The 72,089-nt window shown below is 42.0% G+C and overlaps 1 protein-coding gene across 1 annotated transcript; it reads left to right on the top strand.

Annotated features, from left to right (window-relative positions):
• Positions 1–24,966: 24,966 nt before the first annotated feature.
• On the top strand, positions 24,967–54,993 carry PPP1R3A (protein phosphatase 1 regulatory subunit 3A). Its single transcript, XM_083463350.1, has 4 exons — positions 24,967–25,837; positions 47,837–47,895; positions 48,007–48,143; positions 50,506–54,993. The coding sequence occupies exons 1-4, from the start codon at positions 25,017–25,019 to the stop codon at positions 53,344–53,346; spliced, it is 3,858 nt and encodes a 1,285-aa protein (XP_083319476.1). The 5' UTR covers positions 24,967–25,016; the 3' UTR covers positions 53,347–54,993.
• Positions 54,994–72,089: the final 17,096 nt, after the last annotated feature.

The raw sequence follows: 72,089 nt of genomic DNA, 5'->3' as shown, positions 1-72,089 counted from the left end.
AGATTTATAAAGCACTTGGCCAAAAAATGTCTCCAAGTGGTATACAAAGATGCAGAGAATGGTAGTTTCTAGTGGCCACCAGAGCTTCAAAAGTGAGTATGAGCAAGTGACTTGCGCTTCCTTTTCTGGTAGTTCTAGGCCAGGGGTCAGCAAATTTTTTCAGCAGGGGGCCGGTCCACTGTCCCTCAGACTTGTGAAGAAGAAGAAGAAGAAGAAGAAGAAGAAGAAGAAGAAGAAGAAGAGTAGTAGTAGTAGTAGTAGTAGTAGTAGTAGTAGTAGTAGTAGTTTGGATTTGATATCCCGCTTTATCACTACCAGAAGGAGACTCAAAGCGGCTAACATTCTCCTTTCCCTTCCTTCCCCACAACAAACACTCTGTGAGGTGAGTGGGGCTGAGAGACTTCAGAGAAGTGTGACTGGCCCAAGGTCACCCAGCAGCTGCATGTGGAGGAGCAGGGAAGCGAACCCGGTTCCCCAGATTACAAGACTATCGCTCTTAACCACTACACCACACTGTGGGGGCCCAGACTATAATTTTTTTTTGGGGGGGGGGAATATGAACGAATTCCTATGCCCCACAAATAACCCAGAGATGCGTTTTAAATAAAAGGACACATTCTACTCATGTAAAAACACACTGATTCCCAGACCGTCCGCGGGCTGGATTGAGAAGGCATTGGGCTGGATCCGGCCCCCGGGCCTTAGTTTGCCTACCCCTGTTCTAGACCTCTGCTGAAGGGTAGAAGCACACATCTCCTTTGGTGGGAGAATCCCAGTATTTCTCTCTGGATGTGAGAACTGTGCTGCGGGAAGCCACTTGCTGTAAGCCAGAAGTTGTAGAACAAAGCCAGAAGTAAGGACTGGAGGATAACCAAACAGAAAAGAACTCTGGAAGACCTTGTTGGTCAAGAAAAGCTTAATTGGAACAGAAATCCCTAATATAGCTGTTTCTTACTAAGAGGCTCCAATGGCCAGCAGGGCCGTTCGTGGGCTAGAAGATACTAAACAGCCCTAGAAAGATGTTGCAACATATACTTCAGTGCCTTATCACACAGGATAATTGCATGCAGAGCTGAAGGTTGCCAGTTCAAATGCTAGCAGCTCCTAAAGGAAAACTGAGCATCTTCCTGTTTTGGATAACACTCAAATGGAGAGAGAGAGAGAGAAAAAAAATGAATGTGAGTCACTGGTGCTCCCCCACCTCTGTGCTTCTTCTGAACATTCAGAGTAGCTCATAATTAGCACCACCACTTCTTCTGCATAACCAAAAGTAATTAGCACCCAAGGAATTGGAGAGGTTCAAGACAGACACAGAAACACCAGAGAGCAAGTGAGGTGAAAATGAAGGAAGGCTACATGAGAAATGTCCATAAACAGCTGGAGATATTTCTCGAATGCAGCATGGCAATAATACCACAATCAGCTTTTTACGTTTCTTTGTGTTTTTAAATCCTACTCATTCCCAAAGGCTCTGATTTATAGTTGCAGTAAATGTAAAGTAATATAACAGAAAGTAAAAAAAGGTTCGTGCGAAAGTTTACCTCTCCCCCACTCCTATATATATATATATATATATATATATATATTTGTTTTCGTAGATTTTCACGGGTACAGGAATGCAGGTTTTGGTGTCCTCGGGTGTCTTCCCGTGTAAAAGTTGGGGTGTCTAGGCGACGTTTCGACGAGGTCTCACTCGTCATCTTCAGGCTGGTGCTTTCGGCTTCTTGTTACTGGAACAGAGCGGGATCTCAGTGTTTGAGTTCCTATAAATACTGTAGAGGGGTGTGGTGTATTGCCTCAAAAGTTCTGGGCAGAGGGGAAGTTCCCAGGCTAGTGTTCTTTTCTTCTTTTGTTCCTTAATTACTTGAGGGATATCTTGAGTGATTTCTTGAGTGATATTCTGAGTACCACTTAGGTGGGTCATTAGGTGTGGATTAGTTGCTAAAGCCTTCGTGTCTTGACCTCTTGAATTTGTGAAGAGTTTTTCTGGGAAGATGGCTGTACTGCACTTAGTTGTGCTTTGGCTTGGCTTCGTGTATAGGGGCGAGCTGTGGTTTTGTGCCCTGTGCCAGCCAGATCTGTGTAGGGATTGCAGGGGGGTGCAGCATCCGGAGGTGCCACTATGGTTTGGTTACTGGATGGTGTCTGTAATTTATCTGTGGAGAGGGTCTGGGTTTGGGTCTGGTGTGGTTGATTGGTGGTGGCGTTCTGTGTGCCTCTGGATCTGGTGTCGGTTTTTGTGGGGAGGGCTAATTTCCAGATGTCTGGCAGGCGGGACGTGTCGTCACGCTTGTTCATGTTGTGAGGGTGTTTCTCTATCTCGATGGCTTCCATGATTATTCTCTTGTGGTGATGTTCCATGTTAAAGAGCAATTTGGAATCTGCAAAATTAATTTCGTGTCCTGTTTCTTTCATGTGTTGGAAAAGAGAAGAAGATTTTTCTTCTTTTTTGACGGCATTCTTGTGTTCTGCGATACGTGCATTTATTCGTCTGTTTGTTTGTCCAATGTACGTGGCTGGGCAGACTTTGCAGGGTATTTCATAGACCCCTTGGTTTTCCAACTGGATTTTATCTTTGGGGTTTCTGAGGATATTGGCTATTTTTTGGTTGGTGCAAAAGGCTGTTTTGATATTGTGTTTATGGAGGATTTTGCTAATTTTATCTGTAGTGCCCTTGATATAAGGAAGGAGGGCCATGCCATTGTTTTCTTCCGTGTCTTGGTTTTTGGGGGGTGTTTCTTTTTGGATTAGCTTCTTAACCCTGTTTTGCTGGTATCCATTGGCGATTAACACATTTGAGAGATTCTGTAACTCAGTTGTCAAGTGGTCTTTGTCAGCCAGGCGTTTGGTTCTGGAGATGAGGGTCTTGGCTACGGAGTTTATTTGTGCAGGGTGGTGGTGTGATTGAGCATGTAAGTAGCGGTTGGTGTGTGTTTTTTTCCGGTAGATAGTGTGTCCTAGGGAGCCATCAGGTTTTTTGTAGATTAGGACGTCAAGGAAGGGAAGCTGGTTGTTGGCTTCTATTTCCATAGTGAATTGTATTTTGGGGTGTAGGCTGTTGAGATGTGTGAGGAAGCTATCTAGTTTTTCTTTCCCGTGTGGCCAAATTACAAAGGTGTCATCAACATATCTGAGCCAAAGTTTGGGTTTGTGTTCTGACTTGTCTAAAGCATTGGTTTCAAAGTGTTCCATGTACAGATTTGCGATGACCGGTGAGAGGGGTGATCCCATAGGTGCTCCTTCTATCTGTTTGTATCTTTGTCCATTGTGGATGAAGTACGTGTTGGTTAGGCAGTGGTTGGTCAGGTCCAGGATGTATTCGGGGGGATTGTATTTGTTTTGAATGGCTGTCAAGGCTTCATTAATGGGCACTTGTGTGAAGAGAGATACAACATCGAAGCTCACAAGTAGGTCATCGGGATGTAGGTTTTGCTTCTTTATTGTTTCTATGAACTGGAAGGAGTTTGTAACGTGTGAAGAGATGGATTCTGCATAGGGCTGAAGTTGCTTAGCGAGAAATTTAGCGAGATTTTGCGAGATTTCATCCCCAGAGAAAAATCATCCAGATGCCCCAAACTCTACGGCCTCCCCAAGATACACAAAGAAGGAACACCACTCAGACCAATAGTCAGCTCCATAGGCTCACCTCTACAAAATCTCGCTAAATTTCTCGCTAAGCAACTTCAGCCCTATGCAGAATCCATCTCTTCACACGTTACAAACTCCTTCCAGTTCATAGAAACAATAAAGAAGCAAAACCTACATCCCGATGACCTACTTGTGAGCTTCGATGTTGTATCTCTCTTCACACAAGTGCCCATTAATGAAGCCTTGACAGCCATTCAAAACAAATACAATCCCCCCGAATACATCCTGGACCTGACCAACCACTGCCTAACCAACACGTACTTCATCCACAATGGACAAAGATACAAACAGATAGAAGGAGCACCTATGGGATCACCCCTCTCACCGGTCATCGCAAATCTGTACATGGAACACTTTGAAACCAATGCTTTAGACAAGTCAGAACACAAACCCAAACTTTGGCTCAGATATGTTGATGACACCTTTGTAATTTGGCCACACGGGAAAGAAAAACTAGATAGCTTCCTCACACATCTCAACAGCCTACACCCCAAAATACAATTCACTATGGAAATAGAAGCCAACAACCAGCTTCCCTTCCTTGACGTCCTAATCTACAAAAAATCCTGATGGCTCCCTAGGACACACTATCTACCGGAAAAAAACACACACCAACCGCTACTTACATGCTCAATCACACCACCACCCTGCACAAATAAACTCCGTAGCCAAGACCCTCATCTCCAGAACCAAACGCCTGGCTGACAAAGACCACTTGACAACTGAGTTACAGAATCTCTCAAATGTGTTAATCGCCAATGGATACCAGCAAAACAGGGTTAAGAAGCTAATCCAAAAAGAAACACCCCCCAAAAACCAAGACACGGAAGAAAACAATGGCATGGCCCTCCTTCCTTATATCAAGGGCACTACAGATAAAATTAGCAAAATCCTCCATAAACACAATATCAAAACAGCCTTTTGCACCAACCAAAAAATAGCCAATATCCTCAGAAACCCCAAAGATAAAATCCAGTTGGAAAACCAAGGGGTCTATGAAATACCCTGCAAAGTCTGCCCAGCCACGTACATTGGACAAACAAACAGACGAATAAATGCACGTATCGCAGAACACAAGAATGCCGTCAAAAAAGAAGAAAAATCTTCTTCTCTTTTCCAACACATGAAAGAAACAGGACACGAAATTAATTTTGCAGATTCCAAATTGCTCTTTAACATGGAACATCACCACAAGAGAATAATCATGGAAGCCATCGAGATAGAGAAACACCCTCACAACATGAACAAGCGTGACGACACGTCCCGCCTGCCAGACATCTGGAAATTAGCCCTCCCCACAAAAACCGACACCAGATCCAGAGGCACACAGAACGCCACCACCAATCAACCACACCAGACCCAAACCCAGACCCTCTCCACAGATAAATTACAGACACCATCCAGTAACCAAACCATAGTGGCACCTCCGGATGCTGCACCCCCCTGCAATCCCTACACAGATCTGGCTGGCACAGGGCACAAAACCACAGCTCGCCCCTATACACGAAGCCAAGCCAAAGCACAACTAAGTGCAGTACAGCCATCTTCCCAGAAAAACTCTTCACAAATTCAAGAGGTCAAGACACGAAGGCTTTAGCAACTAATCCACACCTAATGACCCACCTAAGTGGTACTCAGAATATCACTCAAGAAATCACTCAAGATATCCCTCAAGTAATTAAGGAACAAAAGAAGAAAAGAACACTAGCCTGGGAACTTCCCCTCTGCCCAGAACTTTTGAGGCAATACACCACACCCCTCTACAGTATTTATAGGAACTCAAACACTGAGATCCCGCTCTGTTCCAGTAACAAGAAGCCGAAAGCACCAGCCTGAAGATGACGAGTGAGACCTCGTCGAAACGTCGCCTAGACACCCCAACTTTTACACGGGAAGACACCCGAGGACACCAAAACCTGCATATATATATATATATATATATATATATAAACATTATTTATAGGCTTCCCTAGAACAATGATATATCTGGGCCCATCTCAGAAAAGAAATAGCAGTTTAAAACACAATGCAAAATAAGTGAAACATGGCACTAGAATGATATTCCTTGTGTCTTTGATCAGACTGATTGCAAGATTTTCTCTGCTTGCATTCTAAGTTTACTTTCCTCAGCACAGAAGAATGGACTCTGCTCAGTGGGTGAGAGCAGTTGGATGCAACCTTGTCAACCGCCAGAGTCATTTCTGCATTGTATGGTCATATCACCTGGAAAATCCCTCAGAGCCCTCAGAAATCCACTAGTTTCCAGGGGTGGACCATTCTAATAGGTCCTCCATCCTTAGAGAGAACAGTAACTGTGAACCTAGACACCAGTAGGAAACACTCTGAGTAATCATGACAAGAAAAGAGATGTGAAATCCTCTATTTTCAGGCCAACTTATTTTTTCCCTAGTAAACCAAATCAAGAGCAACTCTGTGGTTGCCATGGCAAGCTGTGAAGTCCTGAGCCATCCCAGCTGCGCCAGTCAAATTGAATTCCTAAAGACTTCATCCACCTACACCTTCTGAGTCTAAACTGGTGCTGAAGAGGCCATCCAGATTGGCACAGCTGGAAGAGACCAACTCAGCTAGGTCAGTGTCAGGCAAGCCTCCTCATTCACCATTAAGTCATGGATAAGAGAGAATTTATTATGAACTGACTTGTCATTCGGTAACAGCACTTTTTAGTTCCACTCTTCTAAGTTTCCCAACTTTCCAAAGTTTACAATATACAATGTATATGTCACAGCCACATTAAAACCTTCCCACCATGTTGTTTCTCATGTTTCACTCGGAGAGCTTTGTCCTTCCTTTCTGATGCTTCCCAATGTATTATTTACTTATTTCATAAAATCTATATGACGATTAAAAACAACCCCCGCCGTTTCAATGAGAAGGATAATCCACTCCCTCCCCCAAAAGATCACTTGATATTTGCAAACTGTGTTGTAAACTGCTGAATATAATGGCATGCCATAACTTTGCTGAAACCTGCAATAATTACAAAGTTCATTACGGCAGAAAACACTTACAACAGATCAATCAGACTTAGGCTACAATTTTATGTACATGTATTCAGAGGCTAGGCTGTGTACACACAATACCTCTGAAGTACACTCAAAGTATATTCCCCACCAACACAACACTTCTCAAAATTTCTGGGCACTGAGAAAGGTTTCCCCACTAGTGCTGTAGAAAACCACACTGTTAGGCTTCAGTCCTAAAGACAGTTACTAGTGTGTAAGCCCAATTGGACACAGTGGGACTTACTTTTGAGTAGATATAGCTGGCATTGGACTTTGGACTTTTTTTTGTAGCTTCTGTTTTGTTTATTTAACGTAACTCCTTAATTTCAGTCACCAAAATACTACAATTGCATAATAATAATAATAATAATAATAATAATAATAGAGAGCAGTATTTGCCTGTGGAATGTGTTTTTTTAAAAAATATATGACTTCATCTTTAAAAATATGATGCACAACTATTCTCATATGATTTTCAACAATAGAATGCACATAATCTTCTGTTTCTTTGCAATGTATACTAATGCACGCTAATATTATTGTCATTATTATGTCTAAACCAGTTCATATTTTTAAGAAAAGAATCTCAAAGCAGATATCTACACTAATATGGGCTCATGTGGTTGTCAGTTGTTTCCAACTTGAAGCATTTTAAAATAAAAAGTAGGCTTTGATTGTAAGTGAAATATGAATATAAATGAATCTTCAGGGATGACACCATGTATGTATGTACAATGTATACCTTAAACCTTTGAAGGACATTCTATCAATAATAGCTATTTGGTGCCACCTAGTGGTTAGTAGGTTATTGAACTGGTTTAACGGCATCTGTTTTAGGTCATTCTCAATATTTAAATTAAACACTTTGAAACTAATAATGACAACACACTGTTTTCCCATATGTGCACAGTTCAGATATACGCCCCCCGAATACCACATAATTAGGGTTGCTTTGCAGACTTTACATGCTTACCATCATGAGTCCATGCCATGGTGGCAAGGAAACTGTGTCCAATGCCAGCTTGTCGACGTTTAATTTGTGTGCTTGCAAAGCTGTGCCTGCTGCATGAATGACCCTGGTTTTCTGTGCATGCGTGAAACCTGCGATACATGAAGCGCCCCAGAGGGTTCCATTAGGCCAGAGAGTTTGTGCTTTCAGTGCATTGAATTCCCTGTTCGTTGGACTTCTGCAATCTTTCCTTGCTGTGCTTTGCACTGACGATGGGGAACCTTCATATCTTTTGTACCATTTAAGGTGTCTTCACACATGTGCATTCATCACTGGGTGACAAAAAGGGAGGAACAGAGTGTGCAAAACAGCCACAAGGGGAGATACAGGACTCTACTGATTGCTCCCTCTGATTGCTGAGGTTTGGAGAGGAGCTGAATGTGACAAATACCAGCATGGGGAGGAGGACAGCAGAGCAGAAATGGTTCATTCTCCATCCCTCAATGCTGCAGCCTCAATCCAAATCATTCAACTCATGACTGCTTTGATTTTTATTTTTTTTTAAGAAAAGGCAACAACCATGAGCAATCCTATCCATGCGTGTCTAATTTGGCTTGTTCCTTTTTATACAGAGCCCATCTCTCTCAACCCGAATCTCCTGTTTTAATTGCTGTATTGATTTAATGGGATTGCTTTATCCTGCCTTTTAATTGTGGATGCTTCTATTTTAATGTTTTAATGGGGTTGTTTAATTATGGATGCTTACATTTTAAGGTCTGTGTAACAGGTGTGTTTTTTTATTTTATACCTTGTAACCACTTAGAAGCCAGCTTTGGCATTAAGCAGTATATTAATGGTTTTATTCATTAATATAGGCAAAGGGATGATTGCACAGAACTTCCCCCTCCATTGAAGTTACAAAGCAAAACACCTTTGCAGGCGGAAGGAAGCCTCTGGGGGCCAAATTAGGCACAATCACTTCAAGTGCTATGTCTCCATCTATAACCATAAATAGCCACTGAAACCTCACTATCAGTATTGCAGGAACCAAGGGATGCATCTTACTGCAGTCCTGGTGAAAACCCCCCTCCCCAGCTGCTATTCACTGTAAGGTGGACATTGCCTTTGGCACCAGTGAATGTTTCCCTCCATCAGTAGCTTTCCTTACCTCCAACATTTCTCCTATTCCAGACCCTCCAACATTTCCCTGATGAAAACAGGGGTATCCTAAGGCATGGGTAGGCAAACTAAGGCCCAGGGGCCAGATCCAGCCCAATCGCCTTCTAAATCCGGCCTGCGGATGGTCTGGAAATCAGTGTTTTTACATGAGTAGAATGTATGCTTTTATTTAAAATGCATTTCTGGGTTATTTGTGGGGCCTGCCTGGTCTTTTTACATGAGTAGAATGTGTGCTTTTATTTAAAATGCATCTCTGGGTTATTTATGGGGCATAGGAATTGGTTTATTCCTTCCCCCCCAAAAAATATAGTCCAGCCCCCCACAAGGTCTGAGGGACTGTGGACCGGCCCCCTGCTGAAAAAGTTTGCTGACCCCTGTCCTAAGGAAAAGTGGGACATTCCAGAATCAAATTAGAAACCGGGTTGGCTTCCGTTAATCAGGGATGTCCTTGGAAAATAGGAACATTTGGAGGGTCTGGCTTTGGGTGGGTATGAGATTCATTGGGACAAAGGGGAGGGAGGAAAGAATTAAATCTCTCTCTCTCTCTCTCTCTCTCTCTCTCTCTCTCTCTCTCTCTCTCTCTCTCTTTCTCTGTGTGTGTGTGTGTCACACACACACACACACACACACACACACACACACACACACAGTGCAGTGGCTTTTTAGGGTTATAAAAGGAGACATGGCATGTGAACCAACACTTTTAGTGTGTGTTTTAGCTATCTACATGCATGAGTGTAGAAAAATAATTGAAGTGGAGTTATTTTGTGAAAGCAGTTCAACTGAAATAAGCCGGGTTCACTTTCAGGTGGGCTGTGCTGCAAGAGCCAAACCACCAGCTCTGTTCAACCCCTCCACTTTAGAAAAGCCTGGAGCCTGCAGGAGCAGCTCCAAAGTCCAAACGGATACCCCGGGGTTCTTGCTAAACCACAATATCAATAAAATCAGTGGGAGTTGCAGACATCACATCACAGGGACATGGTGCATTCTTTGGCTTTTCAAAAACCGTCTGCGTACGCTACTATCATGTGATAAATTGCACAGTTAGAAGAGGAACTAGTTTTACCAAAACATTTTATGATGGTGTTAGCAACCAGAAATCTCTAAACCTGTGTGTGTGTGTGTGTGTGTGTGTGTGTGTGTGTGTGTTATAATACAACAACAGCAGCAGCACCTCAAAACATGCAATGAGTTGGTGGTGATGGTATGATTTGAACCCAGGTTCCTTAGATCCAGGACTATTGATTTTGTCCACATCATCACACTGGCTTATACTTCAACAATTTTAGAATTTTGAAATCTGTGTCTATCCAAGTGAAGAAGAGGAGTACTATGACTTCAATCCAATCCTGATTTACCTACCAGAAAGCCCTACTGAACTCAATGAGCCTTACTTCTGAGTAGACCTGTTATACTGCTTAGAACTTGCACTTGATAAGCTATTCCGTTCTACTCTGTGAGAGTCCTCTCACAGAGATGGTATATCTTTTTAAAAAATCAATGGAGAAATCAATACATCTTACCAAGGTTATCAAAAGTGCTCTTAGATGCTTAAGTTGCTAAATAGCAGTTGGATCAACTTAGATGTATCTCACATCCTTCATTTTCAAAGTGAAAGGCAGTTCAGATTTTTTTAAAAAAAGAAGAAGATTGATTAGCAGTTTGCACAGAGACACCAATTTATTTCATATTTCGTATCGCCCCTCATTTTAATTGATTGGCATTTATTAAAAGCAAAACCGAATCAATTACCCCAGCCACACAATCATGGGAAATCAAGTCATATAGAACTGCCCTTGCATTTTATTTCTGAAACAAAGTGGCATTATTAATGAGGGTCTATGAGAAAGAGACCTTCAGGAAAAACCAACAATGGGCAATGGAGTGTATAAAGAGGGAACAAAGACTGGAATTCACAGCAAGCTATTTCCACTGGATTTCATATCTCATCAATACATTATATTTCATGTGCATACAAATTCTTTTTCATGGCAATTCTAAGAGGTAAATGGGTTGGCTTCATAATAAGTTAGGTGAGTTTAGGTCTATTGAAATCAACAGGGCAATTTAGCTCACTGATTTTAGTGGGAACGAAATTCAATTAACTTAGTCTGGATTCAACTCAGTATATTGGGCTCGGATATAAAGATTCAAATGAAGGCTGCTACCTCCTTCTTCTTTTTGGCAGCTTTTGAGTTTCCAGCAGTTCTGACGTGCCTACATGCACATCAGCAGGGATGCAATTCTGCAACCGAGCCACTGAATTTGTCAGAGGTGTGGTTGTGTAGTCCTTCGAGGCATGGCTGTGTAATCCAAAAGGGGTGCTTATCCCGACCAGACCAGCTGTAATGTGCTTCCCCACTTGTGGTGTAGTGGTTAAGAGTGGTGGACTCGTAATCTGGCAAACCGGGATCGATTCCCCGCTCCTCCACATGCAGCTGCTGGGTGACCTTGGGCCAGTCACACTTCTCTGAAGTCTCTCAGCCCCACTCACCTCACAGAGTGTTTGTTGTGGGGGAGGAAGGGAAAGGAGATTTTAGCCGCTTTGAGACTCTTTCGGGTAGTGATAAAGCAGGATATCAAATCCAATCTCTTCTTACTGTACGTAGCCTAGAAAAAGGTGGTTATCCCAAAGATGTCATAGACAGGACTCAGCAGGTATTGGAAGAAGGGATGCCAGGGTTGGTTAAACATCTGGAACAGAAGCAGAGGTTGTTCCATTGGAGCGTATTAAGATGGTGGCCAACATTTCCAATCAAAGTTAATCCAGTGTAGAAAGATTTGCTTGTTTTCCTGATGTAAAATGCAATCCCTGCAAGGATGTCCTGGAGGTCTGAGGTTATAGAGGAAAGTGAGTGAAAAAGGTCTCTTTCAAAAGCCTCTCGATTGCGAGTATATAAATGCACACCATCATTGCTGCTGTTCTCTGGTAAGTGGTACAAAGGGAGCATGCGGGGGGGGGGGCGCAGATCAGGGGAGGTCTTGGATTCACAATATCAAAAGCCCTCCTATTCCCCTGAGCAAAGATCGCCAGTGTCGAAGCAATGATTCCACAACATCAGCTTCATTGGACTGGTCATGTTGTGCAGATGCCTGATGATCGTCTTTCAAAGCAACTACTCTATTCCGAACTTAAAAATGGAAAGCGTAATGCCGGTGGTCAACAAAAGAGGTTTAAAGACTGTCTCAAGGCAAATCTTTAAAAATGTAGTAGAAACACCAACAATTGGGAAACACTTGCCTGTGAGCGCTCCAATTGGAGAACAGCCTTTACAAAAGGTGTCATGTGCTTTGAAGGTGCTTGAACTCAGGACGAAAGGGAGAAACATGCTAAGAGGAAGGCATGCTTGGCAAACCCTCACTGTGATCAACTCCCACCCGGAAATCTATGTCCCCACTGTGGAAGGACGTGTGGATCCAGAATTGGCCTCCACAGTCACACTCACTGTTAAGACCATGTTTATGGAAGACGATCTTGGTTATGAGTGATCGCCAAAGAAGAAGATTCCCCTGAGACTGGAATGTTTATTTTCTCTCCCATTGGCATCAATAGATCTTCTATTGGGAGCTGCCCAGAGTAGCTGGGGTAACCCAGCCAGATGGGCAGGGTATAAATATGATGATGATGAAAAGAAAAGAAAAGAAAAGAAAAAGGCTGAAAAGAATGGACAAAAATCACACACACATACACACCACACACTTTCCATCCTGTTGGTGTGGGTCCAGCAGGACTTGGCAGTTCCTTCACTTCCAACTCTCCCACCTCCAAAGGATTGCTCTGTCCACTAACAGCAAAAGCCTGCCGACCGCATGTTCTAGTGATATTTTGGAGAGAATTGTCACTTTCAGACAAGTAAAATCCATCACCCTTCTATCTATATTTGGCTTGTAGGCTTAGGGAAGTGTGATGGCAGTTATTAGCTGCTCAACGCAAATCCAGTAGTAAGATGGATTTATTTCTTGATTAATGGCGGAGATTATTCACATATTAATTTCAGTTTTGTATAATTTCACAAACTTGGCGCCAGCATTCTTGTTCCAGCCACCCTTAAAATTACTATGATTATTCTAATTGTTAAAAAGCTATTATTTGATTCTAATTTATGGAGTAATTATCAGCCGGTAGAACATCTGCCATTTCTTTACTACACTTCGGAGGGAATGTGCAGCAGTTGCCTCTCAATTAAAAAGAAAGAAAGAAAGATCTTCAGCTGAAGAACCACAGCTGAACAAGTCTCCTAGAAAAGCTTTTCAAGCATAACAACACTTTGGTCTTGATTGATTGTGATTTGTGATGCATGCCATTGAATTTATTGTGTTGCATTTCAGAATTGCTCTCTGAATCAGTGCCTGGGTTTCTGATGGTCGTCTACAGTGCTTCCTGCAGCCTGCAAAACATGGAGAGGTGCCTGCATCCTCATTTATCTTTGCTTGTGTATCATTCCCTATATTATATTTGGGCTCTTTCTAAAGATTCGGTGTTATTGTTCACTCTTATAATTTCTTTGTATTTAAAGTTATAGGGATTCATGGACTCTCCATCTCGGCATCAAAAGATGCTAAACTACTAGGCACATATAGGATAATTATATCACACTTCCGTGATCAAGAGGTGAAGGAATAAAACACCTCAACCATTAATGTCAGGAGCACTGACTTCCACTTTGAAACTGCTGCACTTCTGATGTGTAGATATTGCAGAAGAGACAGAATTATTAACTGCACAGTGATAGGTTTTTGAGTGCACCTTGTCCTTCAAGGTCTGTCAATGAACACAAAGCCAATAACCTGTTTGCACAAGGTAACTGAATACATTTCACCTCGATAACTGGTGATGAACCATAACTTCTCCATGTGCTTCTTTGCAAATGGCGGAACACGGTAGACAAAGGAATGGACATTCAGGGCTGTGGCCTCAATTGAACTGAAGGAGGAAAATGCTTGTGCAGGACATTATCTTGGCGCCGTTGTCTTGGAATACATTCACGCATGAAGGTGGCAGGAACAAAATGAACAGATCCCTTTTTATTCTTCCCAAAAAGATGACCAGGGGTCTGGAAACCAAGCCTTATAAGGAAAGGTTGAAGGAGCTGGGAATGTTTAACCTGGAAAAGAGGAGATTGAGAGGAGATATGATAGCCATCTTCAAATATCTCAAGGGCTGTCTCATGGAAGAGGGAACAAGCTTGTTTTCTCCTGCTCTGGAGGGTAGGACTCAAACCAATGGCTTCAAATTACAAGAGATTCCGAACATCAGGAATAACTTTCTAACACTAAGAGCTGTTGGACAGTGGAACAGTCTCCCTCTTGAGGTTGTAGACTCTCCTTCCTTGGAGGTTTTTAAGCAGAAGTTGGATGGTCATCTGTCATGGATGCTTTAGCTGAGATCCCTGCATAGCAGGGGGGTTGGACTCTTCCATTTCTACAATTCTATGATTCTATGAAAAGAAAAAGACAGAAAGGGGGACATGGTTGTTCCCTTCCCTCTACCCGATTGGCCTTCTCTCTTCTCACTTTACCAGGTGTTGGCGGTGACAGCAGCAGTCACTGCAACAGCCTTCATCTCCCGCTTTCTTCTCACAGCAGAGGGTGCTGCTCTTGTGCAGCGAAGTAGCTCTAAATCAGGGCAGTTAACCCATTATGACCCAAGGGACACATTCACCCTGGACCAAGCCTCGGGGGGGGGCAACAATGGATGTGGCTATCCCACACTCTCTCACATACACACACATCCCCACAGGCAGGATGGGGGAGAAATGCAGTTTCTTTTTGCGCTTAAAGGCGAATCTATTGAATTTGAACTCCCTAAAACAATTTGAGAGCTAACACGCACCCGTCATTCACAATTTGCACTTATCTGAACTTTGCATTGCAGTTAGTTAGCAAAAAAAGCGTGTATATTAAAGTGCACATAAAAATGCATATATTGGTGGAAAGAACACACAAAAATCATTAAGTTAGGATAAATTGCTTGCAAAAATGTGTGCATTACTTCAAGCTGCATACAAAGTTTTGTGTTCACTAGGAGAAATTTGCACTAAAATGCTGATGAATTTGCATGAGGATTTTTAATTATTATTTAAAAGAAATCACAAATGGATGCAGAAATGCAGAAAACTGAATTTGATGGGGAAAGTTAGAAACAGGTACAACTGAAATGGGCAGGTCCACCCCCACCCCCCATCACAGGATGCACAGAAGCAGACAAATTCCAACTCGGTTGATTTGTGCTGTTTTCTGCTCTCCATCCATCAACTGATTGTTTTTCTTTTCACATGAGCCCAGAGGCACAGCACTCCTGGAAATGAACCTGGTAGGCCCAACTGCTTGAAGCGTCTTTGCTCCACAGCAGTAGCAGCCTGTGAAAAGTAAATAAATGGGTAGGGAAGACATTGTAGTGACTGCTAGAGGTGCAACACTGTTCTTTTGTAGAAGGGGCTGGTTTGTGGTGCCTGGTGGTACCATTGGCACACAGCCTAAGGCAAGAACAGCTAGTTCATATAGATAGAAAATGCACAATAATCAGCACGCACTAAATAAAACAAATAGCATTTTTTTGCGGGGGGGGGGGGGGAGATAAACCTTCAATTTAAGATTAGGCCAGGACTGTCACAGAATTAATTATTTGCTAAATGCAGGATAAAATAACATTTCAACCAAGTTATTTTACTTCTGCTTTCGCTTGTTTTCAGTCCTGAAATATGAAATATAAAACCAATGGGGTTGAGATCTGATCAACACATTCAGGAAGATCATTTTATAAAGCCCTCTTGGAATGGTATGACTTAGAAATGCAGTGACCGGTTGCATATTCAAATAATCTCCTCTGTGGCAAATGCCCTGAACACAGAATACTCTGGTAGGGCTACAGCAGAAACCATTCATCCTAAGAGGCCCATTTTGTCACAGGTGGGTTTTTTGAACTGACGCAGCTGAACATTCAGTCAAATGATTCTCCCACAGTCACAAGAAGCTGGGAATAATGTGCTTTCCCCTGAATATACAAATCAGCCTTTACTTCAAGCAGTGTGTTGGGGACTGTCTGCCGGTATAAGAAAAACTGAGCCAGTGGGGCTTATTTATAGGAGTCCACATGACTTCAGCCTAAGCTATTTATGTCAGTCACTTGGCATTTAATATGTACACTCCAAAAGTAGCTGCGCAGAGAAAAGGATAGCCTCCTGCCTTGTTTATTCGAGACACATACTTGAATTAAAACATATTTGTGCCTTTTTAAAACAAAAACTTTTTATTGACCATGAAGAATAAGGTCTTTGGTTCAATGGGTCCATTTGGCATACTGTTTGTTTGTCATGTGATAACTCAAGTAAACACCAAGACATTGGAACTAAACTTTGCACATATGTTCAAGACAGAATTCCATACCTGAAGTTTCAGGTATCCACGAAACCCCCACCTCATTTTAATGTGAGGGAAAATGCAAAAGACAATGCAATACAACATTTGCATTCAACGCTGAGATGTTGGAATGAAAGTTTGTGTACACATTTTGAATGCTGTTCTAAGTTTTCAGGAGGGAAATAGATGGCAATGTGATATCTGAAAAGAGGTCTCTCAGACATTGTGCTTTACTAGTATAATTTGTATTTTCAATTATGGCAATTGTCTCTAAATGGTTTCATCTCAGGTACCAGTAGTTATCTGTATAAGCATGTTCTCTTCCATCGCTAATCTCCCACTAACATTTCTAATCTTTCATCAAGTTAAATCTAAATTTATTAGCTGAGTTCTCTCTGCACACGTTCCAGCTTCTCAACATCCTTCCTAAATTGTGGCACCTATAACTGGATGCAGTATTCCAATAATACTAGCAAGAATGACTTCTAGAAAAGGCATAAAGACCCCACATTATGAATAAACATTTATGTCATTGGCTTCCCAGTCCATAGTTCCACATGAGTATGCCTAAAGAATACATTAACTGTATGGTATAATAGCCAATGCTTCTGGTTTATTCCTGTTGAAGCAGAAGATATGAGATCAGACTGTCCCCATTACAATGATAAGTTCATTGTTAATAAATGTAAACAATGCAATGAACTTCACACTGAAATAGGACTGTACAATGTGTTGACAGTCATATCATCGTTTCAGATTATATCAGCAGTAACTGCAGTTTTGTAAAAGTCAGCAACTCTTGTTATCTTATTGAATAAAGAAGAATGTACAGCAGTAACAGCTTAAAGCTTTCTGAAGAGTAGCTATTTGCAATCATTATTGTTAAAGAAAATGCTGTGAGGTTTTCTAAACAATTCCTGAACAATCACTTAGATGAAATGGTTTGTGATTTCCATGCAGCAATGTTGACTGTATTCTCTGAAGCATCATTTGCAACTGTGGAATATAATATTGACAGTGTAAAAACCAAAAGCGAGAGACTCCCCCAAGCAACAGCTGTGACAATAAAAGACATCGGTTCACTGATTTGCAGTACAATCTCAGTCAAGTCTGACCCTAAGCATTCTTAATGCGAAACCAATTTCCATTAAAATAAATGAGACTCATTTCCAACAAAGTCCCAGTATTACACCACTGTCTTTTACAGCAAATACTTTTATCATGTTGTATTTATTAAAGTATGAATTGGTCATCAGGGATGAAATGTCCAGCTGAATTGGTCCAGTCCAAGTGCAAGTAGCATCCTCTCAGGTTCTGAAAGATATAGCTGAATGCATCTCTACTCTGTAGATTGAAAGGGCATATGCATAAGGAAGCAGGGAACATCTGTTGAACATTCAGGGAAATGTTCTGCTGTACAGTTGAAGAACGTAACCCATAAAACACATCCACGGAGTTCCATTTTGCTTCACTGAATTGTATCACAGATTAAAACTTTCCATGGGAAAAACCAAAGTTAACCTCCAGCCCTTGGAAAGCATTTTCACAATCAGCGTTTCCCAGAAGGGATCCCAAAAGTAGGGATTCATTTGAGAAGGCAAAACGAGTATCAAACAAGAGCAGTTTCCCCACGGTGCACGGTAAGATGTGCTGTGATGTGGGTCATATTCCCTTTGGCGTCCTTGTTGGTGCAGTCTGCGGTGTTGCCGAAAGTCACCATGCACAAAATCGTTTACATTTGCTGGATGCTCCAGTAATTTCCTTTGCCGTCTTCACACCTTCCCACTTTGATAAAGCAATCATTTAGTGAAAGATTATGCCTGACACTGTTTTTCCAGCTTTGGCCTCTCTTCCTGTAAAAAGGAATATTTTCTTCAATATATTTGTAAATAGCAGCTAAAGTGAGCTTCCTTATAGACGAGGAAAGAATCGCATTAGCAATCAAAGTGATGTAAGATAGTGGCGGCTTCTCCGTAGCATCTTCGGTTATGCGTTTTGATAGACTTCTTCTGGCATATAGCACACCAATTGCTAGTCTGGGAGAAATTCCATTGGATGCGTCTACCTTTTCTTGGTAGTTTTCACAGGTGTTTGGAATGTCTATGATGCTCTCAAAGTTGCCAATCATTGCAGTAGTCCTGAATTCCTGGGTTACTGCTTAGGTTTTACAGTATTTTATGGGAAGATTTTTGGGAAAAGTATTCATTTGATACAGCCGCTTGCAGCCAAAGTAAATGAGGTACATGCAACCTAAATGGGTGTTCAGCTCCAGCTCATATTCTGTTCTCTCTTTTATACTGGGTTAGCTACTCATATTTACAAGAAATCAAGGTGCAGATACTAACTGAATAGGGGAGGGAAAATGAAACAATTCTAGCAAGAAAGGCATGAAGATAAGCAGACTGCCATTTCCTTCTGCATAATCTGGGAAAACACCCTTCAGTGTTCCCCACTGAAAGCCAAGGACTGAAGGAAAAAAAGATCGCAGTTTGATAGCATTGTGAAAGGGTTAGATCATGGGTAGGCAAACTAAGGCCCGGGGGCCAGATCCGGCCCAATCGCCTTCTAAATCCGGCCCACAGACGGTCCAGCAATCAGTGTGTTTTTACATGAGTGGAATGTGTGCTTTTATTTAAAATGCATCTCTGGGTTATTTGTGGGGCATAGGAATTCATTCATCCCCCCCCCAAAAAAATATAGTCCGGCCCCCCACAAGGTCTGAGGGACAGTGGACCAGCCATCTGCTGAAAAAGTTTGCTGACCCTTCGCTGATATGCAGAAAAAACTGATATCACTGCTTGGCTCCTGTGCGTGACACCTAGTCAAACATGTTTGCATTTGACAGAACACATGCTTGCCTGATAGAAAATACAAATTGAAGTGAAATTTGTTGCGGACTTGGCTGTAATTATTTCCAGTCTATTGCACAAAATCAAAACAGAAGCTTTCATCTCTGAAGCCCAGCCTAAACCAGGCATCCCCAAAGTTTGGCCCTCCAGATGTTTTGGACTACAATTCCCATCATCCCTGACCACTGGTCCTGTTAGCTAGAGATCATGGGAGCTGTAGGCCAAAACATCTGAAGGGCCGCAGGTTGGGAATGCCTGGCCTAAACTTTTGTTAGTGCCTGGCCAGGTTTGGTCCAAGAAGACTCCTGAGGAAGAGCAGGACCCACAGCACTTCCAGGGTCTCTGAAGAGCAGTTGGAGCCTGCCATCTCAATGACACCCCATCAGTAGCACAAGAAGGCCCCACACCATCTGCCTGCCTGATCCAGTTCGAGATACCAGCACCCCTGATCATTCTAGGCCCTCCTGGAGCAAAGCCTATGATGAGAAAGTTTAGAAGAATGAACAATGAAGCATCCTGTTAGCTGCACAAGGTCCGCCTACCTATAAAGGTAAAGGGACCCCTGGCCATTAGGTCCAGTTGTGGCCGATTCTGGGGTTGCGGCGCTCATTTCGCTTTATTGGCCGAGGGAGCCGGCATACAGCTTTCGGGTCATGTGGCCAGCATGACTAAGCCGCTTCTGGCGAACCAGAGCAGCACATGGAAACTTTGTTTACCTTCCCGCCTGAGCAGTACCTATTTATCTACTTGCACTCTGATGTGCTTTTGAACTGCTAGGTTGACAGGAGCAGGGACTGAGCAACGGGAGCTCACCCCATCACAGGGATTCGAACTGCCGACCTTCTGTGGTTTAACCCAGAGCACCACCTGTAGTCCTGTTTAAAAGATGAGGGGTACTCATGTAGGCATGTGTTCAGAGTGGGATCCAGCAGAGAGCCAAGAATGGATGGGATAGCCAGCACTATGTTTTGATCTGCTGGTCCAACACGTCCTTGTAGGCGCTCCTGGGGGAGTCAGTGTGCGCTCTCTCTCTCTCTCTCTCTCTCTCTCTCTCTCTCTCTCTCACACACACACACACACACACACACACACACAAACACACCAGGTGGTCAAGGAAAAGCACAGTCTTTGAGTTCAAACCTTTCTTCTTGGTAGCCCTTACTCATGATGCTGGTCACAACTTGATCCCAGAGCAATGATCTGTAAAAAAAATCTGCAAAAACAGAGTTGCCAACAAATTTAAACTAGAGTGAATTGCAGAGGGAATTTGGAAGGTTCCTGCTGAAGCAAAACAATCATGTTTCCCCCCATGCGACTGAAAGGCATGCATGCTGCCGTAGTAGAATGCACAAGTGAATGGAAAGGAGACTGCCAGCTGGCCTCTGAATAATTATGAACAGTGCTCACAATTGGTTCATTGGGAACAAAATATTTTTGGAGACAGGCCTTGGCACAGACCAGAGAGAAGACTTCACTTCTCTGGGTGAGCCAGATCCTTCTCTTTTTACATGTATTTCTGCAAAGAAAACTTCACTTTACTCAATGTCTTAGGAGGTGTCTTTTTTGGTATGATTATAGCATGCATTTAAACAAGCGAACTAACATGTGGTAGGCATCTGCTATCTCTTCAAGAACTTAATAAAATGGGTGGTAATGATAAAGTTTTTAATAAAATGGGTGCAAATAGACTTCTTCAACATTTCCAGATAAAGAGTATCATTAAGAGGAATGAAAAATTACCTCAGTTTGGGAAAAGACAGCATCTGAAACATTAATTGCATCAGTTAACTCAAAAGGTTTAGCTGGGAAATGATATTTTTCATCAGATTCAGATACCAGAATCTAATTACATGCAAAAATGGAAAAAGGGCATTGGGATTAATATTCTATAGAGAGAATGGATCTGAATGTACAATAATACTGTTAAAAACTTCATAAGTTGTTTGTTGAAGGAAACCTTTATTAAAAACACAGCTTCAATAGCACCTCAATACCTTAACCTTAAGATAACAGAAATGTACGAAAAAGCTGCCACTGATAAAGTGTATAGTGCTATTTTTATTTATCATGCAAACACACCAGTCCATGGAATGCAAGCTTAGCAGGTAATAAGCTGACCACTACCAACGTATCAAGTGATTGTGCAGTGTGGTCCTGGAACATGTGGTGCTAGCCAGGACCAGCCCAGTACATTTTGGCACCTGAGGGAAACCACAAAATGGCGCTCGCCCATCCACCAGGGAACAAGAGGGGACTAAAAGTATCTCTACCAGGCACAAGGGTAGTGAAGATCTACATGAGGCACAACAGTGGAGTGCAGTGGCAGCAACAATGAGCAATGCATTTCTTGGAAGCCAGATCTGCCATCTAAGGCGGCCACCTCGCCTTGCCTCATGGGTGGGCCAGCGCTGGTCCTAGTTGCTGGTACGAAATCCTTCTATCTTCCATGTGATGTGCACCAATTGTGAAATCTTCAGAAAACCCACAGCTGGCTTTTGGAGCTGGAGATACTGAAGAAAAGAGGTGGTTAGCTAATAACACACACGTGAACTGTTGAAGCAGGGATGGCTTGAATATCTGGGGGGGGGGACCCCTCCTGAACTTGTTGGACGTCAGCTCCCATCAGTCCCAGCCATCATGGCCAATGGTCAAGATGATGGGCAATGTAGTTCAACAACATCTGGAAATCCTCCCTTTCTCCATACAAGGATGATTTTTGATAGCTTCTTGGTTTTTATTCTTACCAGGCTGCTTCTATTTCTCTTGTGGGAAAGGGCAAGGAATTTGTTTGCTGCAAATGAGGTTGCCTTGGCTCAGTGATATACAGTTTGATACACAGCACATCTGATCTAAACACACCCATGGGATAGATCAGACTGGATTAATATTTTAGCAGTTTTCATTACCTATTTTGGTGTACAGAAAGACTACACACACATCCGCCTTTTACACATGTCTCATGCATAATGAACCACCTTTTATATACATATAAAAAACAGCTGAAGATTACAAAATGAACACCTAGGACAGAGGCCTTTTCATCGAGCTGGAAAAGCTTATCCAAAAGATTGCATCAATCAATTAGTTAATTAAGACCGATTCTACCTTCCCTTATGGTCCAGGGACTTCCCAACTATTTATTTAAAGAATGTAAAACAATCCTAACCACAACAACTTTAAACAATTAAAACAACAACAACTAAACATTACAAAATAAAAAAGCCACACAGACAAAAAAAATCCAGTTTACAAAGGGCCAGGTCCCTTACAAAACCATTTTACGTTCCGCTTGCCAATGTAATGTATCTAAGTACATGAAATGAAGCCTGAAAATATACTATGCAAAACAGAGACATTAAATGTCAATATGCTGTGACTACCAGTATATTGTGACAGTAAACTGGACAGAAAATTCATGGATGTTGATGGAGCCACATGTGAGACCAAGTCAGAGAGTTCTTCCAACAGAAAACACCCCTGTTTTGAATTTTTCTTGCTTGAATTGTTCTTGCTGAGATGGTGAAGAAATTCAGAGAGGGGTAAGACTTTTTTTATGCAGTGTGTGGCGACTGCAAATAAAAAGAAAGGAAAAGGAAATTCCATGCAAGGGAATTTGGAAATGGATTAAAAATAAAACCATCTGTACGATCATTCTCTTAATACAAGTCTGCAGTGTGGATCACAAATGCAATACGGTATACAGTTCTGCTCACCCCATCTGCACAAGGATACGTTGAGCTGGAAGAGGTGCAAAAAGGTGCAATCAAAATTCTAAGAGGTATGAAGTAGTGTCTATTTGCAAAAGAAAGCTAAAGCATTTGGGGCTTTTTTGCTTTTAAAAAATGTGGCTGGGGGTGGATAAATGCTAAGCATTTTAATAAAATTAGGCATGGCGTGAAGAAAGCACATAGAGAAAAGGTATTCTTACTCCTTGTCCCATAATAGAAGAATCTGGGGTCATCCAATAAAGCTGATTTGTTGGAGATTCTGAACAGACAAAATAATTTGTAATTTATGGGATTTTTGTGGCAAAAGACATAGGGATAGCCTCTGGGTTAGATGACTTCAAAAAGGATTAGACAAAGTCACATGGGGTAAGGGTAGCAGTGGCTGCTAATAATGGTGGCTATATGAAACCTGCATGCCTCTGTATGCCATTTGCTGCAGAGGCATATCAGCCGGGGCTTGTTGTATTCATGCCTTGTTTTTGCGCTCCCCAGAAATATCTGCTTGGCTATGGTGGGTAACAGGATGCCAGACTAGACGGGACTTCAGTTTAATTCAGAATTGATTCTGAATACCAATATGGAGCCTGATTGTTCAATAAACACGGAATTGCACCATATGCAGTTCCTTGTTATTCAGATGTAACTGACACCAGTGTATTCACATTCCCTGAACTGCAACATTTCTGTATCAGTTAATGGACTGTTTTTTTAACAGTCCTCATGTAAATTATTGCTATTGTTGTTATTGTTGTTATTATTGTTATTGTTATATTTCAGGGCAGTTCACAACATAAAAAAAATCAGCATTTCTCCTAATACACACATTTTTGCAGGCAATTTCCCCCAATACAATGCATATGCAATTTTCTTTAATATATGTATTTTTTGCAAACTGTCCCCTAAGACACACATCTTTGCACACATCTGAGTGGAGAAATTGCAAAGGACAGATGAGTTTTGGCTCATACATAGTTTCAGCTAAGTGCAATTTAAGTAGGTTCACAATAAAATCCTAACCGAACCAAATTTATTCCCTATCTGTAATCTATTCAGGGTAGGCTTTATCTCTTTTGCACAATGTGCAGGTGCTTTCTAATGCTGACACAAAGTCATTCCATATATATATATAAATGGGCGGAGAAAGACTATTGTAGGGGCTGGTCAAAAGATGACTCATGCAATGCTGAGAGCTACCTGATACAATGTAGTATTCAGTTATAATGGGATTATATCTGACAGGCCCCATAGCAGGGCAGATTTGCCACACTTGCGCCACATAGGACACATCTGTTTTGCAGTTGCTAGCTGGCACTGATCATAACCTTTTATTAAAATCCTACAACATTCCCCGCTGGCCCTCTCTCCCTCCTTCCATCTTCCCCACAATGCTTCATGTGTTTTGACACGAGGCAGTTTCATCCTTTGCTTCAAGTGTAAGGGTTAGAATCAGTGCTGTTTTTCTAGAAAAAAGAAAATGAACACCATGAACACCACTGTTGTTCTCTTAGAACGGCAATGGAACCCACCTGAGTGGTGCCGGAACTGAGTTCCATTGAGTTCCTGCTGGAAAAAATGCATTTGTTAGAATCTTACCTTTTGAAAAGCATTTAAGCTGAAAGTATTGTGGATTTTCAGGAAACTATGCATTAAACCACAGGGCAAAAACTATATAGAAAGGATATTAAATAAAACTTAAGGCAGCTATAGGAATGACAGAGACAAGGAGTGGCATCGATGCCAAATTAAACCAGATTAACTGATTACAACCCTAGGATCTGTCTGCAAAGTGTTGATTAACATGGTTCACGGAGGGCAGATACTGGCTCCCTGCCCTTAAAAAAATACACGTATGTAAGGCAAGTCAAACTGCCTATTTTGTGCATAGCATAGAAATCTCATACAATATAGGAATCCTCAAGATAACAAAATAAACATCCCAGATCAGGAATCTATGGTTGCTTTCTATCACTTGGAATGTCAACTTAGTATATTATGAATACGTATGTTTTTATGTTTGCTTTCATGATGAAAGTGGTTTCAGGTTTAAAGTTGTTGGCTGGTTGACATCTGTTTCAAAATGGATGTTTTCACAGTAATGCTATCAGACTGAAGGCCTTTGGAGAACAGGCAAGCATAGTTAAAAAGCCATTGCTTCTATTAATAGAGCAGAGTCCCTTCTGCAATGTCAACTGTAATATTAATCCTTGTTTCAAATCGCAGGTCTCAAATATCAGCTGCCACTACTCAGACGGGTCTCTTTCGGTTTATATCAGAGAACCCAATGGAGTCTTTTGAAGAACCTGGTCAGATTAGTAGGGAGAACTTATTAGAAGTTCCCACTTTAAGCGATTCTCTCTCAGAAGATGAAGATGTTAAAGCTACACTGCAGCACCGCTTCTCCCCCAGCCCCCGGAGGCGGAATTCAGATTCTTCTGAAGAAATGGAAGCAGAAACCCCATCCACCATTGCAAGAAAAGTTTCATTTGCTGATGCATTTGGTTTTGACCTTGTATCCGTTAAGGAGTTTGATACCTGGGATGTTCCAATTACATTACCAAATGACGACTTAGAAGATGAAGTTGTGCCTGTGGAGGAATTTTATTTATCTCCACTGTTTATACTGCCTGCCACACAAGAAGAGCTTTTGCAAAAAGTGCGTGCACAGAAAGTATGGCTAGAGTCTGTCGAGTTCCTGCCAGGGATAACATGTATGAAGGGCACCATCCGTGTTCTGAATGTATCCTTCGAAAAGCTGGTCTATGTCCGAATGTCTTTGGACAACTGGCAGACTTATTATGACATCTTAGGAGATTATGTGCCTAATTCTTGTGATGGCGAGACTGACCAGTTCTTGTTCAAGATTTCATTGGTTCCTCCTTATCAGAGAGAGGACGCTAAGGTTGAATTTTGCATCCGTTATGAGACATCGGTGGGAATATTTTGGGCAAACAATGACAATCGCAATTATATTTTGATCTGCCACAAAAAGGAAACTGCGCCACCAGCGGAAGAGAATAAAGCCCAGGGAGAAGTTACAGATAAAGTCCAGGAAGGTGTTACAGACAAATCTATCAAAGGCTGCTTAAAGACAATACCAAGCAGGTGAGGTTGCACCTTACACTTCCTTCCTTTTTAAAAAAGTATTGTAAAACCTCTTTCAATGATAGTTTCCCCAAAAGATGTTCCTATCTCTTCAAAGAAGGAGATGCTGTTAATAACATTTCAAAATCTGTCCCTGTGGTTAATTTTGTGCTTCCATACTACTTTAAATAAAATGTATATAATTATATATATTTTTCCAGAGAGGTTAACTTGAGGGAAATGTAATTACCATAGTCTTACATCCTAAGTGTATTACCAAAATAGTATGAAAGTCATAACTACTAAATATAGGTGAAGCAGTTCATTACAGGTGAAACTACTCATTCCTGATGCCTAAAATGTCGAGCATAGTTAGACTTTGATCACTTCCTATTTAATTTCACTGTAGAAATTTAGCAATAAACCTGCATAGTGGTTGTATACTCCTGAGAGTTTAAATGGGTTTTGACAATAGTTGGGAAATGTTTGAAGTGTTTTTAAAGGCCCATAATCCTTTAAAAACAATTATATTGGTCATAAGAGAGCTCTGGTAAAGAATTCGTCTGTCCAGGGGACACTTTGAGGTGGGAGAAGAGGTGGGAAGACCATCTAGTATGCTATGCCACCAAGTTCTGTTGCCACAGAGACCAGCTTATCTTTCACCTTTAGATCGGTAACTTGTGAAGGGGCAGGTAGCAGCATCCTTAGGGGTCCAGGTTTGCTTCAGAGGTCTGCAGCTGTTGACTCATGCATGAGAGGAATATAGAGGAATGTATTTAGGATTTTGTTATATTTCAGTCATAAAGAAAACACACAATGTAAAGATCTATGTTTTGGTTGCTCTGGGAAAAGCAATAATCAATTTTGTTTTGTTTTGTTATTAACCAACATCTAGGCCAGGGATGGGAAACCTGTGGCCCTCTGAAAGTTGTTGGACTCCGACTCCTATCAGCACCAACAAGTAGGCTCAATAGCTAAGCATGCTGGGAGTTGTAGTCCAACAGCACCTGGAAGGCCACAGGTTCTGTACCCCTGATCTAGATTCTGCTGTTTCCTATCTGTTACCAGTGTATGTTTTGACCGAAAGTCTACAAGTGTAGAAATGTATATTGCAGATGAGATGTTGGGTCCCTAACAATCTCCATTATCTCAGAGATCTCAGCTATCTTTTTGCAGGTTTAAAACAAGCAGCCTGTAATGGCGCCTGCTCTGGTTACATAGATGATTTGCTTCGTTGCCATGGCTTAAAATAATGCACGGAGATGCTTTCTTTTGCACAATGATCCATTAGCCCTGTTGTGGTCACAATCAGAGCTGGCTCTATATCTGAGCCACAAACTATTTGCCTAATGGGCTCCTATCATTGGCGGGCTGCCGCAACCTTGGTGGCTCCTCTTTGGGCATGTTAGTGGCAGTGAGCAGCAGTTGCGCCATGATCTGTAACAAGGAACTACCATTTCAAATGTCGTTCAGTGCCCTGTGATCGTTTTGGCTGCTGTTCCATTTCACAAGATAAAATGGGCCCAAGGGAGCACAGGTGGGTAGGCAGGCCCGATTGGCAGAAGGCATCCACAAGCGGGGATGCTCAGCGATTACCTGAGGTGCCAAGGGCTGGTGGCGGGATTGTGCAGACTGGATTTATAAGATTAGATCCAATTAAGAAGAGCCTTGCTAGATCAGACCTGACCTATCTTGTCTAGCATCCCATTCTCACAACCACCAGCCACATGCCTACAGGAAGCCCACGAGTGGGATATCAACAGAGAGGTGCCACTGAGAGTCCTGCTTCAAAGCAGTGCTTTTGGACATCCCCTTAGACTCACAACTTGTATGGTGTGAGGAGGATGTGCATGAAACACGAGTCCAAAGCCCTTTAGGGTGTGGGGAACTAGTTGTGCAGTTCTGTTGGATCCTGGCCCTGACCTCCAAAAGCGTAACACCTATGCTGCCTTTCATCTGTTAGACCTGCATTTGATCACGAGTTTTCTGTAAGCTCTAAACTAAGCTCAGGCACCTGCTCCCTTAATAGTTTTGACCCTAAGGGGATATTTTGATACAATGACCTATTTGTATTTAGTTGGTCATGATTCTAAGGACTCAAATATAAGGCTGACAATTTGTGACACAACTGAATTGGTTTTAAGGGTTGAACTATGCAGGACAGTGGCAGGGTTTCCTCCCCCACATGCCTGCCTGCCTTGTTCACAGATGGGGGGCAAGTGTATTAATCTTAATCTGATTTTGCTGAATTAGGATGGCTTCTTCTGTGGAACTGATATAACATGTATGTTGTCACCGTGGTTAATATGTGACTACAGTGGTACCTCGGGTTAAGTACTTAATTCGTTCCTGAGGTCCGTACTTAACCTGAAACTGTTCTTAACCTGAAGCACCACTTTAGCTAATGGGGCCTCCTGCTGCTGCTGCGCTGCCGGAGCACAATTTCTTTTCTCAACCTGAAGCAAAGTTTTTAACCTGAAGCACTATTTCTGGGTTAGCGGAGTATGCAACCTGAAGCGTATGCAACCTGAAGCATATGTAACCTGAGGTACCACTGTAGTAGTAGTATTATTATTATTATTATTATTATTATTATTATTATTATTATTATTAGAATTTATATCTTCCCCATCTTCCCCAAGGATATACAATTCAACAAATACATAATCTGCAAACCCAAAACAAAAATATTCTAAAATGGATTAAAACATTCCAAAAACAATTACAGTTAGAAACTTCTAAAAGGGACTGCAATGAAAAACCGATTTCTATCCAATGATCTCGAGGTAGCCAGGAACAGCCACGAAAGAGCATTTTCAAATTCTTCCTAAAAGTTAACAACAAGGAAAAAAGCACACCTCACTAGGGAGGACATGTCACAAATTTATGGTGAAAGACTATAATCTCTCTAACTCTCTATCTAACAATTGGAAGTGGTTGGATCTGACTGAGCACTAAAAGAAGCGCATAGGAAAGATGTGCTAAATCCTCTTTCCTGCCTCCTTTCCCCTCAGTCTGTGGCTTAGACACTATTCCTCGCTCACTTCTAGTATCAAAGCCAAGGTGGGAGAAAAATGCTAGGAGCAACTGAGTGAAGAGAGATCAGGGGGTGTATGTGTCAGGGGGGATGCAATGCCCCTCTCCCAGGAACAGGTGGTGTGCTTACTGATGCAATAGAGGTGCACACTGGTGCTGAGGCTGGGAATGCCCAGCCACACCTCAGAATCCATGCAATGTTCCCATTGGTGTGCCCATCCAGCCCCGACTTCTCAATCACCTGGTGGCCCATCCTGGTAAGTGGCAAAAATGCTGCTTTTGGGGAGGGCGACCACTCAGTACCTCTCCAACTCACCAGATGCCCCTTTGCGCTCTTATATATTACTTTCGAAGCTTGCCCGTGTGGCATGGATACGTGCATCTGTAGAGAGCTTCCTTGGTACCCACAGGGTGTTTTTCTTTGGCTGCACCACCTGCAGAAGTTATCCTTGAAAGAACCACTCCACTAGAGCCAATAGGATAGTCTGTGGCATGTGCTTTGTTGCAGGGTGTGTGTGGTGTCCACGATCCAAAGGTTTTACTCGTAAAATAATGCCCCATCTCACAGGTTGTATGGGAATAAGGGAGATGTGTGGCTGACACCATCACCATGGTTTTTTTTTGTGTGTGTGTGTGTGTTTTATATTTTGCTGGAAGCCACCCAGAGTGGCTGGGGCAACCCAGTCAGATGGGTGGATGATGATGATGATGATGATTTGTAGTTCCAGATAACCTGGTTAACCCCTTTTATGTATTAATTGTAAAATGTAATCTGTTGCAGATTTTTATATATAGTCACATGTACTCATACATTTAGAGAAAATACAGAGTGTTTATTGGGCTGTGTCTTCAAACTACCTTTCTTTCTCCTTCCCTGCCCCATGTAGTTTAAATTGTTTGCTAACGTTACCTGGAAGAATTTACAATTTTTTTTCAGACAGACAGAGATTAGGGCACAACATTTTGGGCAAGAGGAATCTTCATATTTTTATAGACTAGGCATCATGTGTCTCTTTGTTTTTAATAAAATGCTTCACTTGTAACAATGAGGTATCACTCAAAAATATGCAGTGAACAGAAATACCTGCTGTAACAAAAGTAATTAATAGACCTTGACATTAGAATTTTGAAATCTCCCCAATTACACTTACAAGTCACCTCCTGGACTCCAATTTGCTTTATCCATTGGTGATGTCACAGCAATTAAGCCAATGGCACCCAGATATCCCTCTCCCAAACTTCCTGCTTGTGGAGCATGAACATTCTGGTAATCTGATTTAGTGCAGTGCGCGGAGACTCGCTGAATGGGCGGCTCGGTTTGGGGGTGGCTCGTGGGCCAGTTAAATAACCCCCATGGGCTGCTTGTGGCCCATGGGCCCTAGGTTGCCTATCCCTGATCTAGATGGTGCTGTGAAAGTCATTCTGTCTCTCTCAGACTAATGTTTCTCACTCCAATATTGTCCATAAATGAGACAATATTGCAATGTGTTCTGTACACATTGTTTTCCTGAGGCTGCTGCCACCCCCCAGTAATACGATTGTTGTTGTTTAGTCGTTTACTGGTGTCTGACTCTTCGTGACCCCATGGACCAGAGCACGCCAGGCACTCCTGTCTTCCACTGCCTCCCGCAGTTTGGTCAAACTCATGCTGGTAGCTTCGAAAACATTGTCCAACCATCTCGTCCTCTGTCGTCCCCTTCTCCTTGTGCCCTCCATCTTTCCCAACATCAGGGTCTTTTCCAGGGAGTCTTCTCTTCTCATGAGGTGGCCAAAGTATTGGAGCCTCAGCTTCACAATCTGTCCTTCCAGTGAGCCCTCAGGGCTGATTTCCTTAAGAATGGATAGGTTTGATCTTCTTGCAGTCCATGGGACTCTCAAGAGTCTCCTCCAGCACCAGAATTCAAAAGCACTCATTCTTCGGCGATCAGTCTTCTTTATGGTCCAGCTCTCACTTCCATACATCGCTACTGGGAAAATCATAGCTTTAACTATACGATTAGAAAATATTAATAATATAAATATATAATAAAGCAGCTCACTGTGCCTGGGAGCTTGGAGCTTGGAGTGCCCCCTTTCTATACCTTGGCCCCACACAATTGAATCATCAGTTTGTCTCAGTCATGTCTGGTGATACTCAGAAATGTTATCAGCCATGGATGCTGGCAGAAAATGAGAAGTGAGCAGTTTGGCTTTGGTATGGGGCTAGGGATTGGTTGACAAGGGTGTCACTCTATATTGTCTTCAAGAATGGCTGAGACATGGCCATGTTAGGAGTGGGCAGAAATGGCCCAAAGTCATGAGAAATCTTATCAGGGGTGCTGAGGCCAGTGGGATGGTTCAGAGAGGTGGGGCAAAGGCCAGAATTCCCTCTCATGAAGGAGTGAAGGGGATGGCAGAAATATCTGAAGAAGACTAGAGGGATCAGCTGCTAGCCCAAAACATATCCTTATGGGGTGCTGCTTCTACCTGCTTTAGGATGAGGGTAGTTACCTATTTTGCTTACCTGAACTAGTCACTTCTACTGTGTACCTAATGAAAATGCATAGTAGTATCTTTCCTGAGTTTGTTGCATCATTCAGGGCTCCAGGGAAGCAGGGCGCATTTCTGGATCACAGTCACACATTTTCAGTTTACGATATGATCTGATTTTGTAATCTGTTCTTTTTCAAAGAAAGGCCCAGTCAATAATTTTTGTCATCACTGTGTTAAGATAGTCAGATATTAGTTATATAATTCTTTAGAGCCCAAGTTGATGCATCTGAAATGTTAGTGAAGGATTTTTTTAAAAAAAGAGATAATATGTGATGGATTACTAGATCTATTCTGTCATAGGTCTAAGATAAATGAGAGACCAAATATTTTAATATTGGAGTGTTCCATCACAAGGAACCACAACTAAAATATGCATGTAACAGTGGTTGTTGCCAATGTAGGTAGAATTTCTTATATAAATCTGGACATTTATGTAGGATTTTGATTTGCTGAAACTGTCTGCTTTCTTTTAAGAAAAAAAAAACCTAGCTCATTTCTAGTGCAAAGAGCTGTGGAAATGTTTAGAAATATTAAAGTGATGGGTTCTAACCCAACTAAATTCTACTCAGAGTAAACCTATTGAAATTACTGGCCCTGTTCGCCATGCTCATTCATTTCAATGTGTCTACTCTGAGTATGTACTGTAACAATGGATACAACCCAGTGTCTGTAAAAGCCTTAGTACTAATTCATACATTTAGCAAAAGTATGGGGTACAGATTATCCCAAGATTACAGCATGACTATATATATGTGTGTGAGAGAGATCACAAATCTGAGTGTATCACCTGATGATGATAATGTTGATACCTAATACTGGGAATTGTACAATGAAGGAAAATAATACAACCTTGCCAATAGCTTACATCTATAAAACCTCATATTGAATTCTGCTTGCATGTGCAAACCTGTCATTCCTAGGAGCCAACTAGGGGCCAAGGTCCCTTCAGCCTCCCCCATAAAATATTTGAGGGGACTGCCCCCCCAAGTTGATGGGCATGTCATTGAAATGGTGTGCGTGTGGCGTGTCATGTGATTGATTATGGGGCTTACCTGCCCCCCAATGTTTTATTCAAGTTGGCATTCCTGCCAACTTAGGGAGAAGAACTGGTTGCAAATATGTTTCTGGTTGTAATTCAAAGTATTTGTGATTAAGGCCTTTAAGTGACTTAGATCCAGGATACCTTTGGACCTAAAGTATAGGTTTAAGGCTTACAATATTCCATATTCTTCTGCTTCCCTATCAACCTGCCTGTTTCCTAACATCAGAAGTAGAGGCTCCTCTCTCTTTGTTCCACCTAGGATGGCAAGAGAGGGACTTCTCAGTGGCTGAGCCCTGTCATGGAATACCTTGCCCTGAAATGTTTGGTGTGGGGGTTTTATTTTTTGTTGTTTAGCTATTAAAGACTGTTTTATTAAAATAGGCTTTTTTGTGTAATTGGCAGCTGATATTCTCATTGTGATTGGTTTATACTGTACTGGTTCCTCTGTCCTTGTTTGCTTGTTTTATATTGTTGCTTTCATGAAATTGTAATTTTAAATGTCACAAGGTGCCCAGAGTGCTGCTTTTGTACCAGGAGGGCAGGACGCCAATGTTTAAATAAATTAACAACAACAACAACAACAACAACAACAACAATGTATTATTTATACCCCGCCCATCTGGCTGAGTTTCCCCAGCCACTCTGGGCGGCTTCCAATCAAGTGTTAAAAACAATACAGCATTAAATATGAAAAACTTCCCTAAACAGGGCTGCCTTCAGATGTCTTTTAAAGATAAGATAGCTGCTTATTTCCTTCACATCTGGAGGGAGGGCGTTCCACAGGGCGGGCGCCACTACCGAGAAGGCCCTCTGTCTAGTTCCCTGTAACCTCACTTCTCGCAATGAGGGAACCACCAGAAAGCCCTTGAAGCTGGATCTCAGGGTCCGGGCTGAACAATGGGGGTGGAGACACTCCTTCAGAACAAATAATGTTAGCCAGACTTTTCCCTATGAAACAACTTGTTTCACATGCAGGGAGTTAACAACCAAGTCATCCTATACATATCTCGTAAGAGTAAGACCCATTGAGTCAAATGTTGATTGCTCCCAAAAAATAATAATGCACCCAGTCATGTTATCATGTGAATGCACCCCTGTTGCTATTAATTCACTTTTGACTTTTGACTTTTCTCCTGCTGTCAGTCTGCTCCTTGCCAAATGAAAAAAAACCATCAACTACAAAATCTCAAATATCTGATTTTAAACAAAAGATGGACGTTAAGATGCTGGAAAACAGGCGAATGCATATAATTTCCTTGCTAGGATAATTCAGAAACGTGGGGTGCTCATCTTGCAGAAGCAGGCTGGGGTTTTGTTTTTGTTTTTAACAGACCTTTGGGTACATCTTGTCAAAGCCTTCACTTGATAATGCCGACAGCTGCTGATCTTCTCTCTGTTTAAGAAAACTTGTTTGCCTTTTGTTTTCCTTTAAATGATTGCTCTCCAGCAATTAATAACCTTTTTCTTGACAAAAGAAAGACGTGTGTTAAAAAGAGTACACGTCTTTGCATAGCTCGGGATTTTTGCTCCAAGCCCAAAATTGAAAGAGCACCCTGCAATCAGCCTGTGGCTTTGGTTAAAGCCCTTTGCTATTATTAGGAAGTGATGATGTACACGGTCTTTTCCAGTACATGGTCTTTTCCAGCAGAGCAGCTGTTCCCTGCTACTGTGAGGGTGGGCTTTGCATTTACAGGGTGACAACTGAGAAAACAACACTCTCGCTGTTCTCAGATCCTCTTTAATATTCCTTACACTGGACCAGCAGCTACTGCTAAGAAATTCACAGTAATTTTTGGGCAGCTAGGGAAGTCTCGAATGTTTGGGCACTTCTGGCAGCGAAATTGCAAAAAGAAATATATTGCTTTTTGCAACTTCTTTGGGCCCAACACATAAATAATACGCAATTGACAACATTGTTGTTGTTGTTGTTGTTGTTGTTTGCCTTTCACACTGAAGTGCATCAAAGCTGCATGCACAATCAAAATAGAAATATATACAATCCTACTCACCCCACTTAAAATGATGCACATAAGATGAGGCCACAGATATAGCTAGTTACAATTGAGGACCAAATGCCTGGCTGTAAATAAAAATGCCTTTGCCTGGTGCCTAGAAACAGACAACAAAGGCACCTGCTGCGATTCCCTCAGAAGAGTATTCCACAAATAGGAAGCTACCACTGAAAAGGCAAATGGAGAAAGGACGGAGAGGTTGAATGTGGTGTCCAGGTTGGTTTGTGTGTTGAAACAAAGACTGCGCTCAGTATCAAGAGAATCCCTTCACCCTTGACTTCCTAGCTCACACCTAGCCTACCACAAAAAGCCTCTTACCTGTTTATTTGCATCCATTTGTGTGTCTGTCTCTGTGTGTAAGTTAATCATGTTTTTTCAATTGTCATCAGATTCTGCATGTGCTGTTCAGAGGTTCAGAAACATTTTCTCACCATCTCAGCCAACCATGGGAGTGTGGGAAAGAATTGAGAGGTTAACTGACCATCAATAAGCAGTTCCTCTTATTTACAATACTGTGGGTTGTATTAAGTGTTGGCCGTACTCAGAGTAGACCCATTGAAATTAATGGAGATGGTTAACCTAGGTTCATTTTAATTTATATCCCACCCCTTCTCCCAAAGGAGCCCATTAACTTCAGCAGGTCTACTCTGAGTAGAATTTACTTGACTACACCCTAAATCTAAAGAGTGTCAGTAAATGAAACAACTGTAAGGGGAAAAGGACATAAACCCAATACCAAACATACAGAATATATGTGTGTGTGTGTGTGTGTGTGTGTGTGTGTGTGTGTGTGTGAAGGTAGGTACAGGCATGGTATTTATGCAGTCACTGTGATGTAAAAGGGTAAGATTTTTGGTAAATGCAGTTATTTATTAACTTATTAAAATATTTATACAGCAATGCAAAAACTTTTAAAAGCAATCATTAAAACGAATGGCTACTCAAGAAAATTGTTAATCTATGTAGATCTGCCGGCATTTAAAACATCATATTTATATAACAGTTGCAAAAAACCCTGCTATGTCTTTAAAAATGCTGACTCATATACCACCAGCCCCCCGAAAGGGAAGTGTTTCTCTTCTGCTCATCCAATCTTGACCATAGTTAATAGAGAATAGTGACAGGAACTGTGGACCACGGCAGCAAGACACACAGCATCCCCCACCCCAACATCAGGCTCCGAGCTTCAATCAGCTTCCTAATGTGAATGTAAAATGTGCCTTTGGCCGGGATGCTCATTTCCATTACAAAGAGCCTCTCCTCCACTTTCTCTTGCACATGAGAACAATGATCAGGCACTGAAATAAACAGCAAGAGAGAAGCACAAAAGCAAATTTAAATGTGTGCGGAGGGCAAATGCTCAAGAGTGGGCGTGTTGCAGCCATCAGAGAGGCTGGCTCTGTTGGCCGTCCAACGGTGTGTAATTGGCTACAGCTGGGAGGGAGAGCCCTGGCGCCTTTGTCAGACAAGCACCATAGCACACAATAAACAGTGATGTGCTCCGTTTTTCGTTTACCAAGCTGCCAGTATTGCAGCTGGCCATTTTATGTCTTTCTGCCATGGAAACTCATGCTCCCCAAAGCCGTCAATGATATGATTTCTTAGTGAGCATGCTTAGAAAATTGGCCTCCCCGCCAAAAGTAAATTTCTAGTACTCATGGTGCAAAGAAAAATGTTGGCTAATGTCACTAGGCTCTCTCTCTCTGTGTGTGTGTGTGTGTGTGTAATTCCTTCTCTTTTTCAGCACATGCCATTGGAGCAAATACGCTCTATTGCTTTGTAATGGGTATGGGAAAGAAGCTGCAATTTGAAAGGTGTTGTGAGAAGATACACACTTCTTGTGCGCTGCAGGTAGTGCTGAAACTGTAATGAGTTTAGAAGCCATTAGAGCATGGGTAGGCAAACTAAGGCCCGGGGGCCAGATCCAGCCCAATCGCCTTCTAAATCCAGCCCACGGATGGTCTGGGAATCAGTGTTTTTACATGAGTAGAATGTATGCTTTTATTTAAAATGCATCTCTGGGTTATTTGTGGAGCATAGGAATTCGTTCATTCCCCCCCCAAAAAATATAGTCCGGCCCCCCTCCAAGGTCTGAGGGACAGTGGACTGCCCCCTTCTGAAAATGTTTGCTGACCCCTGCATTAGATTGTTAATAAATGTTCCTTATCTCTAGAAACTTTCAATAGGATAAATAGATCTGGAGAAATTATTAGTCAGACTGAAGGGTGGGGAACAAACAGAGCAGGAACTGGAGTAGAATGAATCTGGTTTGATCATAAACATCTCCATGGTGAGCAGACTGGATTGGCCAGTCCAACACACCGTTTCTCCATTCTATTCCCAGGCTAGGAAGCAAGAGCAAAGTTTGCACTGCGTAATGGAGTTTTAGCAGTGCATACTTTTTTTTTTGGCAGGCAATGAATCCTTGCTGGACATCAAATTGATGTGCCTAATGATGCTGCCTGTAACCAATGGATGTAAGCAGCAGGTCTCAGACACTGACATGTTGAAAGAGCCAGAAATTCAAGGGACTCTGCATTTTGACCAACGTGTATCATAGAACTGAAGAGCTGGAAGTGACCCCGAGGGTCATCTAGTCTGACCCCCCTGCAATGCAAGCATCTCAACTACAGCATCCATGACAGATGGCCAACAAACCTCTGCTTAAAAACTTCCAAGAAAGTAGAGCCCACAGCCTCCTGAGGGAGACCATTCCACTATTGAAAAGCTTTTATTGTCCTAAAGTTCTACCTGATGTTGAGTCAGAGTCTCATTGCTTGTAACTTGAAGCCATTGGTTCAAGTTCTATCCTCCAGAGCAGGAGAAAACAAGCTTGCTCCATCTTCCATGTGGCAGCCCTTTAGATATTTGAAGGTGGCTATCATATCTCCTCTTTTCCAGCCTAAACATACCCAGCTCTCTCAACTGTTTTGAGATAAATGCACTTTTTTTAAAAAAAAAATGTACACCATGAGAGCATATATACCTACAAATGCCCTTTTGCAGGCAATTACATTTAAATACACACTTAAATGCAAACCCCTAGTTTAGTGCAGAAACAGAACATGTTTATGAGTGAATGCATGCAAAGTGACACAGATGAAAAATAGACCAATCTGGTGGTGTACCAATCTGGTCACCGTAAAGAAGCCCATGGTACAAGACAGTCCAATTGTCACAGCACCATGAAGAGCTTTCTTATGAATTTCTAAAACTTTCCAGACTCCCGTTTTAAATCCCCTCCCCATTGGTCAGTTACCCTCTAAATATTGAACATGATCAGCATGCTAAACAGCTCAAATATCATGCTCAAATATACTCATCTGCTAATCATCTCCAAAGGTGGTAATCTGCAGTGACCTTAGGCATGTAAGCCTTTAATGTTAGTCTAATATATGACTAGATAGACCAATATTCTGACCCATACTTATCTCTGGAGACACTCAAGAGCTGGTTTCCATGTAATACACTACTGGTTTAGACGCCCTGTCCTACACTTCCTGTCTCTTTCAGGCATGTACTTTATAGATGCAAAGAGTGTGTAATGTGTGGTCTATTAGGAATGTTTTGGAGCTCTCTGTATCATAGAAGAAGGTGCTACATTCTGTGCTGCCTGCTCTTTTTCAAACAGGGCGCTGATCACAACAGCCAGCTGCTCTTATGAGTTGAAAATGAGATAATCAGTGGCAGAACCTTGTGAAAGCATTTGTTTTCATGTTTGCTGCCATTCATGCAGCAGACTGAAGCTAAGGATTTACAAAGCAAGAATCATAGTGAACAATGTGGATTAATGAGTGTAATGCCTCTTTATTTCAGCCAAATGGGTCTTGGAGTTGGACTTGGGGCACCTTGTCTCCCAGGTCCAATGCTTGTCTTTTAAGCTCAGGGTATGGATCTTCTGGGTGGCTTTGAACAAGAGCACCCTGTCTGCATTACCACTGCTCTACTGAAGCATTCCCAGGGTGACCAATTATGGACTCATCTGAAATAATGCTCCAAAGAACTCGGTACCTCCTACCATGGGGACAATCTGATGGGACTGTAGAGAACATCAAGAAACTCCGGTGTACAGCCTGAGGGCACAATCCACTGAGAACTTCCCCTGCCAAACTCTGTTGAAATGAACTGGAGCTTTGCAAGTCTCCCATTGCAAGGCTCCATTCATTTCATTGGGCTCATGCAGGAGAACGTCCTTGGTCCACTTGGCCCCAAGAGCTTAACGTGTTAGCATCTCAACAATTAGAATATTTCCCCCTTGTTGTTGACCCTTAACGACAATCCTCCTGCAGTTTAAACTCAGTGCTTTTTGTCCTGTTATCAGGAGGAAAAGTGGAATGGTTGAGCCCCCTCTTTGTCAGAGATAAGTTTTAATATTTGCAAACTGGCAGCTTAGTCTCAGGGCTGTCGCAGGCAGAAGTATTTGCAAGTGTCGGGTGAACTGAAACCGCCTCTTGCCCAGTTTCTGCAAAGCCACACTGGAATTGTGCCAATCCCTGCTAGTCCGAGCCGATTAAGAGGATCAGTGCTGGCTGCACAGCCGGGCTGCTGCCAAATCCTGCTTACCAGATGGAATAATGCTGGGTTCTTGGCCATGCGATGCTGGCTATATTGACAGGGAAAGAAACACATCTTGCACAGTCGCCTTAAAAAAACACTCCTCTTGTGAACTCAGGCAAACGGGTGTTGAGCTGAGTAACGAAGGTGAACGCAAGCTTGCTGACGATCGGAGCTTGTGATGAAACTTTTAGATGACCTTGTCATGAACAGGAAAATCATGGCTAAGACATCTGCACCTACATGCCAAAAAGGTTATGAGAACTAGCTGTCACTTGATACAACATAATGACTACCCAGGAATGAGGTCATGTTCCTCAGCACGAAGAAGCCTCCAATTCCTACCTTATGCCTCTGGCACTCTGACCCTGGGTATATGATAAGGCACAGACTGGAGCGCTACCCCAGTGGTATCCTATGTGATGTGAGATCAGAACTCTCCTGCCACCATGTCTGGTTCTGGAATAGTGCATTGCTGGGTTGATTCTAATATGCTTCCATCTCTGCCCATTTGGGGCTGGTTGCTCTTACCTAATGTAGCAGTCGCTCACCTTGCCGAGAGAGCATGCTGAGGCCCAATGGTTATTTTGCTGCATCTTAATACTTATTGAGTGGTTTAGTGGCTCACAAGAGCAGGGCTTAAGATCCACTTTATTCTAAGAAGTTAAAAGAGCGGTCAGCATAAAAGCATCTCAAGAAGTGTTGAAGAGTCTGAAAGTGGAGGGCCTGTTTGTTACAATGGGAGGATTGCTGCCAAATAATGCAGGGTTGCCCCTTTTTAGAAGGCAACACTCTTGGTGATACTTTAGAAATATTGCTCTTGGGGATACTTTAGGAATAACCAGGAGAAACGCAGCAAAATGCCTTACCACTTGTACGTCCTCCTCTGAGAAGGTGTTGACCTTTGCTAACTTATATGAATCCATGATTCCTACAAGCACTAGTGGCTCTGTTCTTTGGAGAATGAGAAGAGAAGTGTTTCTACACCTCATCGCATGAGTCAGTCAACTCTGAATACCGACTGAAGCTCGAAAACAATCTGTGCAATTATCTGACAAGCATAGGATTTAATTTGCCTCCAGTTGCTACTGTAACCACACCTAATCCCTTGTCCAAACTTAATGTGGTCCAGTGGAAAGCTGACATTTCTCAAGAAAAGCCAAACCTAGTGTGCCAGAGAGTGGCACTAAGGTTTTGATCCAGAATGGAACCCCTACACTGGCAATTTGTGTAAACAAACAAACAAACAAACAAACAAACAAACAAACAAACAAATTCTACACATAAGGGTACAGCTACATAACTAATATAACATCTAATTTCACAGGAACAGGATTTAAGCCATCTTTTGCATCTGTGGCAAATAGTATAGGTTTGGGTTTGCACCTACTTAGTATGGAGGAAGTGAGACAAGTCTGACATACATGGTGTGAGGAAGAAATATAGCATTTGCTCGTGAAAACTGGAAACAGGATCCTTGGCTTTTAATGGAACAGGGAACTGGTGACACGATACTTGCATCCTGCACTGCAGATATGAGGCATCGCTCAGCACTCAGAGCTGCTGTGTTTACTGCTATGTATGTTTACGGGGTCATTAGCAGAACAGATGCGATTACAAAATTTTGACTGCTTATTCTTTTTCTGTGGGGGTCTGTCCTAAATACTTCTCTTGTCCTAAATCCAGCACTCTGCAGGCCCCACACCAGTTGTCTGTGCTTCCTGATCTTTTAAAAAAAGTCCATGTGTGGAAAAACCTCATTTTGTCTTTCTCTGGGCTTTCATTGAAGCAGCAGACATCTGGGAATGCTGCAGAGTAAAAACCACCAAAGAGAATATTCATAGAATGAAAGAAGGACATTCATCACTAGCAACCCATGCCCTCCTCAAATGTAAGGGAAGCAAAACCCAAACCCTGCATCTCGCCCACGAGTATTTCACAGAAATATTTTCTTCCCTTGAAATATTTTTCAACACCTCCCTCCACCCCTTAACAGAAAAATGTGGGAGACATATTCAGCACAGCACTAGAATAATACCTTGTAATTAAATATGACAGGTATTTTAAAAGTCATTCCATCGCCTCTGTAAGAACCTGCACATGAGCCAATAAGTTCTTTACCTTCTTATCAGCTACACCTTTTATGAAATTCAAAACTTCACTGAAATTCATAAAACACAGAATTTGGATTAAATATTAAGGTTCCTGTGGTTGTGGTTGTTGATTATAACAAAATCCCTTTCACATGTTTAGCTCTGAACTGGCAATTTTTTCTTGTTGTGCCATTCTTAGCTACCACCATTAGTCATTCCTACAATTTCTCACAATATACGTAGCCTTGTTAGCTTTTAAGCTCAATTTGTGGTGAGCCATCTCTGCTTATCAGTCCCATAATATTTACATGAGACCTACTGAAAATGTGAAAGCTGCAGCTGCCTTGATGTCTTGCCCTGCTCCAAAAAAGCTGCAATAATCCTGCATAGTGCAAAACTAGGCCAGTTGGAGATGGCAGTTTGAGATGAGCAGAAAACAGTGGGTAGCCAGGATCCAGGTAAGTCAGACTGGGTAAAGGTGACTCTGAGAAGGCTACACTTGAGAAAGGAACCTGGGACTAAGCCTAGAAGCAATGTAAGTTGCTTAGCAGAGGCCTGAGCTCACCTGGGCACCTAAATATTGACACAGAGCCCTGCTTAGCCTTAAAAGCATAAGGGTAGCAAGAATTCAAAGAGGGCAGTGCTGTGGTCTGTGGTGCTCCAAAGCTGGAATGCCTCTCACAGCACCCCAGGGAAAGAGGGGTCCTGGGCAGCTGGAGATATGAGGGAACGGTGAATTCTGGTGCCTTGGTTTAGCAGTCTAAATCCCCATCACCAGAGGAAAGTGTTGGATTTTCTTGTTTTGGGTGGTCTATTCAGACTAGAAGTCAGGCTGATGACCCTCCCTAAAAGTGGCTTCCCTTTCACCAGAATCACTGAGATCTAGAATCATCCACAGTTTCAGAATGGACAGCTTATGCAAAGCCCATGATGTGATGTGTTGTAGAGCAGGATATATGTAAAAGGCAGACTCCCTCTATAATACGTTGGCTCACAAACATAAATGAATGCACATGAAACTAGAAGGTAGAATCAAAGCAAAGGATTGATACAATACTGATAGAATGAAAATGTAACTGGAAGCATCTACAAATGTCCACAAGGCAATGGTTTTTGTCCAGTGGCTGTGTCAATGGAAGGCAGCTTGCCCAACCAATCTTCACCTTCCCCATCTCTTTCCTGCAGCCCCCAATAACCCCGAAAAGCTTATTCAAGGGGACCTACTGATCATTGTGGGTTGTGCCACAATGTAAGATGGGGGAATGAGGATGTGGGAATCTCCTAAACCAGACAAAGGAACCTTGCACAAGCAGAGCTCTATTGGGGAAAGGTCCCTTAGCCCAATTTTGTATCATTTCACTATCCGTACTGCACTTTCATTGATGGGGTCCATTGAAAACGGCTTCTCTATGCAAACCAGGAAGTGATCTCTCCAGACAATGGTATGACTTTTATTTTCTAATCTCAGTGGCTGCGATCTCCTGTGTGATGTGGACACTGTTAGGCAGCTGAATGTGCATGTGTACTCTGTCCTTTTCCCTCCCTCCTTCCCGCCCCCCTCAACGCAGCCCTGGGCACTGGCAACCCACGCTACGCTACTGATTTAGCCCGCAATGTCCCCCTGATCCTCTGAAGATTGCAGATGGTGGAGGGGAAGGACAGATGAGGGGAAAGTTGTCTTCCACTCCCAGAACCATTGGATACAACTCAGTGGATTTTCTGTGGGAAACGACCATTTGGTGCCAGGAAATTGGAAATATATATTTCCTTTTGTGGTTTTCACATATCCAGGGCACTTATCCAGGGCAGAGATGTTGCTTGACGATAGAGACACTGTTTAAATAAAAATATTATTTGTCCAAAACAACTTTTCCCACTGCGAATAAGATACTGGTGAACTAGGAAAGAAGTAAAGGCTACATTATAAATTTAAAAAGGTGGTGACAGGTCATGTGTAGATTGTTGTAGCCAAGTATAAATTTAGCAACCTGCCGCTGAATATTTTTGGAGAATTATTTCAGCTTGCCTGCAAGATGTTTGAATAAAATGGAATGGAAAAAGATGTATAATTCATTATAACCCCAGGATTTTCCCTAATGGCAACACATAAATGCCTCCCCTACCCAAATGGAATTATATAGGGCAGAATCTACAAGACAGCTCTCCTACAGGAGAAGTTCCTATAGTTGGGAGGAGGGAGGGGAATAAAACTGGCAAACTGTAAGGCTGGAAATGGAGCTGAAGGCTGTCTAGTCCAGGTTAGGATGTTGTTGTTGCAAACACCCCTAAAGCAAGGATGCAGAATCTGTAGCCTTCCAGACGCTGCCGAACTATAGTTCCCATCATCCCTTGGGAGTCATGCATGTTGTTTCTCTCCATTGCCATGTGGCAGCATCAGTAGTAAATGTTGCAATAGGAAAAAAATACAAGAGGCCTCCATATTTAGTTATAATGTACATCTAACTATTTCAAGTTTAATTAGCACTTGCTACAGAGGAACCTGCAAGCTGTTTACTGATTTAGCTTTGTAGCAGACTCCTCAAAGGTATACTTAGGGGTGGAGGAGAAATTTGGCTTTGTTTACATTTTAATGAGAATGTACCTAGTTCACACTTTTTGAGCCAATACATGAACTGAAACAAAGCTATCCTAAGAAACTCACTCTTCTCTGAATTTCATGATGCAGTTCTCTAGGAACGCACATGTCAGAGAGTCATGCATAAAAACACATTATACTAGTGAACATAGCATTCTGTTAAGGAAAATAACATGCAAAAGTGTATATTTCAGGCAAAACTCTGCACAAAAAAGTGTTTAATATGGTAAATTTGCACCAAAATGCTCATGAATTTTCATGAGGGTTTTTTTGTTTTTAATTGCAAATTTCTGCAGAAAGGAAGAAAATGAGAAACGAAGAGACCAGGAACTGACATATCTGCCCCCCTTACTTATACTTGATCTTAAAACGAATGTCCCAAAGGGTATTTCTGTTATAATACTGTGGCCGATGCTGTAACTGCTGCTTTTGTCATTGTTGTTACACAATTCTATGCACTGCTTTTGCAAATTAACAAAATTGTTAGCCAAAACGACAATTCCCTGTTCAAAGTGACTTGCAGTGTACTTGATCTTATTTATTTGCCCCTGATGGAGTGTAGGAATAGGTCTTGGAAGAGTTTGTTTTTAACAGGGATCATTATAAACCCTTTGTCCATCACTTTTGCAGGGGTTATGTTCTGGGTCTTCACACACCTATGTGAAACTTCATAAAGTGGGGAGCACCCTGAAAACACCCTTTAAAAGCCCTCTCTGACACTGTCTCTTCAATCCATACCAAAATACTGCATCCAAAATTATCCACAACTGGAATTAAAGCTCTTGGGCTGGCAGGAGGCTGGAGGATGCCCAGGAAAACTGCTGCTGCTGCTCTATCCCACACACCAGCTGTTAGACGGGGAGGCTGAGCAGCGTAAGCAAAGCCCTGCTGTGCCTCTGTCTCTTCGGGGCTTCCTTCACCCTCACTGATGTCCTCTTCAGGCTCTAGGAAGGGTCTTGTCACAAGGACTCTCCAGCTCTGTTCTGCCATTTCTGGATAGGAATTAAATTATTTTATTATTTCCTGGTGCCATGTGCATGCATAGAATATGTGTATGTGTGTAAATACCTGTAAGTCCTTATAGTCAGAGCTTTTTTCAACCGGAACTCAGTTCCGGCACCTCTCAGGTGGGTGCCATTGCCATTAAAAAATAACAAGGGAGGAGTTCATGGTGAATTCTGGCACCTCTTCTAGAAAAATAGCACTGCTTATAGTGCTATTAAAAGGATACAACGAGAGGACCTTTTCCGTGGTAGCTCTATGTCTCTAGAATTCATTGTCAACTCACCACACTCCAGCCCTGTAGAGTGATTCTGAGGACCTCTTTGTTTCAGGTGACCTAGACATGAATTATATCTTTCATTGCTGTAGTGCTCTTTGAACTGGAATAATAAGGGAAAACAATGTTTTCCTATTTGGGATTGAGCAGTGTTTTCCTATGGCTGATTCATTTAGTGCTGGGGTGTTTCGTACAAATCATCTTATATTTTATATTTTTGAATGTTCATCATGAAAGCTGCCTTGAGAGCGTTCTACCCAGAAAGGCAGCCTATAAATATTCTCAAAGTAAAATAAAATATATTCTTCATTTCTTCCAACTTCCATCTATACTCCACCTCTTTGCCATCCTGCCATTCAAAGCGGCAGACTTGGAGTTCTCAGGAGGTCTCCCACTTAGGCACTGACCAGACTGACACCTGCTTAGCTTTAGCAAGGGGTGCACTGTGATCAGTTGTGTGCCAGTTGACTTGTGAAAAAATTCCCAGCGATGCGATAAATAAACAAGTGATTTTAGGGACACATTTGGCCAGGGGTGGGTAACCTTCTTTGGCCTGAGGGCTGCATGCCACTTGTGCATGGGGCCATAGGCAAAGGTAGTCAGAGCACCAACATGAATTTTCCCACCCTGGCATTGTGTCTACCTACTCATCACCACTTATTGGCTTACTCCACAATAAAACTGTCTTGGTGCTTTCCAGTCAACATAGCACTACATTGGGAGGAAAGAGAAGATCAGTAGGGTTTGGATAAAAAATATGAAACCTTTGATCGTTTGAACTGAAGCCTTTGTTAGTGAGCTACACAGCTAGCTTGTAAGTCAGTTGTACAAAACATTTGCTTTTGTACACCAGCAATGATGTAAGGATAGGTGTCACTGTAACTACTTGGGTTTCCTTCCTTCCTTCCTTCCTTCCTTCCTTCCTTCCTTCCTTCCTTCCTTCCTTCCTTCCTTCTCTGACCATCACAACAAACATTCTTTGTATTATCAATTTCTAAAAAACGCTTTCATTCATGTAGGGAAAGACACTGACATTTCAAATCAGAATTCTCCTCAAGCTGCGCCAAAGCAGTCTTTCCCAAGGCACAAGCTATTGAAGAGCCTGGGTATAAATAACAATAAAAGAGAACAAAACAGATGGCCTACCTCTCCTTGTCCTCAGCCACGGAACATGCAAATTAATCTGAGAATGGAGAATGCATGAGACAACACAATTATTGACAGCAAAGGAACATAGTGTGTTGTTGGAAGATGTCTTATAATCAGTCAGAATTCAAACAGAATCATGTCCCTGTTGTAGATAGTGCTGAGCAAGTGGTTTTTGATATAGTTTGTGCTCACAAATGTGGGTCTTAATAGATCTAGCAGTCATATGCATGTATATCTTCTTTAGGGGCACAGAATGGCATGAGTGACCCCATATGACTCTCTTCAAGATTAAGACACCACTATTTGTCACCAGAGGGACAAGGGTGGTGCTGTGGGTTAAACCACAGAGCCTAGGAATTGCCGATCAGAAGGTCAGCGGTTCAAATCCCCGCGATGGGGTGAGCTCCCGTTGCTCGGTCCCTGCTCCTGCCAACCTAGCAGTTCGAAAGCACACCAGTGCAAGTAGATAGATAGGTACCACTCTGGCGGGAAGGTAAACGGTGTTTCCATGCACTGCTCTGGTTCGCCAGAAGCAGCTTAGTCATGCTGGCCACATGACCCGCAAGCTGTACACTGGCTCCCTCGGCCAATAAAGCGAGATGAGCGCCGCAACCCCAGAGTCGGCCACAACTGGACCTAATGGTCAGGGGTCCCTTTACCTTTATTTGTCACCAGGGCTGTCTTAAGCATATGCGGCGTTGGGGTGCAAAGATCCGCCTGGTGCCCCCTCCAGGTTGCCCGGTCCCAGGCACTCAGGAGGGCGGAGCTGGTTGGCTACCTTAGTGTCTCACTGGCTCAGTTGCTCCTGAACTCATGGCGCAGAGCTGCTCACAGCAGAAGAGCCTGCTGCGGTGCTCCAACCGACAGGCGGACTCTTCCCCGGACTCAACTCTCAGGCTCCGGACTCTCGGCCTGGCACCCTGAGAGACTGGCACCCAGGTGCCCCGCACCCATAGCGCCTATGAATAAGACGGCCCTGTTTGCCATATTAGTTTGTTGATCAGGCATTGACCTGGATAGATGAGTCCATTTACTATTGCATTTTACCCTTATTACATTTTAATATTATATGTGGGATTAAAGTTGTATACCCTCCCTATCCTACTTAGGAATACTTAGTATCATTTTTTTGTCTTCAACGAACACAGTTTCAGAGTTCAGCTCTGGAGGTCAGTATATCATTTGTTGCGACTTATATGGAGTCAGACCAATGATCCATCTTGTTCAGTATTGCCTACACTGGCTGGCAGCAGTTGTGCAGTTTCAGGCAGGAAGTCATTCCCAGCCCAGTCTGGAGATTGAACCTAGAAGCTACTGCATGCACAGCCATTGATCTATATGGCATACACAGAATGGACCCCAGTGAATTGCAAACAATGTGATTAATGGACAATTGCCTCGTGGATATGGCCCAAGAAACAACACAAGGAATGGGATAATCAGTCTTGGGGGGGGGGTGTTTTGGCCCTCTGCTTTCAGCCCAACTCATTTGGAAAGGACACAAAGATGTTAGGCTACCTCTGGCAACTGCCAGGGTCTTCCTATGGTGGCCTCAGACGATGATACTTCAAGCCACATGGGAACCCTGATATTTAAAGTTATGTTTATGGGGAAATGCTAATGGCTTATTCTGCCTCATTAACTTTGGTGCCATTAGCTTTGCAGATAAAAAGATTTCGAACTTAAATTCTGGGGAGCATCACTGACTTTCTTTTCTCTTTTAACAGTAAAGAAGAAATATTGCCAACGGCTGATGAAGACATATGGAATAATTCCAGGAGTTCAGGTATAAAACTCCATTCAATTAGTTCTTCCTTACCGCACATCTTAATTTTTAAAAGTAACAAAACGCCCTGATATATATGTGTGTGTGTCTCTCTCTGTGTTAACTCTTCAGAATCAGACATCCCCAAAATTCTTTATTCGCATGTGGATGATAATGAAATTCAACAACGTAAGGAAAATGTAAGCAGCAAAGATGTGGAACGTAACGAAGATGATAATGAAGATAATGAAAAAGAATTAGAGTTGTTGGTAAGTGTTGTGCATAATTCACTTAACGGTTTGATAATTTGAACCCATTTATTCCTCAAAGGAAGTTAGTTCTTCTCCAGCTTCAACAGTGCTGATAGGTACACAGAGATCTGCCATTGCTATGCCAACACCAGAGCTTTAACATGATTGGTGGTAAAAAGTGCTTTGATTCAGTCTATTCCATTATGTTCTGCTGCCCTTAATTCAATAACTTATCTCTTTTCTTCTTTTTGTCACAGGCGATAAGGGACAATTTGAGAGCCCTAGAAGACTATTTCAAAATCCTGTCTCTCTGGTCTCTGTGATCAGTGTACACATGTATACAATTTTTGTTCAGTAGACTTCCTTTGTTCTACATGTAGGCTGCCTCACACAGACTATGACTGGATGTAGATGGCTGTTTGCCCTGAAGTAGCTGCTTGTAAGCTCACCACAGAGCAGCAGCAATGATGTGGGGAGTCAGTTATCTTGGCATCCGGCCAATGGGTAAGGTGAATCATGCTGTACCCCACATCCCTGGTATGACAACTTCCTCCATTCTTCCTGCTAATGAACCTCTTTAAGACCAATATTTGTGCACACCTTGGTCATGAATCTCACCTGCCAGCTATAAAATATACATTCCCAGCTCCTCTGATTCATATCAATTCCCTTCTAAACGACAAGCATTTAACCTGTGTGGGTTGTCCAAAATAGGCTGCCTTGCATTTTGTGGGAAGAAATGACAGCAAGTCTGGAGCTCATATCGCTTGTGTGCACACAGCTAAATAAGTATGGAATATAATACTGTTTGTTTGAGAACACAGGAAAGCTGAAACCCACAACAGGACTTGCAGCCCTTTTGGACAGTGAGCAAGAAAATGAATTTTTCACATATAAGCATGACGACTCCCTTTCTCTAACTTTAGGGTAGTTAAGAGTTGTCACCCAATGCAGGAGCATTCACTGTCTGAAAATCAGCATCTTTGTAAATTTATTTTTTTAAACTTTTTTTTAAACAAAAAGACAGAAATAAGAAGCTGGGGTGGGGGAAATCACAGGATACTCTTAGCATTCCCTGAGACAATGAATACACTAAAATTTAACAGTTTTTAACAAGAAGGGAAAATCAAAGTGATCATCTGTACAATAAATGAAGAGTGTATATGTATGTCATTCAGATTTTAATTTACCTTATGTGCTGCGTAATGAATTAAACAATGGAGGCCTATAATAAATGGAAATGCAACCAAATCTTTGAAACCCATAGGCAATTGCTCACAAGACAGCTCGGCAGTTGACAAGTAACATGAGCCTTATGTGAGAAGAAGGGAAAATCGTAAGATTTGCATATAATTATTGAGATCATGCAAATGTCAGTTATGAGGAGGGAGAGAGAGGAGGGGGAAAACCCAGGCATCTCACTATTAAATCCTGACAGTTGGCATCACTGAAGAGCTCAGATACATTTGAGCGCCAGTTGGCAGAGGGTCATTAAAACAGAATTTGCAGAAACATTAGTTCCTTCACTTTTCTTTGAGTGACGTTTTACTATTAATAGTTTGCAGAGGCTTTGCAGAAAACATATTAATAAGAGTCACTGTAATGGGGGTATCTGCAGCAAGTGTAAATGTAATAAGGTGGCCCCCAAGAAGCTATCCTCTAATTGATTGGTATGAAACCATCAGCCTGAGTATTCGAAAGCAAGGAGAGAATGCCATGACAAGGAAATGCTGTTGAATTGTATAATGCAATATTTGGAGGAGAGAGAGAGAGAGGGAAGAAACTTACTCGTTCCTGGCCTTTCCTTTACTAACTCCTTTTACACTTTCTGGAACTCTCAAAACATTCCGGTATGCAGCCTGTAAAATGGTTGCTGAGAGGAATGAAGAAAAGGGAACCTTTAGAGTATTTCTCAGTGTGCAAATGTATCTTTATTTTACCGGACAATACCATTCATTCTCTAGCTTTGATATGCGGTGTCAATGCAGTCAGTTTAAAATAAAACATGCCTGGGAGGGAATGTGCTCTGTGAATGAATTAGCTTCTCTTGTAGAGAATATTCTCTTTTGGATTCATTTGTATGAAATGGACTTGCAGCTTACTGAGCTCATGAATAAAGAGGGTGGGGAGATGGGGGCGGGGGTGGAAGCGAGAATGAGAGGGGACTCAGGGCTATTTCATTTCTTGCTTTTACACAACCTTCTAACACCCTTTATTTTAAAGAGGACACGCAACATAAAATCTGTAACTGATTTGTTTTCTCCAAATCCGTCTTACTGAATACAAAACTTTCCTGATTAAATCCTTCCTTTTATATACCTAAGTTTATGTGTATGCACACATGCATTCTGATCATTTTTTTCTTATTCTGTTCTTTCAGCTAAGTCAGCACTTCACTAGAGCCAAGGATGAAAGGAATTTATACACAACCGAGCCAGTTAGATTTCCAAGTGAACCAAAAGAACTGGGGGGCGAGATGGACTCTGGCTTGCTTAGGCAACCTCTGGCGATAAGTTCACCTGAACATGCTTTACAAGACAAAGGTCTGCACAATAACCAAACATCTTCCACAGGAAATGATTTTTGTATGATACCCCCAGAAAAATTGACTGCACTGGACTCGGTAAACAATAGGGCCCAGACTTCAGAAAGCTTTAGTACCATTGAAACCCTTTCATCACTGGAGCACTGGTCTGGAACGAAAGAAAAAGAGACCGACCGTTTTACAGATGTTATCTCAAGTAAACATGGGGTGTGTCAGGCAGATGTTCAAAAGCATGAATCTGAAGATGCCTCAGGAAGCAAAACAACGGAGAGTTTGTTAATCAGAGAGGATAATGATGATCACCACAGAAAGGGGTGGGAAACAAGGCCCAAAATGGTACCCTTAGAGTATGATGAAGCCATTGAGTTAAAAGAGGAAGTATTGGAAAGAGTGGATGACAAGGTCAAGCCATTTCTTGGGCAACATATGCAAGAAACCTCTTCTCAAACTCTTGAATCAGTTTTAGAAAACATTGACAAAAAGGAATTCAAAATTGAGAGATATGGGAACAAAAAGGTGTATTTAAGAGGAGAATTTAATACCAATACCTTAGCTGAAGCTAATGTCACAGCAAGGTCTTTCACAAGTTCACATACCAAAGATGACATTGTAGAAGAAAAATATAAGTCTGAGTATAATCTTGATAAGGTGAAAGAAATAAAGTTGAGCATTTTAGAGCAATCTTCAGAAGAGGCACAAGCATGCCTTACCAACAGGCATGGAAAAGATTCCGCTGAAATACAAAATCAACAACCATTGTTGTTGACACCCAGTAACAATGAAGGCAGTACAATAGAGAAGTTTTCTCAAAGAGAAATGATGAGTCCTGGTGTGTTTGATGTAGCAAAAGATGAGGAATTACATGAATCCATAGATATATCATGGCTAAATGCTGGAGAAATCTCAGGCAAAAGAAATAAGCAGGAAAGCACAACTTCTGTTGTAGGTGAATTAAGTCAAAATTTAAAGGGAGCAGAGAGTAGTTACCCAGAAGACATTCAGACTACAAGTGGGATTTGCTTGAGCTACCCAAATTTGGTACAGGCAACTGATGCAAGTATATCCACATATTCTGCATCAACAAATGTAGAAGATGTCTTTGATGCTGGAGGAAATTTAGAAGAAGGGAAGCGCAGTCAGGGCTATGACCTAGCAAACAGAAAGATGTTGCAGGCAGAGCTGTGCCAAAGTGATCCTGGCAGGTTTACTGATGACGATCAGAGCAGCAGGGTCACATGGGGGGATCAAAGTTGGAGAGGCTTAGGAAGTCAATTGGCAGAAAAGGAAAGCGAAGCCAATGAAGGAGTGCAGGTGGAAGAGCTAACAGGTGGCGAAGCTATGTGGGGAATTAAAGACGATACAAGATGTTTGGATGTAACTCCCACAGATGAATTGTTTACCTGCCAAGACCCGGTGAGATATGAAGAGTCTTATGTAGTGGAGCATGATAGTATAAGGGAAGCAGAGGCAGTTACAGCCTCTTATATAATTAAAATGACATCAGAAAGCACTCCAGAAAAAATGTCTGCTGGTGAAAAAGCAGTAATTGTTAAGCTACCTCAAGAGACTGCACTAAGTGACAGGTCCACAGAGGAAAAGGAAACAGTGTTTGATATATATGAAGGGAGAAGTGATGGTTCACATTATCCTCTTTGTCAATGCAATACAGTGGGTGTATTATATGACACCAAATTTGAAGAGGAATCAGTTTCAGATATTTATAATGCACGCATACATGAAACGGTGCACGGAGAAATGATGTCAGTACGCAGTGCAAGCGGAAAGCTTGGTGGAGCAGAACATAGCACTGGGAATGATTCACCCCCAGATGAAATATTATGGACTTCTGCTGCAGAAGGAAAAGCCATTTCAGAGCAGGATTTATATCCTGAAACATCTCCGAAAGCTTTGCAGGGCCTACCGCAAGGCCTATACAACAAAGAGGCTGAAGAGGCAAGTGTCTGGAGAATGCTTCCTCGCGACAGTGCTAAAGCAGAAAGCAAAATTTCCCCTTCTGAGGTAATTGTTGCTGGCAGCTATTGCGAAAGTTCATCTGTGACATCTTCGGAAGAGTCCAGGGGAGCTCTTCCTGCTGAGGGGGGGCAAGTGTTGCATCCAGACACAGAAGCTTCAGTCGATATTGCAGCTGACTCAGAATGCAGCTTCACCTCAACTGGTGAAACAGCTCCCATGATTCCAAATATTTCTTTGGAGACTGAACTCCAAGAACTTCCTGAGAGTTCAGCAGTGCTGCCTTCTAGTGAGAAAGGGGAAAGTAGCACAGGTCTGTTTCCCCATCAGCCAGAGCTCAAACAGGAGAAGTTATTAGGGCCAACCATTTTAATTAGTGAACCCCTAGAAGAAAGAGAAGAGAGAATCTCAGAGTCTGAAGGTTTGATAACTGAAGAAACATTGAACACTGATGGGCTTGGCCACCAGTCTGTTTTTGGTCACACAGCAATTTCTGGCCAGCAAAGTGAAGTTTATAGCTTACCATCTGAGTGTCTCGTTTTAAAGCACATTGGTTACAAAATACTTTATTTCCTCTTGTTCGTTGTGTTTTGCGTCACTTTGTACCACTACGATTTAATTGTTTGCTTTGCACTCTACTTCTTTTCATTGTATTGGCTATACTGTGAGGGCAGGGGGGACGAGGAATCGGTAAAAAAAGAGTAGTATCAAGCTGCCAAATGTCTACATGAAGCACTTAACATTTAATATCAGTATATCCCAAAGCACAGCCATGTCCACACAGAACCAACTCAAGATCCCCCCCCACTTCCCTTGAAACAATGCTTAAAGGAATGTACATGGAGTTTGCTCCCTCATATAAGTAATTATTCTGCATAGGACCATTAAGTTTGGATCATTAAATACCTATATGAATATGAGTTCTGAAGCACATCAAGTTGAAATTAAATACAGCTGCTGCTCCTTTTCTGGTTAGGAAGATGTGAAGCTTGAGTCTCTTCAGAGTCTCTTACAATTTTATCGCGCTCATTTGTTTTGTAGTAAAGCTTTATTTTCTTTCTGAAAGGCTTTAAAAAAATGGTTTTATATAGCAAGTAAGTAAAGAGGGAATGGCATTATTACTAACACAGTAATAGGGCATGTCCACTTAGGAGTTTCCTGTATTTTATACTTATGCACTAAAATTGAAGGATGAGAAGTAGGCCCCACAAAATAAGGTATTGTGTGGCCAGGGAATTTTGCACACCATTCCTCAGTGTGGACTATATCATGTCCATTCATCCCACGATTTTCCTGTTTTGCTGGGTGAACAGATGGGAAACCAAAGCTGCAGTATTATTTGCAGGGATCTGATGCACCGAGTTGGAGCCCTTCTCTTCCTCCTCTTTCAAACTATGCAATGTGGACATGCCCTTAATATATTAATACTGACCATAGGCACGATCCACTGGGATGTCACTCTGCATGCACTGCTGAAATTGATAGGAGTTGTGCAAGAGTGCAAGGAATGTGCCCCATACGCATTTAATGATGTACAACTAGAATTAGCAAGCATATTTTGGGAGAAAAACTCAACTTTATGGGTTAAGTAGAGCCATCACCAGACATTGCCAATCAGAATTAAGAAAACATATGAGGAGGGTCATGCGGTCAAGTATGCCAGCTCTGCCCTTTGTCACCATTCTCATCTCCCTCCAAATTGAGGAGGTCAGTCTTCTGAAGCAGAGCCTTCTGCCCTCATGAAGGTTCACGTGTGCTTTAGAACCCTGATTTTCTAGCGTTCTAAAGAACAGAGAAAGATTCCATGAGTACAAGAGATCCCCCACTTCAGAAGATTGTCCTGTACACACCGGAGGGTGACAGAAATAGTGACAAGTGGGGGGCAGAGATACCCCCAACTCTGATGTTAACTTAATACTTCTTGATAATGCCTGAAGGAGGCATAGCTGGCTGCTGTTGTTTTTTCCCCAATGTGATGATATTAATTAATAAATGTCTGCACAGTTACAACTCTAGACTCCAGTGCAATTGTGATGTAACTTTGTATGTGTAAAAAAAAAAAGTGCTATGCAGAAAACAGGCTCTTGTTCACACCACAGAGCTGATATGGACTGATGTAGACTGAAGGATACAAATTAAAGCCTGGTTGTTTTTAGATATTGTTTATATATATATACATATATACATACTTTTTGTAAATGAAGACTGTGTAACGCAAGGGAAGAATTTCACTTAATTTTAGCATTATTCCAGTTGGACTTTCTGAATGATGTTGTTTAAACCATGTTGCTTTAGAAAGGCAATCCCAACAAGTGTTGAATAATAGTAATAATAAACAAATTTTGAATGGTTGGCTTGTGTGTGGATGACTTTGGAACCCCGCAAGATAATAATGAGTCCTAAGCCTTCTTGCTGCAAGGTTGAGGCTCTAAAAGTTTGGATCAGTTGACAAGCCTTGGCTTTGTGAAAATTATGGAAAAGCTAATAAAGAAAGAATCCATGAAAATCAGTTGCTTTGGTCATATTGGGCCAATCTTGAAAGAAAATTCTTTCTTTCTTTTTGTGGGAAGACAGGTAGATTTACCTTCTCTTGCCACAATGATTTGCATCAGTTGACAGACTCCAGACTCCATAACTGGTAACTTTGAAACCCTTTTTAAGTAATATCCAGCATTTCCCCATATCCCTATCTTCATATGTGTGCAGCTGTGCACTGCACAAGAATCCTATGGCTCCATTCCCCACACCCTGAGCAATATGCTTACATATCCGTGCCTTGACATTTGTATACTTGTTTTCTTATATGATCAAACTGTTTCACACAGATTTTCTCGGTAGAGCACATTGTCCCCATTTAACAGATGAGGGAGGGTATGCTAAGGCTGATTGTACCTTGCCACCTTGTGCATTTAGAGTAATCTGAGGTTTGAGTAAGAGACTTGTTGACTGGGAGTTTATGTGATTAACCACTGCATTACCTTTTCTCAGTTTATCCTTTATATTAAAATGGAAAATGAAAAGTTGTGGATCCAAAATGGTGGTCAAAAGGTTGACAGCTTGGTTACTTAGCTTCTTATCTAATTGTTTGACTTTTAAAATATGTAAAATGCACTGGGACCTGCAGATAAATATATATCTATATATTTCCATGGCTGCTGAAGTGAATCAAATATATATCTGAATAATCTGTTCTTGAATAATCAGACAAATGGGTAGTGGGGAGAGGAGCAATAAGATGAATTAACTAAATATCTAAATTTCAGATAAACTATCTGCCACAGAAAGTAATAGAATAAAATAAAATGCATATTCTACATATTTATGCAAGAGGCAGAATTGTACTTCTCTTTTTCCTGACAATCACAAAACTTTCAGGTTGTTGTGTTCTATTTACGTATTTCTTCTAAAATATTTTTTCATTGCCTTCTTTTACCTCATCAGCTATTGTGCAGAACAATTTTATTAACATGTTAAATATTTAGGCATACGGTTTTCATTTCAAACCATCATTGCCCACCTTTGAAGCTAAAGGGGTAGCTTTTTTAAAAATATATATACAAATATACAAATAATATATAAATATATAAATACATATATTTATCTCTATGAAATTCCAAGAATTGCAGGCCTCAACCAATCATCTTTATATTTTTTTAAAGCATGTGCAGTTTTCAACATTCGCAAACTATTTGGTATCTATGGAAGAGCTGGATATGGAACTTTAAAACACATAAATAACGTCAAACCCCAAGAGTCACATCTGAAGAGATGCTGATGGAGAGGGGAACACATCCTGTTTTCTACAGAGAGCAGGAAGGAGTTGCATGGAACAACCAGCATGTGAATATGTGCTGCAAGCCAAATTTAGGGAAGGCCACCGCTTTCTCCTTTTCATGTGATAGATAGCTCATAACTACCATGCCATTTCTGGGCTGCAGCTCTGACCTTTTGCTTTAAATCACATGTCGAAATGCACCGTAACCCCCCCCCCCCCCCCAGAATAGCATGGCACTGTTTCACTAATTTGATAATGTGCAAGGTGTCATGGAAAAGCAGTGTTTAGACAAAATGGTTCGTTAATTTAGAATTGTCAAACATCATAAGGTGCAGAGTGCAAGAAATTCAACACTAGCAAATCCTACCATGACATTTTAGATTAGATGATGTGGTCGGACAACCACCTGCAGCTGTACGTCAAGTCTTAGTGCAGGCATATGGCTTGCAAAGCAAATAGATGCCCATGATTTTCTATGGTGGAATATATAGCCAGGAATGGAGGATTCTGTCAGTTTTGGTTTCTCTCACTTTTCCCATCTTAAATTCAGTTCACTATATTTCCTCATCAATTTGCAATTTTTTAAAAGTCTGTATGAAAATTCAGTGGCATTTGAGTGCACATTTCTCCCAATATACCATTCTTTTCTATGCAGTTTTGCCTAATATGCCATTTTTTTTGCAAGTATTTCCCCCTAATATAATGCATTTTTATAGAGGGACACGGGTGGCGCTGTGGGTTAAACCACAGAGCCTAGGACTTGCCGATCAGAAGGTCGGCGGTTCAAATCCCCGTGATGGGGTGAGCTCCTGTTGCTTGGTCCCTGCTCCTGCCCACCTAGCAGTTCGAAAGCACATCAAAGTGCAAGTAGATAAATAGGTACCGCTCTGGCGGGAAGGTAAACGGCGTTTTCATGCGCTGCTCTGGTTCGCCAGAAGCGGCTTAGTCATGCTGGCCACATGACCCGGAAGCTGTCTGCGGACAAACGCCGGCTCCTCGGCCTATAGAACGAGATGAGCGCCGCAACCCCAGAGTCGGTCACGACTGGACCTAATGGTCAGGGGTCCCTTTACCTTTATAATGCATTTTTAATGCAATCTTCACAGATATATACACTTTTATCCACGCTTCCCTGATATATACTTTTTTGAAACTTCGGGTTCATGTTCATCAACTGCCTTCAGCTATTCACCACAGAAAAGACTCGATACAAGGCCATCTTCAAACTTGGCAGTCGTAACAATATTCTTATACATGACAATTTGGCACCATTTGGATTGGTACCCAAAGAAGCAAGAAACAATAGCACAACAGGAGCTAAGCTTTGAGGTTCTCTTCTTCGGGACATGATGCAATGGTGTTTAGAGACAGGGGACCATGTTAAAATGATATATTCTAATGGCAAGATGTGCTCTCTGTCTAGAACAAATAAACATGCATCCTGTTTCACTCTTTCCTGTGTCACCTCTTGTTGCCTCCCATAGGAACACAGCTGCCTTACACTGAGACAGACCATTGGTCCATCGAGCTCAGTACTGGCTATATTGGCAGTGGCTCTCCAGGGTTTCAGGAATGGGTCTCTCTTAGTCCTACCTGGAGATGCTGGGGATTGAAATGGGGACCTTCTTCATGCAAAGTAGATGCTCTAACATCTACTGGTGCTTATAATATTGCTTACATTATGGAGAACAAGAACATGTGCATGCAGTTAAAGGAGACATCACAGAGAAATCATGCAATGTCTGTCTTCTTGTCAGGGGCTGGACTGAGGACGAATGGTGGGGACCACCCCCTGTCTTCTCCTGAACCTTCCTGAGAACAGGAGAACAGTATAGATTTAGACCAGCGGTTTGCAGAAGGCCATAGTTCAGAGGCTGCAGAGGGCAGAAGCTGGGAAATATTGGAAAAGGATCAGCAGGAAGAAGCAGCAGCACCAGGGGAGAGACAGCTGACAGACTCAGTGTCCTTGGAAAGCATTCCTGACCCCCCTTCTCCCCAGGACCAGATGAGCATTGAGGGTAGTAGAACAGAGAGCTCAGCGGCAGAAGGCTCAGATTAGCCGACACAGGACTGATGTAGATTAAGGAGACGAATGGGGGGTGGGACTTTACTTGGAGCAACACCATCATTGCATAGAGACTACATCCCTTTGTCTTTCTCGCTGACTACTGAATAAATTACGTAGTAAGGACTCTTCATGTTATCTGATTTTTTGGGAAGGGCTGTCACCGGTGTAGGGATAGTGTTCCCTGATCCTTGACACCTTTGTATAACCGCCTTGATTAAGATGCTAGTGTGCCACATCCTACCTGAATCACTGCAAGTTTGTTTCACAGCTCCCTCTGATAATGTAACACTCTGCGGGCCACATTCAATGTTATGCAAATGTAAGCCATCTCCCATAATGGAGGTCTGCCAACCCTTCTCCTACCGCAATTCATTGTCCCATTTGAAAAGCCTCTCCTGAGCATTGGGGATTGGGCATGGTGATGGCAGTAGGAAAGTTGGAATTCAGGGGCCGGGCTGCCTTCTTGCTTGCTCACCCAACACCTGTGCCGACTTTGATTCCAGGCAGCTCTGGACTGTCAACAGAGCCCAAGCCAGCAGTCTAGCATGTTTTGATCTTTGTTTTATACATTGCACATCAATACAGCCACTCTCATTTCTTTTCGCATCATTATTGTTGGCAACTTTGAACTGCAAGAGACAAGAAGAGAATTAATTCTGAGATCTTAATTAGAAGAGAAAATTCCTCATGCCAAATGTTAAAACTAACAGTTGAATAAATCCTGCAATAATTTGTTCCAGGCTTGTAGACAAAATGCAATTTTTATTTTAATGTCTCCAGCTATTTCAGTTTTCATAAATTAATGTATCATCAATAACAATCTGCAATACACAAGTTTGCCTACAGCATTAGATCATTTAAAAATGATCTAGCAAAGAGATGTGGTATTCCCAGATGCTCAATGCAAAGTTATTAACTTTTGCTTTATTTCTTTCACACACTCAGTCACATTTATTCGCTCCAATCCATTTTAGTCAGCCAAAGCAAAGGGGTGAGCCAGATATGAAGAGATAACAGAACTATCCATCATTCACTTATTTATTTCATCATCAAAATCAATATATAGTCATTCAGAAGGACCAACTCTAACCTTCATCTTATTGTTCTTGATTTGCTTCTTTTTCAAAAGTTTCACTCTTCGATATAATCCCTGAAGCTCAAATACTGTACTTGCAGTGTGTTTTTACACAGGGTGGATTGATCCAGGACCTCTCTTACCCCTGGGTTTTCTGGTGCCAATACAATGTCAAGTGTAATGAGTTGCTGTTGCTGGTGATGGTGATGGTGATGGAAGGGGTGGAAAAACCGTGGCCCTTCAGACATTTTTGGACTCCAACTCCCATCAGCCCCAGCCAGAGTGGCCAGTGGTCAGGGATGATGGGAGTTGGAGGCTAATGCCATCTGGATTTTCCATCCATGTTCTTATCTAATCCCATGTCCTCAGAAATACTATATCTATAGCATCCCAGGCAGACTATATCTATATCTAGCATCCCAGCATCCTAGACTATATCTAGCATCCCAGGAAATACTATATCTATAGCATCCCAGGCAGACAAAAATATCGAAGACTATTTATCAATTTATCCAGTGTTGCGTTGCTTATAAGAAGTATCTCCTAATCTTTAACGATATATTTCCCTCTAATTTAAAACCAATGGATTTCATTCTGTTAGGTGAAGGCAGTTCGTTTTCTTCTTTCTGACATCCTATAGGGAAATATTTTAATGTGTCCCTTCTAATTTTTCTGTATGTCAAGCAAAACTGTTTCCCCCATATGACTGAATATCCTTGTTGCTTTCTTCAAAATCCTTCCTAACGTGTCAACATATTTTCTAAACTTACATTGCTTAGGGCTGATCACAGAACCCCAGGTTTTACTGTTGCTGAACAGAGCATCAGTATAGTCTCTGCATCTTCACAGTCTCACCTCCATTGTGGAGGACCGACAGTTTGCACAGGTTTGCACAGGTTTGTAGGTGACCTGGGTGGAGGGGCATGTGAGTGAGTGACTGAGCGAGCCGGTTGCGCCAAACCAAACAGGCCCATCACAGCCAGCATCCTTGGAACACGAGCCAGAACCTGAACCCCGGACCAGGGAACACCACAGGCCGCAACACACACGTAGGCCGCCGGCATACCTCGAGGACTATGAATGTGACCTCCCGGGCAGGACTGGAACTTAGAGGGGAGGGGTGTTATGTACTGAGTTGAATAGGATCCAAACTGCAGCAGTCTGATTGGTCCTAGAACAATAGGATCCAAATTGCAGCAGCCTGATTGGTCCAAGAACAATGCAGCATTATGATTGGTTGGCAGGAACCACCCAATCATGCTCCAGATATAAGTGAATCCACAACCTGATTGGCTTACAGTAGAATTCCAGAATTATCCAATCATGTGCAGCCCATTGTGTAAATAATGTATATAAAGCAGATACTTTGAGGGGACTTTCATTCATTCCTCCTCACCACTATGAGCTGAATAAAGAGCATGAAATCACTTTGCGACTCTGAGTATATTTCAGAGTCCAATACCATAGCATCCTCAGCCATTGTGTGCAAAATAAGTCATGCTCTGCCCCAACTCTGCTAAGTTTAATTTTGCATAATTAAAATGCAAAAAGTAAATACAGATGTACAAGTTAAATAGCAATATACATTGAAACAGTAGGCACAGCACTTTTCATCAAATATCATTAACCAAGTCATAAGGAAAGCTCTGACTTAATGAGTTGTAAAAGTTTCCATATGAACGCAATAATAATTTACAGTTCCTCTTGTTGCACAGTCCGTTTATCCCTAATGCACCTTTTCAAAAACTGCTATTCCTGTATAGTGATTTTTGAATGATTTTGACACAAGTTTCTCTATTCAGAAAATAGTGCCTTTGCTCTGAATTGACTTCATTTGACTCAGGGACATCATCACACGGCCAAAACTGATTGGCTGCGTAGCATCACAGTACTGTCCTATTTAATATAAGATCCTTGCTTGACCCGAATAACTCATGTATGATTCAGGAAGCATCACCCTCACTTTAAATTAACTTCATTTGACTCAGTGATGTCATCACAGGGCCAAATAGCATTGGTTATGTAGCCTCAAGAAGTCATTCCAGGCACTACCCAATTCTTGATTGGCTGGTTTCACCTGTTTGGCTAATCCATGTAGACCAGTGATGGCCAAACTTGGCCCTCCAGCTGTTTTGGGACTACAACTCCTATCATCCCTAGCTAACAGGACCAGTGGTCAGGGATGATGGGAATTGTAGTCCCAAAACAGTTGGAGGGCCAAGTCTGGCCATCACTGATGTAGACAAAAACAAAGTAGAAGCAGTAATTTGAACAAACAGCACCCAAACTGAAGCAGATGGAGGATATACTAGCAGTGAACAGAACTCAGCTGAATGTCCCTTTGTTTACTTTTTGAACCAAAAATAGCAGTTTAGGAAAACCATTAATCCCATGTTTTCTGGAACCTATTTACAGTCATTGTTTCTCTCCTGACTAAGGCTTCACCGTTATTTTTGCTTTCTGTTTCGTAAAATGTCTTCCAGTCTGGTATCCTCTACTGGACATGATGGTGTCATGATGCTACATAGACAACCAGAACAGGTTATATGTTGATGTCACCAATGACAAAGGAGGCCTGTTTCAACTTAGAACAATACAGTATTTCCCAAACTGGTCTCATGGATTATCCTAATCAGTTGTGGATCAATCTGAGGTTAGGTACATATTTGTTGTTGTTTAGTCGTTTAGTCATGTCCGACTCTTCGTGATCCCATGGACCAGAGCACGCCAGGCACTCCTGTCTTCCACTGCCTCCCACAGTTTGGTCAAACTCATGCTGGTAGCTTCGAGAACACTATCCAACCATCTTGTCCTCTGTCGTCCCCTTCTCCTTGTGCCCTCCATCTCTCCCAACATCAGGGTCTTTTCCAGGGAGTCTTCTCTTCTCATGAGGTGGCCAAAGTATTGGAGTCTCAGCTTCAGGATCTGGCCTTCCAGTGAGCACTCAGGGCTGGTTTCCTTCAGAATGGATAGGTTTGATCTTCTTGCAGTCCATGGGACTCTCAAGAGTCTCCTTCAGCACCATAATTCAAAAGCATCAATTCTTCAGTGATCGGCCTTCTTTATGGTCCAGCTCTCACTTCCATACATCTCTACTGAGAAAACCATAGCTTTAACTGTACAGATATTACTGGCTTAAAAAACCAGCAAGCTTGTTTTTTCTCTGGGTATTTCAAATTGAATTTGTATTCTGCTGTACACAACAGCACACTTCAATGTGTATCAAAGTCTCCTGCTATATGTCCACACCAGTGAGCGGAAATGGGATGTGGGGGTGTGCATTACCCTGCATTACCTGGCTGGTTTCCCCACTCCATCTCTGTACCCAGAAATCTGCTTTGTTTCAGTTGTACACACCTAGAATTCACTTGTGCATTGAGTAAGCCTACAGTTCGCCTTTTTTAATTGGGTTTTATAAACAAGAGTAATGTTATACAAACAAGCATACCAAGTTTTCTGATGTCATTTGTATATCACAAAAATAGCATAATAAATATCTACAACATATGTTTCACTATTAGTTCTCAAGTCAGAATGAAACTGGCTTGGGGGAAATGGGATCAAAATGCAGTATTTCAGAGGAAACTTTGAGATGTATGAGGTCATGGGTAATGTCATGTGTCAAAAGATTAAAAAAACAGAGGTGGGAATGCACAGGAGCCTGAGTAAATGGCAAATGTGTACACAGTCTAAGAATCAAATACTTTGTCAGACCCTGAAAATGCTGTTGAAGAATGAAGGACTTTTGATGTGAAGGGATCGCCCATTTCGTCTTAAAGGAATAAACAAGAGTGAATATTCTCACAGATAAGTGGTTTGTAGGGGCAATGTTTCTGTTCCCATCGAAAGCGCTACTTTCAAAATGGGATCTCATTCGGGGCTATCTGCCAAGCAATATTGTTCTGAAAGGAAGGAGTTGCCAAGGCTCTGGGCATCTGTAGCTTCCACGGGATTAGAGGTCCCAAGACAGGCTCTCACTGGGGAAAATATGCAAAAAATATCATGCAATTTAATAAACTAAATAATACAAGGTCAACCTAAAAATCTAAGCATGGTATATGCATATCTATATCTATATGAGATCAATGTTATTTATTTAATTCCCCCATGTGTATTCATTAAATTATGTGTTCTTTTTGCATACTTTTTCCTGTTAGCCTTTTTGTTCATTTTGGGTTTATGTCGGCAGCTAGATCTTTTTGTTTGTTTGTTTGTTTGTTTGTTTGTTTGTTCATTTGCCTCAGGCAAGGATGCCATTAAAGAAAATCTTGCAAGTTGACTGGCAATGCCCATTGGTGGCATCTGCAAACATCTGGAGCCGGGTGCTATGTGAGAATTCTGTGCTCACCTTGGGAGCTGCAGCAGCAGCCCATCAAAGCGGTACTTGAATTCAGAGAGCGCAAAAGGCCTTGGAAGTCATGTCCGAAGACGCTCAAAGAATATGGCCCTACCAAATAGCGCCTCAAGCGTCTGTTACATCAGCTGAGCTTTCCCTGCCCTGGCCTGCTCATCCATATCACTTTAAACAATGACGCAGGCGAGCCAGTTTGTTTATGCCACCGAGTTTGGAGCATAATTTATTTTTAGATTATGAAATGTGCACAGAACTGTTTTCGACGGCTGATCCTGATTTCCTGCCTGTCTCTCTTAAAAAAAAGGAAAAGCAGAACAATGAAGATATGGCTTGCCAAGAGCACTCATTAGGCCAGATTCTCACCACCACTAAAACACACACATTGTAAGTTCCATTCTGAAACACTCTCCAATTCTGACACTAAAATAGCATTCACAATAGCATTATGCTATTTATGTCTGAAATGCCCCTAAACCAGAGGAAGTGAAGAGGGAGCAAGGCAATGCGATTAAGCCCCTGCCATCGATCTAGATGTGAGGAGGGATGGAGGAGAGGCTTCTTGGTCAGACAGACGGACAGCTCAGTTACACGTGTCAGAAAAGCGGACGTCTTCTTTTAAGCTAAGGCTTGGCTTTTTTCAGGGGAGAAAAACCTTCGCGAAGAAATTAATCCTTGGTTTCGAAGCAATGCATCCTGAATGTAATTGAATGCCGGAGAGAACAAACACACTGTAAACAAACAAACATGAAAGATGCTTTTAGAATTGCAGCATTTACTGTAGGGGAAGAGTTTGTATTTACTGTGCAAACTGAGAGCCCCTGTAAGTTCAAGGAAGAATGCCGTATGGTGGCTGGTGCATTATGTGTTCTGGAAATTCTAATTTTATGTAAATTTTGGAGGGAAATGTATGCATGTACCGGGGCTGGTCTTTGTTCTTGCACTGTTTTAGCATGACTAAGTAGGAGAGGGTGCCACAAAACACTGTTTTCAAAAACAGCAGATGGGGGTGATTTTTTCCCTAAGGAACCCTAATTTCCCTTGGAAAAACTACTTATATTTGTTATCTTGTCTCAATAGGGATTTTTTTTTGTAAAATCGCCCCCTCCCTGCTCCAGCTTCCTTATATTGAGCCCTTAGCCATTTTTACATTACAAAATGTAAACTAAATTTCCTGCATTTAGAGATTATATTGTATGCTGCGTTTCAAGCTGATTATTGGGTTAAAAGAAAAGAAAAATGAAAACAACAACAACTTTGAAGTCGGCAGTTTTGAGCAGTGCCTCCCCGCAATAGTCATTTTATGCAGATTTAGAAAATAAATGCAGTTTCAATGGGTTCTGCTTTGTTCAGCCACTGTTCGGGCATGTCAGCTTAGTAGCGGATGCCACACAGCAGGGACTATAAAATACCAACTGAGGGAGAAAAGCAGATGAGGTTTAGAGTCATTTTACTCTCTGTCAAGCCCAGAGTTTCTATGCAAAAGGACACAGATTTAATGCGGTTGTAATCAGGGCACTTGAAACCTTTAAAAGGCTTGGTGTTTGTGTTGTCAGATTATTTGCTGCAGTTGCATAACCAAGCAAGCAAAAAATGGCTTATATTTACTGTGTTCTTTTCTATAGCATCAGCCTCAAGAAGATTTATGGCTAACAGAACTTTGATGTGGGATGTTGAATCTTTATCCTTGCAATCCTCACTTTGTGTATCGTCATTCCCGATATAAAATGCAAAGATGGCTCAGAGTCTTGTTGTCAGTCGGATGGAATCTATAAATATTAAACAGGAACCATGTTGTTGGGGCAGGGAGAGAATGGGATTGCTGGATTGCTTTTCCATAAATACATACTTTTCAGCCATATATGTGTGTAGTTGTGTACATATATACATAAACACACACACACACACACACACACACACACACACACACACCATGATGGGGGTTGTGGTCCAAATGTATTTTGAGGGCACAATGTTGGCTACCAACAGCCTATCCACTAGGAAGCAAAATGGCTCCACGTAAAAGTTACGTGGTGGTTTCTACATCCTCAGCGGACTATCGCATTAGCCGATGTAGGTAAGCTTGTAAGAAATATAAAAGAACCTCTCTGCAAAAAAAAAAGGGGGGGAAAGGTTTAGTGAGGATAGAGCTTGCACACTTTTCATTGCTGAATTGTTCCTATTATTATTATTATGCCCAGAGAGGTTTGTCTCAGTCCAGGGGCTGTGGGGGCCCCCCTGGCGTGTTCTGTTCTTCTCTGGTGGGGACTTTATCTTCTTTCCATCTCTGGGCCAATAACATCCACGCAGCCATGGTCGCATACATAAATAGCCTTGGGATTTCGGCACCTAGAATTCCGAAAAGAAAGGCTTCGGGTTTTTATTTATAGAAAAAGTTCTTTTAAACATTCCACCCCCCCCAACTCATTAGATATCATTTCCCAAAAAAATTTTAGTACCTTACATTTCCATCTTTCTCGCCCAGATCTGGCCACAGTGATCCATGTGACGGTCACCTCCAGGCTTGACTATTGTAACTCGCTCTACACGGGGCTGCCCTTGAAGCTGACCCAGAAACTCCACCAGGTGCAGAATGCTGTGGTGAGGCTCCTTACGGGGTCCTTGCCATGCGATCACATTCACCCAGTGCTATACCAGCTGCACTGGCTCCTAGTGGAGTACAGGGTCAGGATTAAGGTGCTGGTTTTGACCTTTAAAGACCTATGTGGCCTCGTACCTACAGGACCGCCTCTCCTGGTATGCCCCGCGGAGGACCTTAAGGTCCACAAATAACAACACTTTGGAGGCCCCAAGTCATAAGGTGGTTAGTTTGGTCTCAACTAGGGCCAGGGCCTTTTCAGTAGTGGCCCTGACTTGGTGGAACGCTCTGTCACAAGAGACTAGGGCCCTGCAGGACTTGACATCTTTCCGCAGGGCCTGCAAGACAGAGCTGTTCCACCTGGCCTTTGATTTGGACTCAGTCCGACCCTTATGTTTCCCTCCTCTTATGGTTTTGATTTATGGGGTACTATTAAAACGAGGCTGCATTTTAAATTGTATTTTAACCCGTATTTTAATTAAATGTTTCGCCACCCCCCCTATTATGTTTTATTGTAATTTTATTGGTGTTAGCCGCCCTAAGCCCGGTTCTGGCCGGGGAGGGCGGGGTATAAATTAATTATTATTATTATTATTATTATTATTATTATTATTATTAAAAAGGTGCCTTCTTTTTCCTCACATTGGTTCCTTGAGACCCTAACAGCTTAAAGCAGAGGTAGCCAATGTAGCACCCTGATATTGTTAGACTACAACTCACATAATTTCCTGCCAGTGTGGCCAATAGTCAAAGGTTGCTGGTGCAGGCAAACCCCTAAGAAGAATGGTGGATGAATATATCTTTGAATATGCAGAGATGGCAACATTGACGGCACTGATAAAAGATACAAATTTAAAAGCTTTTAAAGAAGACTGGAAACCATTTCAGGTCTCTCTCTCCCTCTCTCTCTAAATTATTTCCCATATGCAAAGACCACAGCAGGGTTTGAAGTGTACGAAAACAACAGAATACATTAAGAAGAATGTTGGAGAGAATGAAATTAGATAAGACAGAACCTTAAATTGCAATTGTACATTGTAAATTAGGCTATAAACATTGATGTTGGGAGAGTGGGGAGTCATCAATTTTGTCAAATTGGAATATACCGTAATTGTTGAGTAACAAGTGTTATTTTCTACATGGAAAAAAGAATAAAATATTATTATATTTAAAGAGAAATAAAATTTCATTTTCCGTCTAAGAGACAATATATCACAGCTCCACTCTCCCCTAATGCAACCAAACTACTTTCTTCCTCCAAAAGGAAATAGGGCATCTTCCTGTCTCCAATGCCCCTCTGCTGCTGGCTGAGATTTAAATGTTGCCTCGACCCAACCGCTCTCCCCTATAAACTCTATCGTGAATCTGAAATCCGAGACTCCCTGTTGTTGCTATTTATGCCTAGTGCCAGATTGCTTCTGGAACATTGCATTTGAAGCAGACGATCTATAGCAAATGCCCTTGACCTATCCTGGTTTGGGCTAGCAATGACCTTTTCATTTATATTTGAAGCAGATAGCTGAAGGAATACAGAAATATGGTCACAGATTGAGCTCATAAAGCTAGAAAATGCTCAGCAGCTCATACTACACACACACACAAAAACACACAGGATTTTTTTGTATAGTTGGACTGACATGTGTCTGGTGGACACAGTTTGAAGAAAGCAGGGTAAAAGGCAGTGGAAGAGGAGCTCCTAAGAGGAGCGATGTTATATGGCATGGTAGGTCTCTCTGGACTAGGAAGCCAAGCTGGTAAGGACACGGGCTGGGAACCAGGCATCCAGGGCTGTTGAACAGTTGATCTGATGAGGGACTCATCGCAGTAGATCCTTCTGCAAAGAAATGGAAGGTCCTGCAGTAACTACTTCCCATGGTAGGGATAATATAGGTCAGGCCTGTCCAACAGGTCGATCACAATCTACTGGTCGATCTTGGGTTCCTGACTGATTGTCCCTCCAAAAAGCTCAACAATTTTGGCTCAACCTTCCCCCCCAAAAGCTCAACAACTCCAATGGGTAGATCACTGCCAGTTTTTTTTATAGTGGGAGTAGATCGCAGTCTCTTGGAAGTTGGATGTGCCTGCCTGATGTAGGTGATGAATAAGGGGGTGGGGGCAGAAAGAGGTAAAGGATATGAGCAGTATAGTATGAGTTCCATGGATTTGTGATGTGGAATGATGAATGCAAAGAGAAGGTAAGGATGCTGTCTACTCTACACATTCTTTGGCTCTCTTCCTCCAAATCAGAGAGATTTGAACAAAGCCAGGAAGTAGGAACAGAAGGATTAAACATAACATGCCATTCCCCCCCCCACGAGTTTTATTTTTCAACGCATTTTTTTTTACAATTTTTAAAAAGTTTTGTAAATCACCCAGAAGACTTGGCTGATGTCTGAATAAATACAATTAGATATCTATTTTAAAATGTCTGCTTCATAATACTGTATGTGAATCCGTCTCCAGTCCATTTGCAACAGCAGCGCAGTGCTCAAACGTTGGATTACTGCCATGGGCTCTTAGGGGGCTGCCCTTGAAGTTGGTCTGGAAGCTGCAACTGGTGCAGGAAGCAAGTGTAGAATGAGGCAGCCTACTATTAGGACGCAGCACCCTGTTGAAGGATCTGCACCGACTGCCAATTGTTGCTGCGTCAAGTTCAAAGTTTTCTTGATAGTGCACAAAGTCCTAAACTATTTAGCACCTGGTTATTTGAGAAGCCACCTTCTCCCATGCTGCTTTGTTTGGTCACTGAGCCCATCTCACAATGACCTCCTGGTGGTGCCATAAGCCCTCAAGATTAATTTGTCTACCACTTGGAAGACTTTGATGGCACCCACTTGATGGACCACATTCCCTTCTCTTATATGGCATGTAGTGACAGATGATTGCTGGCTGCTGTCAACATGAAGATAAACCATTTTTTTACATTGTTCTCGGTATGTTGTTCCTATGTTGTAAAGCACCCTGAGATCCACGAGTGAAAGGCAGTATACAAATTTAATTAACATCAACAATAACAAACAAACAAACAAACAAACAAACAACAATAATAACTGAAATTTAAAACCAGTAATTTATTTTAGCCTTCTTGACATTTCTTTAAATATAGCCACCAAAAATCAGCAGTCCATCTACTACCTACCATATTCTCTCTAAGTGTCAGGTGTGACTGTTTCCACTAAGTGTGAAATCTAGGCTGCTGTTTGATAAAAAGCCATAATTTTATTGTGTTTCCCCTAATAAAACATGAGAAGTGATCTTAGCAGTTTCTGAAGTCCAAATAGCATTTCAGCAGCGTGTAATTATTTCTTTCCCCCAAGTTATTTTTTTTTAGCCTGTCAGTGTTCCTGTTGATACATTTAACAGCGTATCACGTATTTTACCCTTGAGTCCAAAACCAATTGTTCCAACGATGTAACAAGATGAGCCTGCTTTCTAACAAAGCTGTTAGTAAGCAAATGGCGCAGTGGATCTAATTGCAGCCAATTAGTTCTAATGTCTCCCAGGCCAAGTTGTATTTGTGCTTCAGTAATCTGCTTATCCGAAGTAGATGAACTATAGCTTGCGAAAGTGTATGCCATCATAAATTTGTTAGACTTTCAAAGCACTACAGGTTTGTTTTTGGTAACAGCTACCTCTCCCTTTGGAAGGGGATAGAGACTTATTACTCAGTACTACACATAAAGGAGCTTATATTGCATCAGGAATGGGTAACATGCACCACTCCACATTTGGCTGAACCCTAGCCATTATGGCTAATAAGATAATCAGAATCGAATTCCAACAACGTCTATAGGACTACAGGCTCCCCATCTCTGGGTTACACATAAGCTTGTTTGGAATACAGTGTTACCTTGGTTCTCAAACTTAATCCATTCCGGAAGTCCGTTCCAAAACCAAGGCGGGCTTTCTCATTGAAAGCAGTGCAAAATGGATTAATCCGTTCCAGACTTTTTAAAACAACCCCTAAAACAGCAATTTAACATAAATTTTACTCCCTAATGAGACCATTGATCCATAAAATGAAAGTAATAATCAATGTATTGTACTATAAAATAAATAAGACAATATTGTAGATGATAAAAATTAAAATTATTTTTTCCCCCTTATCTGCACTGATGATAGTCATTGTTTGGATGGGGAGCTTTTATCCATTTCTGCAGTCACACAATCAATCAATCAATCAGCAGCTGAACTGGGTTCTGGAAGCCCATTTGATTTCCGAAATGTTCGAAAACCAAGGTGCAGGCGCCCCAGAAACAATAGCCGACAGCCGCATCGGCTGTTCAGCTTCCGAAAAATGTTTGAAAACCGCAACATTTACTTCCAGGTTTTCAGCGTTTGGGAACCAAGGCATTTGAGTACCAAGGCATTTGAGAACCAAGGTACCACTGTATGTGACAAAGGCCCCAATTCAATTAACCTGTTCTGCCAGGGAATCAGCACAAGGGATCCTACTAGCACAATAGGAAGGGACCCTCTCTTTTCCCCTTGCATGACCACTCTGTGTTCCCCAAATCTATTCTGGCATGTTGTGAGAACCTCCATGACAACACGGGTGGGGGGGAGAGGGGGGATAGGCAAGATCATTTTGCCAGACAAGCAGAAATGCTTGCACTGATGGAAGAATCTTCTTAGTGCTATGTTGAATTACACCCAGATTTTCCCCCTCCATGTAGTTGTATAGCAGCGTTTCTGGAGTTCATGAAAGTGTAAAAGCAGCCTCTACAGCTGTTTGACAGATGCCCTTTGTGCCTTCGAGGTTCACTGATAAAGACAGTAGGAACCTCAACACTTTTGCTGCAACTGGGGCTTCCAGGTTAATACTTCACATAGGAAAGTTGGACCAGGAGTCCAAAGATAGACTCTTAAATATCCCCCAACACCCTTGAGCAGTGTTAGATGTGCAGAGAGGTCTTCCACAAGGATCTCCTCAAATATGAGGAAGTTGTGCTGCTTTAACAACCTTCCCTTCCAAAATAGGAAATAGCAATGTCCCCTGTTTGCATAGAGAGCGGGATCTTTCCTGGCTCCAAACTCTCAGGTTTTCTTTTCCTTGTGTGAGAGGAGAGGACTGTGCCTGACTGCCTGCCGCTTGCAGTTTTTGCATGTTCTTGTATTCATTTATGGGGTTCTTTAAGCTGCCTGATGCATTGAGGACATTTTAAAAAAACAAAAACAAAACCCCCACACATTTTAGAATGTATTTAAATAATTAAAGTACAGTGGTACCTCGGGTTACAGACGCTTCAGGTTACAGACGCTTCAGGTTACAGACTCTGCTAACCCAGAAATATTACCTCGGGTTAAGAACTTTGCTTCAGGATGAGAACAGAAATTGTGCTCCGGCCACGCGGCGGCAGCAGGAGGCCCCATTAGCTAAAGTGGTGCTTCAGGTTGAGAACAGACCTCCAGAACGAATTAAGTTCTTAATCCGAGGTACCACTGTACCAGACCTGTTGACTAAATGTTGCAGTTCTATTTTTAAAAGTGGGGGTACCCATTACTCACCTGCGTACCCCCCCATTGATTGGTGCCCTAGGATATCTATATCTATACCTATACCTATATCATCTATATCTA

The sequence above is a fragment of the Podarcis liolepis genome, assembly GCF_965112155.1.
Source record: "Podarcis liolepis genome assembly, chromosome: 10".
Classification (NCBI taxonomy): Eukaryota; Metazoa; Chordata; class Lepidosauria; order Squamata; family Lacertidae; genus Podarcis; species Podarcis liolepis.
Note: the sequence above shows the minus strand (reverse complement) of the source record. Positions and strands in the feature narration are given on the sequence as shown.

Excerpts from the sequence above, each read along its gene's own strand:
- PPP1R3A (XM_083463350.1), top strand. The coding sequence starts at position 25,017 with ATGGAGTCTTTTGAAGAACCTGGTCAGATTAGTAGGGAGAACTTATTA. Across the intron at positions 25,838-47,836 it reads TTAAAGACAATACCAAGCAG|TAAAGAAGAAATATTGCCAA; the intron begins GTGAGGTTGCAC and ends CTCTTTTAACAG. Across the intron at positions 48,144-50,505 it reads AAAAAGAATTAGAGTTGTTG|CTAAGTCAGCACTTCACTAG; the intron begins GTAAGTGTTGTG and ends CTGTTCTTTCAG.